General features: G+C 37.4%; 2 protein-coding genes across 2 annotated transcripts; one reads left to right on the top strand and one right to left on the bottom strand.

Moving 5' to 3' along the window:
• The first annotated feature begins 29,766 nt into the window (after positions 1-29,766).
• Positions 29,767-40,329, top strand: LOC575928. The gene is made up of 6 exons (XM_030980607.1): positions 29,767-29,830; positions 30,622-30,952; positions 31,679-31,867; positions 32,296-33,978; positions 35,455-37,740; positions 38,754-40,329. The coding sequence occupies exons 2-5, from the start codon at positions 30,704-30,706 to the stop codon at positions 36,034-36,036; spliced, it is 2,703 nt and encodes a 900-aa protein (XP_030836467.1). The 5' UTR covers positions 29,767-29,830; positions 30,622-30,703; the 3' UTR covers positions 36,037-37,740; positions 38,754-40,329.
• A 1,491-nt stretch (positions 40,330-41,820) lies between these two features.
• On the bottom strand, positions 41,821-66,328 carry LOC590676 (chromosome-associated kinesin KIF4). The gene is made up of 28 exons (XM_030980606.1): positions 66,241-66,328; positions 63,231-63,475; positions 62,484-62,668; positions 61,968-62,054; positions 61,145-61,311; positions 60,407-60,501; positions 59,836-59,955; positions 59,104-59,279; positions 58,746-58,816; positions 57,987-58,041; positions 56,576-56,653; positions 56,021-56,263; positions 55,160-55,384; positions 54,244-54,347; positions 52,709-52,853; positions 52,344-52,454; positions 51,735-51,818; positions 51,068-51,178; positions 49,692-49,838; positions 48,921-49,032; positions 48,365-48,447; positions 47,514-47,684; positions 46,983-47,090; positions 46,478-46,555; positions 45,767-45,868; positions 45,105-45,254; positions 44,450-44,596; positions 41,821-42,674 (listed from the first exon to the last, which is right to left on the bottom strand). Exons 2-28 carry the CDS (start codon positions 63,466-63,468, stop codon positions 42,294-42,296), a joined length of 3,774 nt encoding a protein of 1,257 aa, XP_030836466.1. The 5' UTR covers positions 63,469-63,475; positions 66,241-66,328; the 3' UTR covers positions 41,821-42,293.
• Between the last annotated feature and the right edge of the window lie 5,761 nt (positions 66,329-72,089).

The following is a 72,089-nucleotide window of genomic DNA, read 5'->3' as shown; positions in this document are numbered from 1 at the left end:
GGCAAGGCTATTGAGGCCAAGGGCTTCGGCAGTGAGTTCTCGAAGGTCTTTGTGATCGTGCATAGCTCTAAATGGAAAGGTTGAGTTGAGTTAATGATACAAGTAATGATAAACACGATCGCAACTAATTTCGAAATATCATTTATTGTATATCCCACAGAAATCCTGTTCAATTACGTCACACGTCTTTTTAAAGGAAAGTCCACCCCCAAAATAAGTTTGTTTCGATAGAGGCAGAATAATAAGAAAATCAGGTGAGTGAAAGTTTGAGCAAATTCTGAATGAAAATAAGAAAGTTATAAATTATTGAAGTTGTGATCAATCAAATACAAATTGGCAACTCTGTGACTTATTATACGAGCTCTCCTTCATTTGCTTTGTGCATAATATTCCATAAAATCATGTTTTCTTCGTTATTGATGACGGAATATATATTTGTTCCTTGCAGGGGGAGTATAGAAACATATTTGCAATTATTATATTTAGGGTGCATGTATGGTTAAAATTTTTCTTGAGGGAAATGAAAATTTTAGATTTTTTTAGTACTGAGCAAATGGAAGTTGAGCTCCCATGATACGTCATAGAGTTGCCACTTTGTGTTTGATTGATCACAACTTCAAAAATCCTAACTTCCTTATTTTTAATCGGAATTTGCTCAAACTTTCACTGACTTGTTTCTCTCATTTTTCTACTCCTATTAAAACTAACTTAATTTTAGGGTGGACTTCCCCTTTAATGTTCGCACATCTCAAAAGGCGATGTACAAATTAAGGCCATTGAAATTGCCTTAGGCTGATTTTCGAAGGTAGTTGCAATCGCGATAATGATGATAATAATGATAATAAAAATGATAATAAATATGGTATTAACAGTTGTTGTTGCTATACTGTATCACGTTGAATTCATTGACTCTAGTCTAAATGGGTGTGCTTCAACGGAACCTATATCGGCAACGAGTGGGATTCGTATTCGGATGTAGCAGGGTCTTCAGATAACCCTGACCATTGTGGTTAAATCCGGCCTACGAGTTCTGGAAGTAAGTTTCATGATAATGATGATGATGATGATGATGATGATGATGATGATTCTAAAACTCACAGTATCAATACTACTATATCATCAACGTTTCCCACTTAGACCGGTTTACTAACATACTCAAATTGTATACATACTTTTCAGACGAGGTTATTCTTGATAAACGAACGCTTGTTCGGCGCTTCCCAGACATTTCAACAAGTAATGTATGCATACTGGATTCCAAGTATTGTAGTTCTTTCATTAATAACAGGTTAATGGGATAACTCATGACTAGGTCCCCTGAATAAAACTTTCTTAACTTTGAATATGTTACCCAAATGTGGCAAATGTAGATTAACCGCTTTTTAAAGAACATTAGCGTTGGGCCGAGGTTCGAACTCTCTAAGTTATGATCTACAATCATAACAATTAAAGCGGACCGGGTCAGAACTATTTGGCTTATAGAAAATATGTACGCCGAATTCGGTTCAATTCAATTTAATTCATATTTATTTCATTTCCAACAGAAAGATAAACAAAGGTATTAAATTTTTCATACATAATTCATTTTTTCTGGTAACTATACAAATACACTTTGCACATAATTAAATTTATAACAATAAATGAATGATTTTTGAGGAAATATGGGGCTCCACTGATAAGCAGTGATTGTAGTTTGTGGATCCCTCAGAAAAAATATCATTGTTTCAAAATTGTATATAGCATGGCTGAATGTCTGTGAATAAAGTCTGGATTATGTGATATCCGATATATACAAAGGGCTCCGGTTGAGTAATGTATTTTGTTAAAGCTGATTGGCATATTTTGTGAGAGGCGCAGCCCTCCCCTATCAGGCGAGGAACTAGAAGAATAATGGGGATAGGGGAGCTTGGAGCCCTTGCATTCATTTTCTACATGTGCCTCGCTTAAATTCATTTATAATCAATAATTTGAGGGGGCTTGGAGGGAAGAAGGTCCCCTTAGCCCCTCTCTTGAACCGCTCCTGCCTGAAAATGAGTAAAGTCAACATCTTTGTCTAAAGCCACATCTGGGTGTATTACTGGTTAAGTCTACTGCTGCAGCAGGATATGGCATAAAAATCTGGGGAAATAGAACATGATGGGGGGGGGGGGCTCCACTTCATCTTTATTTCATCTTGAATATCGAGTGTTCCTAACATTCACAAATTTCTTGACACTCCTTTATCTACTAAGGATTCCATACCTCATATGATCATTCCTGTTTTTATGCATATTTTATGTAAACATGCATTATTGGTCCCTGGACTACTGCATTGTACATTGTGTATGTTGATATTAATAAACCGAAATGAATTGAACCGATGTCACCTTGCAGCATCAGTGATACCACAAACTGATGCTGTAGTTGTTAACGCTTCCGTCAGGATAACTCTGTATTATTTTCTGTATTCTTTGAATTAAAGTATACTTTGAGAACAAATTCGTATTTCTTAGTAGATAAAGGAGTGTCAAGAAATTAGTGAATGTTAGGAACACTCGATAATAAAGATGAAATAAAGATGAATGAAATGAAAAATGGGCTCTAGTTTTATCAGTTGTCATTTTCCTTTGCTAGATTCAAGGTGCTAGCCAGACAGGATAGACGGGATACATAACGTAGGAGGTATTGTTGGGCATCTTGCCCTAGCCCTCTTCCTCGCATGGACGCTCATCTACTTTGGCCTCTGGATGGGAGTCAAATGGAGCGGCAAGGTAATTTTATATTTTTTGTTTGTTGTTTGTTTATTTGTTTGTAATTTTTATGACGAAAAAAGGGCCCCCAAAATACGAAATTGCAATGATTTGTTTACAGTCTAGTCCTTGTAATTGTAATGATGATGACGACGATGCTGATTGTGCTCGTAATAATTACAATAATGGTAATAATGATACTTACAATAATAATCATCATAATAGAAATAGTAATAATAATGATGATAATAATGATGATGATAATAGTGACGATGATAATGATAATAATGTTAATGAGAAAGAGGAATAATATAGTGGGTCCTTGTACAACGAATATGTCTGTCACCAGGGGCGTACGCAGGGGGGGGAGGTTTTGGGGGTTCAAACCCCCCCTTTGGTATTTGTATGTGTGTAAACCCCCCCTAAAAAAACCAAACCCCCCCCCCCCTTTGGGTTTTTTTTTTTTTTTTTTTTTTTAATTATAAAAAAAAAAAAAAAAAATTATACCCACGGTTAACCTAAAAAAGGTGACCTTACCCCCCCCCCCCAACGAAGAAAAATGTCAAATTTTGAAATTTCGAGACCAAAAAAAAAAAAGTGTCCGCTTGCCCCTCCCCCCCCCCCCCCCCCCCCCCCCCCCCCCCCACTGAGCGACTTTTCGGCTGGCTGAGTCGTTGCGATTTTTTTTGGACTCCCCCCCCCCCAAAAAAGTGTCCGCTTACCCCCCCCCCCCCCCCCCCCCCCCCCCCCCCCCACTGAGCGACTTTTCGGCCGGCGCGATTTTCAAATTTTCGGGAGCAAAAACCCCCCCCCCCCCCTTGAAAAAATCCTGCGTACGCCCCTGTCTGTCACACTATGAGCTAGACACCCTGTTCTACTGCTAAAATGACTCGGCTTTTTAGCTGCATTGGTCATACAACGTACCCATTTGCTTAATTTACTTTTTATTGTTGGCTGTGAGCATAAACATTTAAGCAAGGCTTATTGTAGTTAAACTAGTGTAAATAGCTTGGTTTGATTAAATACACTACATTCATTTTAAAAGGTGCACTCAATTCATAATTCGACCAGTACACTGTGAAAAGGTTGGGCAAAATTTTCCAACACTTTGCCAATAGTCAACCCAACCATCTATTGGGCAATATTTTCGTATTTTGCCCAACAGTTGGTAAAGATTTTCCCAACAAGTGGGCTACCGTAGTCGGGCAGTTGAAGGGTCATATCTTCGCCCAAATTTTTGTCAAAATACGAAACAATTATGCACGTGTAAAGTAGGGCACTTACGTTTACCAATACCACTGGGCAAAATATTGCCCAATAGATGGTTGGGTTGACTATTGGCACAACGTTGGGCAAAGTGTTGACAAAATATTGCCCAACCTTTTCACAGTGTAAATCCGAGAAATAATTTGTATATTACTTCTTTTTGTTCTGTTTTCTTATTTTTAATACCAATGATCATTCTTTTATCGTGTGATTTCGATCAGAAATTAATCATGTTTTTTTTTCCTTCAACTTGCCTTTTTTTTAAATTGAATTGAATTAAATGTATTGTCTTGTGCAACAAACAAATCAAATTACATTTCAGCGATACGACATTATTTTGTTTGAACGTTTACAAAGTGTAATAATAACAAAAGTTGACATTAAAACAACATGATACTGATGACACTACCAAGAATTATTCATGAAGAAGCCTGCAGAAGAAGGGCTATCACAGTCAAGCGCTTGCTTGATAACGTGATAGTCCGGGGGATGGGTGTTAAAATATTATTAAAAACGGTGATGGTGATGAGGATGATGATGAAAAATTAAAAATAAAGTTTGTATCGAAATTCCCACTTTATGACCATATTGAGTGTAAAATTGTTGAAACCGAACTAGATGTGATATAATTATTATTCTTACTTCTCTTAATTTGCAGATGGCTTATGTCACCGTTCCCTATATACACCTTGTACTAGCCGCATTTCTTATACGTGGGGTCACTTTACCAGGAGCGTCTTATGGTTTGCGGATTTTTTTCTACCCCAGAATATATCTACTTGGAAGAACACAGGTAAACGGTCTTCAAAGCTCGTATAATATCTTGCATCTGTTGATTTCGCGAAGGTATTTCCTATCGTGTTTTCTCTCTGATTAGAGGACCTGTATGTATTCCCATTTTATGTAATCATTTGAATTTGACGAATTTATTTGACTTTGAAAATTGTATTGTTATGCATCGATATAAGCGCATCTCATTCTCATAAAATAAAATCATTACTTGACAAAGCCCTAAGGGCGACAATTTGTAGAACAATATCTTCGTCTACGGAGCATTATTATTTCTTGTTTTTTATATATTATATTACATATATAATATATATATATATATATTCATATATATATACACATTAAATATATTCTGTTTATTCTGACAAGAACACGTATATATAAGGATAAATGCGAGAGATCATGTACTTGAAACTCCTTGAACATATATAAATACCATTAACTCGTTTATATTTCATTTCATTTATTTCATTTCATTTATTTTCATATTTCTCATAAACATACATAAGTGACGGTAGTGAGGAAAATCGTCACGCAAAGTGAATGCAATTTGTTTTCACTACCGTCACTTCGTGAAAACAGCGACGATATATTTCAAATGAATTACAAAATTGTTTTTTTCAATAATACATAATAATAACAAAGATAAGTGGTCAATATAAATTAGTGATTTAACTAAGAGAAATATGATGGGACCTACATGAAAGCAAGCTTGTAAGGCTGTAGGCCCCAGTAAAGTATTTGTGGTAATAAATGGAGGACGGATATGCATGTAATAGTGACCAGTCTAAATGAATCAAAAAATAAAAAGGAAATAATAATAAACTTGCGGTGGTGCTGTTTATATTATCCCTTCCTTTCTTTAAGTGTAGATAAAAGTACACGTACTTAAATTATCATACAATGGGTGCTCAGCTGGTAAACGAACATTACAGATAACAGTAAAATGAATACATTTGTATATTACATACATAAATAGAATAACGAAGCGAGCAAGCACACTGTGTCAGCCGTCGCACTCTCGGATATAGAAGTAAAGATGTTTTATTGTTGTTGTTGGGTTTTTTTTAAATACGTATTTCCGAAAGCACGACAACCAGACACAACGTGCTTGCATGCAAAAGTCATACATACATTGACATCAAGATATGCTTTGAAAAGCATTTCCTTCAGTTTACGTTTAAAAGTATATAAGGACTGACTTTCAATTAACTCTAACGGGAGGGCATTCCAGTAACTGGGTCCTGTAAACATAATCGTTTTTTGGACAAAAACAGTTCGGGTACGTGGAAGGTGGTATGCGTTGCTCTGACATGTGGGATAATCATGTAGGGATCTATTTCTCCGGAACATTTGTACAAATATTTCAGGTAGGTTATTAGTAGATAAATTGTACATGAATATACCAACATTGCAATAGAATAAGTCTGATAATTTTAGGATTCTGTTTTCATGGAACAGGTTGTTGGTGTGAAAAAGGTATCCTACATGATTAATATTTCTAATAGCGCGTTTTTGAATGCGAAAAAGCATATTTATTAGATTTCCATTAGCGTTACCCCCAGGCGAGAATTCCATAGGTGAGGTATGGAGTCATTATAGCAGAATAAACTGATAATAAAATTTTACTGGGAAAAAAGTGTTTAAGTCTATTAAGTATACCAGTATTTCTTGAGAGGACCTTGCTCAAATTAGTAATGTGGGATTTCCAAGATAAATCACTATCAATATAAAGTCCCAGAAATTTAGTGCAGTCGACTTGTTCTAGTTCTAGGTGGTCTTGAGCATTTATGAATCTACCTCGAGAGAAAAAGTTAATGTGTATAAAAGCAACAACATTAACCATTAACTTTGTGGCCCGAATTCACAAAGGAGGTTTGTAGATAAACCTAGGTTTATGTGCGTCACATGACTCGTTCCGACGCGTTTCGGACTAAAATTTGTCTGAACCTTGGTCTGAAATGCATCGGAACGCGTCATATGACGCACATAAACCTAGGTTTGTCGACAAGCCATCTTTGTGAATTCGGGCCTTTAGGATTTGTTTATTTTAATATAATTAATATTTCTCTTTGTCTTCAAACTAGTCATTCCAATATTTGTAAAGCTCAGAACGAGTAAAACTATGCAGCGCTACCTTAACCGTGTCTGAATTTAATAGGCAAAATAATCTACCTTTTATAAATCATGATTTGAATTTATATCTGCATTTTTTCAAAATACACTGAATAACAAAGAAAATGTAAACGTTAGGTATAATAAAAATACGCTAATAATATAACTTCATTTCAAATTGTGATTAATACAATATATACATATATAAACGAACTTCTTCTATACTATATTATTATGAATTTGAAGTATTATCCTAACTATCTGTGGACAAAAGTCCACGAGACTGCCATCATAAGCGACGCTTTACTATGATGGCGGTCTACGGTTCATTGTTTTGTTTTGTTTTATTTGTTGTTGTTTTTCTTTCGTGTGTTTGTTTTGGTCTCCATCCACTTTCTTGTTGTTGTTGTTGAATGATTTAACTGGAAATACCGGCCCAATAGGAGAACTGCATTCAGTTTACAATAAAAGCACATGAAATACATAGCAATCGACAGGCATTTGACTTTATTTTTCTTCATCAAATGGTCTGTAAAGGTGTGGATAGCCGCTGGAACAGAAGTTTTCTATTCCTTCTCGATTGGACTAGGTGCTTTCACAGCCCTTGGAAGCTTCAACAAATTTCATTACAACTTCTATAGGTTGGTACAAAAACACTCGCTTGTAATATTCTCTTCTCGTGGCAAGAAAAGAAAAGCAGCGGGCACTAAGGCAAACTCAGAATCGCTCGATCAGCTATAAGATTTCAAGAGTTTCATTTAATTGCTAGCACCGGAACTCCATACGAAAACCATTAGTTTCGTGGAGCAGTAAGGAGACCAGCAAATGATTAATAAATAAAATATTTACTTCAACCGCATTGGATGAATCATATTCTTCATGAAATTATTGTTCTCAGGGTTTGCAGAACTTTACCGTCTGAAATTTTCAAATATTACCTTTATTTCATATATTCCACTGTTTTCGCACTAGGTATTTGAAAAAGACGGTTAAATTTTTGTTTAAGTTCATGCAAGTGTAAATTCAGGTCAATTAATTGGGATAAATGATACCCCAACCTCCAAACAAAGTAGCGAAAACACGTCTTTCAACGGTTTCCGGTGCATCAGGAACAACATGCTATAAACAATCTAAGAAAATCGGACACCGGAAAAGTGGTTACTTTAAAAATGGCGTCCAAGATGGCCGCCAATGAACAGATCATCAATCACAAATTAGTCGGGTTAATATAATTATGGTTAGACCCCCAACCGTTGCGGCAAGAAAAGGATTTTCAACGGTTTCCGGTGGTGTTTGACATCAGAAACAACATATGAACAATCTAAGAAATTAAACCCCCGGAAAGTGGTGGTTTTCAAAATGGCGTCCAAGACGGCCACCCAAGCCTCAAATAGCTGTAAATCATAATATAATCATCTTAAAGATTTAAATTTGGTGTCAATACCTAGGTTTAGGGTTCGAAGAATCCATTTATACCACTTACATTACTCATTAGGTTATACCTACCAGAAAATCGGGAGATCCAAAATGGCGTCCAAAATGGCCGACAGTCTCTCAAAATAACCGGAAGTTATTATTTACAGGAAAGCTGTAATACATGTAGCAATATTAAAAAACTATGACCCGCCGGAACCACCGGAAACCGTTAAAAAAAACTCTTTCTTCTTTTTTTACAATTTTGGGGGGCAAACCGACTAATTTGCGAACGATGATCTGTTATTTCGGATAATAATAATAATAACACTCAGTTTTTTTTATATAGCGCTTATTACAATCACTAAGCGCTTCCAAACTTGGAGATTATTACCCCGGCTTTAGCTGTGCTGCCATTATGGCGCTCAAGCATTTCAAGGAATTAATTCCTGCCAGGTACCCATTTACATCACCTGGGTTGAGTGTGGACAATGTAGATCAATGCCTTGCCAAAGGACATTAGTGCCGCGGCAGGTCTCGAACAGCGGACCTTGTGCCCAGTTAGCCCGGATCATTGATTCATTCATTTTGTTAAACTTTTTCTACTGATTTCCTTTATCTTTTGTTTTGCTTAACGATATAATCTTATAGAGATAGAAAGAGACAGAGAGAGAAGAGGAAATAATGGAAAAGAACACGGATGAATGACCTTTATTATCCGCTCAAGGGAAGTAATATATACTGCAATAAGATCATAGCTGCGGGAAGAAAACATAGTGTATTTTTAATTCAGATATGGTAGACCTACGTTCATGCATTTTGATGATTTTAATTTGTCTCGATTTTTACCCGGTATGTCTTAAAGGTATAGACCAGTTTTGGAAACGCCCCCCTCTCAAAAAGAGAAATGGAAGCTCTTATTACTTATCATCTGAAAGAATATGATTTGACTAATACATGATGATACAAATTTTGCCGGGAAACCGCCTACTAATTGATATATTTGGTAAATTATCATATCGATCCGGCCTAGATAGATATATAGATATATATCCAACATTGAACATTTGGGCATATATTTCTGTTTTTGCGAATTTAGTTTGAAGTTCTGCCATCTAGAACCTCTGAAGGCAATATTTAAACAATATTGAATGGTAATTTTGCACCCAAAATACTTGAACCGCAATTTTACCACTACCGGTCTATGTCTTTAAGAAAAATATTTTTTAAATAGAAGGTTGGGTTTTCGGAAAGTTGAAAAATATTTATGAGCTTAAAATTCTTTGTATACGGTCAGTTTGAAAGAATATCATAGTGAAAGTGTCTCCTGAAAAGGATCGCTATTAAAACGTCGTCTTATATGATGAACACAAGAAAAGTACGAAAAGTGTGGACCAAACATTTATATGCAGTCCCATAACTGATTTCTGTGTGATATTTCGCAAAATGAGTCTTTTTATTAATGTTATCTGAAGCGGTTCTAGGAAAACAAAAGGGGAGCATTGGGGAGGGGATTTTATGGAACACGAGAGTTCTTGCTTTCATTTTTATACGTGCCTTTTAATTTTTGTTCAGGGGTGAGGGGGTCTTGGAGAAATGAAAATCAACATCCCCCTTCCCACCCCTCCCCCCTAAAGCCTAACCCTAGATCTGCTACTGATGTTAATCATTACAAGCTTTTTATTATGTTTATTATAAACATCAATTCTCTTGTACTCCATAATCAGCCTTTCCCAGTTGCTTGTTTCTTTCACAATTTACATGTATGATTATTACTGATTTTTATCTTCAAGGCTATTTTTTGTATTATTGATTGTCTTTAGGGACAGCATGATCGTAGCCTCCTTAAATGTGATTACAAGTATCTACGGTGTTCTCATCGTCGCTTCATTCGTTGGCTTCGTATCGACCAGTGAGGGATTCCAAGAAAATGATGTCGTTGATGGTAAGAGTAGTGTCGTGGTAAGAGTAGTGTCAGCAGTCTGGTCAGCACCACTACCCTAATCCTTGCGCCACTATTCTTCTGGTGGGGAAGTGATGTTAAGGGCTTCATCCCTCCCATCCCTAACCTTAACCCTAACCCTATCACCACTGACCTACTGGTGGGGAGGGGGGTGAGGGCTACTCCCCTCCCACCCTCTAACCTTAACCCTAACCCTGTCACCACTGACCTACTGATGGGAAGGGGGTGAGGGATCCTCCCCTCCCACCCTCTAACCTTAATCCTAACCCTTTCACCACTGACGTACTGGTGGGGAGGGGGTGAGGGCTCCTCCCCTCCCACCCTCTAACCTTAACCCTAACCCTATCACCACTGACCTACTGATAGGGAGGGGGATGAGGGCTCCTCCCCTCCCCTCCTCTAACATTAACCCTAACCCTAACTCCATTGACCTACTGGTGGGGAGAGGTGAGGGCTTCACCCCTCCCACCCACTAACCGTAACCCTAACCCTAACACCACTGGTCTACTGGTGGTGAGGAGGGGTGAGGGCTCCACCCCTCCCACCCTCTAACCCTAACCATAACCTTAGCATCACTCGCCTACTGGTGGTGAGGAGGGATGAGGGCTCCTCTTCCCACCCTCTAACCTTAAACATAAACCTAACACCCCTGGCCTACTGGTGGTGAGGAGGGTGAGGGCTTCACCCCTCCAACCCTCTAACCTTAAAGATAAAGACCAGTTATATAAGTAGACTTGTGGGTGCACCATGTGAGATAGAGCGAGGATTGAGGAGTCCTGAAAAGGACTTTCGGTAATTTGTCTTGAGGGTTTCTAGTCCTGAAAAGGACTTTTGGTATAGTCTTGAAAAAGACTGTTGGTTATCTTTCTTAGCATAATAGTTCTAAGGAGAACTATAGCGCTTGGAGAGGATGAGTGGCGGGAGTGGCTCTACGTTTCGAACAGGTTGACTATCCGTCGTCAGGAGTGATTATACCAACAGTCCTTTTCAGGACTACAAACCCTCAAGAAAGATTACCGAGAGTCCTTTTCAGGACTCCTCAATCCTCCCTCTCTCTCACATGGTGCACCCGCAAGTCTACTGTACAGGCGCGTACGCAGGATTTTTTCAAGGGGGGGTTTTAACATTTATAAATCGGGCCGAAAATTTCGCCACGACTCAGCCAGCCGCCGGGGGGGGGGGGGGGGGGGGGTAAGAGGTCACTTTTTTTTTTTTTTTGGTATCGAAATTTGAAAATTTGACATTTTGCTCCGTTGGGGGGGGGGGGTAAGGTCATCTTTTTGAGGTCAGCCATGGGAATTTTTTTTCTTTTAATTAAAAAAATTAAAATTTAAAAAAAAAATCCAAAAGGGGGGGGGGGGGTTAGGGAAATTTAGGGGGGGTTTACACACAAAAAAATACCAAAGGGGGGGTTTAACCCCTCCAACCCCCCCCCCCCCCCCGTGTACATCACCATGCAAGCCGATACTTACAAGCAGCATCAAAGACCAGTTACGGTCATGCGATTGCATCGTGAAAGAAACGTTGTGGAATCGAAACGAAATTTAGCCCAGTCTTGGTAAAGTTACAAGCACTGTACACAGAAAGATGTATATGGGACTATGCGACACGTGCGTTATATCTATCAGGTCCAAATAGATATAATTTGTACCAAATATATCAATTAATAGGCGGTTTCTCGGCAAAATTTGTATCATTACATATTCGTCAAAACATATTCTTTCACATGATTGGTAATAAAAGCTTCCATTTCATTTTTTGAGAGGAGTGCGTTTCCAAAACCGGGACTCATCTGTACGAGCGTTTGGCCAATGGATTACGCTGATGGATTGGTCTACGCTTCGAGAATCTGATGCTAACGCCCTGGCTGCCGATTTCCACGAACTACTCAACATCAAGTACAGGCAATTTTTCGAAATTGTCACTGTGAAACGACGCCCTAACGACAAAGAATGGATTAATGATCGCATTCGCAGAGCCATCATTAAGCGTAATACTAGCTACAGAACCGGCTCAGCAACCTACAACGCGCAGAGAAACCTTGTCCAGAGAGAGATAAAAGATGCTAAGGACAATTTCTATGCTCGCAAGGTGCACCATCTGAAAAGAGCGGAGCCCGGTAAATGGCATCAACAAATCCGCAATCTAGCCGGCCTTCGCAAAAAATCACTTTGCCTCTCATCCGACGACAAATCTGATAACGAAATAGCTAATGATCTGAATACACATTTCGCTAACATCTGTTGTACATTGCCTCCACTCGACCCGTTTGCTATGCCGGCATACTTACCTGCAGCATCACCGCCTCCGACGATCCTGCGACATCAAGTATACCACAAACTTAGCCGTATCAACACATCGAAGGCCTGTCATCCAGGCGAATGCCCTTCACGTCTTTTGAAGGAGTTTGCCTTTGAGCTGTCCGAGCCCTTAACCCACATTTTCAATTGCTGTCTAAGAGAGGGTTGTTTTCCTAATATTTGGAAAAATGCTTCTGTGTGTGCAGTACCGAAGGTCTCACCAGTGACTAGTTTTGACCAGCTACGTCCCATCTCGATTACCCCTATAATATCTCGCATCTTCGAAGGGTTCCTTGTTGATTGGATATTGTACGACATCAAGGACAAAATCGACCCTAAGCAGTTTGGTAACAGACGCGGTACTTCGATTGTGCATTGCCTCGTCAGCCTGTTGGACACCATCCATACAGGTATCGACACCTCTGGAACCTTCGCTAATCTGTGCACAATAGACTTCAGTAAGGCGTTTGACCACGTTAATCACGCGATTGTGATCCAGAAGCTGATTGGGTTAGGAGTAGATCGCTCTATTATCCCTACTTTATGTAGCTTTTTGTCTCAGAGAACGCAAACTGTCCGCTACCATGGAACAACCTCCCAGGAGAGATCCATCACTTGTGGAGTGCCACAGGGAACACGTTTGGGCCCGATACTTTTTTTGGTATTGGCCAACGATGCTGCACAGATGACTGAGAACCGCTGGAAGTACGTAGATGACCTAACTTTGTTGGAGGTCATTAACAAATTTCAACCGTCCCAATTACAGTCTCATGTCGATTGCCTTACTACTTGGTGTCAGGAAAATGATGTTATCCCGAATGCCGCTAAGTGCAAGGCTATGCAAGTCTCCTTTCTCCGAACTCCACAGCATCCTCCTGATCTGCTCATCGACTCAGCTAGCCTGGAGATTGTTTCCGCGATTAAGTTGCTCGGGGTCATCATCCAATATGACCTCAAGTGGGATCAACAAGTCGATCGCATCATATCAAACGCGTCGAGGAGATTGTTCATCATCAATAAGTTAAAAAGGAATGGGGTCAACACTCAAGATTTGGTGACAATCTATCAGCTCTACATTCGACCGGTACTGGAGTTTGCGGCCCCCGTTTGGACTTCTGGTATAACGAAGGCTCAGGCTGAAACCATCGAACGTATTCAGAAGCGAGCCTTGAGGATAATCGTTTACCCAAATTTACTGCCATATAATGAACTCCTCAAAACTTTAAAACTAGAATCCCTTAGTAATAGGCGTCTCGAACTAGCAACTAAATTTGCCAAATCAGTCTTAACCTCTCCTGACCATCGCCATCTCTTGCCACAAAGTAGAGAATCAATCACAGGTCGCAATCTTCGGAACTCTACACACATGACATTACCTCGTATACGAACTCAAAGACGCATGCTTTCTCCCATTCCTTACTTTATACAACTTCTGAATTCAACTTCTTAGTTATGCCCTCATATGTTCGCCATTGTGAATTTTTAAATGTTAATTAATTATTGCATAATGATTATCTCAAGTATTAGTATTAATGTGATCTCCCAAAGCTGTTTTAATTTGTTTTTAATTTGAATTCCAAGTCCTTTCACTATAGCAATGATCATATTATATATAATTATTTATGGTAATTGTATGATCTCCCAAAGCTGTTTTAATTTGTTTTTAATTTGAATTCAAAGTCCTTTCACTATGCAATGATCATATTATATATAATTATTCATGGTAATTGTATGATCTCCCAAAGCTGTTTTAATTTGTTTGTAATTTGAATTCCAAGTCCTTTCACTGTATCAATGATCGTATTATATATAATTATTTATGGTAATTGTATATACTTATTTATTTATTTACTTATTACTATGTACTTGTATACTTATTATATATATATTTTTTTGTTTTTACTTATTAATGAATTAATTCATCCATGTGTTTTTTTACCTTGTTATATTTTTTGTTATGCATTTTATATTGTAAACTGACTTGTTTAGTCTTCGGACTTTTTAATCAGTACTTGAATAAAACCAAATATCTATCTATCTATCTATCTAGTCTTTACCTTTAACAATAACCCTAGCATCACTCGCCTACTGGTGGGAGGATAGGTTGTATTAATCGTTATATTTTCGTATATTCAGTTAACAACTAAATTATTCATACCCTTATGTTTGCGAATTTTGTAGGTATGTGAAAATGCATTCGTCCCAATCTAAGTTTCTTGAAAATGTGCCATATTAAAGCTTGCATCTAATAATATTTAACAAAGGCCCTTTTGCAACTAGTCCACCTTTCCCTCTTGAATTTACAAGTTATTAATTAACAAGGGGATATTACTAACTTCATTTAAAAATGTATATTTTATTTTTGCTTGCAAAAATCAATGATTATGAGGAGTAGAGGATTTTCTCCCCCCCCCCCCCCACCCCCCACCCCCATCCTGTCTCGTACAACGTTTGAAATAAATACGTTGTGGGCGACTGAGTACTACATTAGTCTACCAATGATACATCTTGGTGATGAGGAACATTTTCAAAATGTTTATCTCCTCCCTTTTGATAAATTATCATTTTCTATATTTATATCAGTTATTTCGTTTTCTTTTTAATTTGGATTTATAAAGCGCTTAATACGAAATACCGTCTCTAAGATATCTTTACCCCAGTCATCGGATTCATTCACGCAAAATGTGCACTACTTATATCGAGCGTTTTATGAAACAAACCACGTGAAATTCGAATCCCTCATCGGCATCCTCGTTACAACATACGCAGTAAATCATTCATTTTCTCCCTTCTGATTTTGTTTGGTTTTGTTTGATTACTTCAGGTCCTCGTCTATTTTTTGAGGTCTTTCCACGTGCTTTTGCTCGAATGCCTTTATCAAGGGTCTCGTCAATTTTCTTCTTCCTAGTGGTCCTAAAGATTGGGCTCAACTCTCAGGTAATCGGGGAAGGATCAAGGACTTGGCCAAAATGGGATGGCGGGGGTCAGAATTCTGACAAGAATTAGAGGCATCAAAATCATCAGAATATCTCCACTGCTCTTTTTTACTCGTACCCAGAGTGTCTGACAAGCAATAACAAAAGTCATCACATATTTTCTATAATGATTTGTAACACAAATTAAGTTAGAAAATCTCTGACAAGAAAAAAAAGAGGGATCTGGACCGCATTGACCCCCCTCTGGATCAGCCTTTGTAAGTTTAATGTCTATAAACGAAATGGCTATAAGAAAGACATTGTGGATCTTCATACCAAAATCCTTTAATTCCAATGTTTTTAATTCGACTGTTTTCATTTAACTTATTTGTAGCATAAGCAGGTTTCAGAATGTATTAATCTATGCCTGATATTTGTTTTAAAAAAAGACTCGATCGAGAATCTTTATCTGTAGATTGCATTTGCTTTACCTATACTTAATTTCCAAATAGTTAGACCTATATTTTATTTCCCATTCGCCCTTTTAAATATGTTTAACTTTGATAACCTTTTCAACCTCTACAACATTTCAACTGTGTAAGGTCTGTACTGGCCGAAAAGGCCAACCCTTTTTCAACTTCTTCAAACTTGTTCAACATTTTCCGACCTTCAATCTTTTCACCTTTTTCTCAACCTCTAAACCGTTTCGACCTTTTTCATCCGCTTGATTTAAGCATTGTCATTCCTTTAAACATCTTAAACTTTTCCAAAAAAATTGAGAAAAAAAAATATTCTTCGTTCTGCTCGATTCAGGTAATATTTTGATACTTTGATAGTGTCGACAAAAGACCATGTGGATGAGAAAGCATAGCTTATAATTTTCTCTCTAAACACACAACCAACAACTCCCCATTTCATGAACTAAAAAAATTATTTTTATCCTCCATTTTCGACGTTAGCTCGTCATGGTGAAGGCGTTCATCACGTCTGTCTTGGATCTTTTCCCTACCTGGCTGCGGATTGGGTATTATAAAGAGCTATTCGTGTTGGGAGTCTGCTTTGTAAACTTCCTCATTGGCCTCTGTATGGTAACTCAGGTAAGCTATCGACTCGTGTAGATATTTAGTGGTCTAATAAATAAGTTAATGGAAACATAATACTACCAATGATAAACTTAATGCTATTGGACATTTGCATATAAATATATAGGGCACATCGTGCACGGTAGGAGCTCAAGGTGCTCCAATATTACCCCGGCTTTGCGAGGCTACCGATTTCGGTGCTCACAGCATTCAAGGAACTCTTTCCTACCAGTACTCAATTAACACCTGGATGGAGAGTGGCGTATGTAGATTGATGTCTTGCAAAAGGACATTAGTTCCGTTGGAGAACTTGAACTGCATCCCTGCGATCCACAATCTGAAGACGTTTCCACTTGACCACGACAGCTCTAAACTTCTGAGGGTGGTTGATGAGGAATTCATTCATCAAATCAATCTCATAGAGGGTTGTATGATAATATCGGCCTAATAATAGATATTTTCTCTAGAGAATGGGGATTTTCATCTGTTTTGAGCAAGGTGGGCGTTAACTCGTAAACTTTAAAACGGACTAAACGTCAATCTGGCTCTGAGCAGATGTTGAATTATTATTTGTTAATACAGAGCAACTGGGAAAGGTCCTCAAAAGGTATGTCATGGATTTACCAATTTGCATTCAATTGCTGACAATTTATAACATGTATAGTTTCAAAAAGCCAGTGAGGAATATGGACTGTACCTCATTATTAAGAAGACAAAGGTAATGATATGTGGAGGAAAGAATGACCATCATATTCAAGCTGATGGAGAGGATATCGAAGTAGTCAACCCTGTCAACTTCCCGGGCTCTCTGATTGTGGATGGTGGTGGAAGCTCACCAGAAATTAGATGACGTCTCGACATGGCTACATTATCTGCCATAAGCCTTACTGACATCTGGAAAGACAGAGGGATCTCAAGGAACACCAAGATTCTTATGATCATTGCTCTGGTCTTTCCAATCGCTACATACGGGTCAGAGACGTGGGCGCTTGGAGCAGCAGATAGAAAGAAAATCAATGCTTTAGAAATGTGGTGTTGGAGGAGGATGCTGAGGATATCCTGGAAGGCTCATAAATCAAATGATTTTGTCAAGAACCAAATTGGAGCGGAAGCCACCCTATGCCAGAAGATAGATAAGAACAAGTTGCGGTATTTTGACACATTTCTAGGAGAGAAGGTGACAACCTGGAGAAGATCATTACCCAAGGTCATGTTGAGGGTCAACGGAAACGTGGTTGGCAAAAAGTTCGATGGGCTGATGGAATAAAAAGGATTACTGGCATGAACATCTGCACAGCTAATCGCTATGCCCAGGATAGAATTGGTTGGAACTTCATCATATGGGGTCAAAAAGGGTCAGTCATGACTCATAGGACGCCGACGACGACGAGGATTATCACTAATGATATTATCATTATTAGTAGTAGTAGTAGTTGTAGTAGTAGTAGTAGTAGTAGTAGTAGCAGTGGCAGTAGTATTGTTATCACTATTATTATTATTATATCCCGCATACTAAGAATCTTGCAATCTGATTGGTCTAAACGAGGTCACATGATCAATGATAGATAAGTACTATCTCCCTGCGATAGGACTTTTGTACCGTAATTGTTTGCTGCTGCCCCACTTGCCCATTGAATAAGCGTAGCAAAGTAGGTTACGCGAAATGTCAATGTCAATGTCAATGTCAATGTCAAATGAGCGCGCATCGACTGTATTACATGTATGCGTGTTGTGCTTTGTAAAATCTAGCTGAAGATAAACTGTCTGCAGAATCAGTTCTTTTAAATATGTAAAATTCACTTTAAATAGACCTTATTGCCGATATGGGATATAAAGCAAATATTAACATCCTTTACTCGGGCAATGTATACAAACTATCATCGCCTCGGTGATCTCGGGGCTACCATCATCCCTCGCCTTGCGGCTCGGTATGATAGTAGCCCCGACATCACCTCGGCGATGATAGTTTGTACCATAACCCTCGTAGTCGATTAATATTTGCTTATTGTCATCATCATTATGATTATGATTGTTATATTTTTTGCTATTATTGATTACATTTTAGGGTGGTCTCTACGTCTTCACGCTCTTTAGTCACTATGGGGATAGTACCTTCCCTATCGTTTGGATATGTTTCTTCGAGAGCATCGCCATCGGATGGTTTTATGGTAAAAAATTCTCTTTAATTTGGTCAGAGTTAAGGAAACGAAACAAGCCATAGCCCAATTAAAATCAATGTAATCTATGACTTTTACTTTATCATCACCAAATTTAACCATGTTTTGTATCATATTTCTGTTCTTTGCAAACTGTGGATGAGCCTTAACTCTACATGTGAGCGAAACAAATATCCATGTTAAAGGTATATATTGGACAAATAAAAACATTGAATTGTGGCTATAAACTGCCCCTGGTCCCGATTTAGTCCGGATACTTCTTCAACGAATCGTTAACATTGCTAGGGGCGCCAGCAGACCGCGGCGTTAGGCTAGAAGTTGAAAAATAATGATAAAAATAGGACCCTGGTGGTTGCATGTTTCGTTATTCATATTGTAGAAGAAAAAAACAGTTAAGGACAGTCACTATCAACTGTTGAAATTGAAGAGTAAATCCTAAAGGAGAGAGGCGAAACTTTACCTGTTTGTGGTTTTAAAAAATGGAACATGTATGTCTGTTGGGTTTAATTTTACCAAACATTGGGTAAATTGTCACCAATTTTGGTACATGCATTGAATTGTACCCAAAATGTTTTCACTTTCCTTGTTTTTCCATCATAAGTAAACATTAAACCAATTTTTTTTAAGGTAATGACATTTAGGGCAATAATAATATTATTAAAGTATTGAAACAAGTGTAAATTTGTTTGGAGTGTGCTACTCTATGGATTAGAGGCATGAATTATGAAACAACGGACATCAAAACGTTTTAAATGTGGCTGCGGGGGGGGGGGGTGCGTGATGTGGCAGAAATAGGTTTGGTCAATAGAGTTACAAAGTGAAGTCTCACGAAAGAGTGGGGGAGGAGCGAAAGATTGAAACATCATGGAAGGAGAAACTGAAGAAATGGATTAAACAGACTCTACGGCATGATACAGACTCCTGATCAAAATATATCATTGAGGGAAGGGTGGAGGGAATAAGACCGATGGCAAGGAAAAGAATAATGATGTTGGATGGTATCAAAGCTAATGATACATGCCGAAAGATGAAGGAAATAGCGCAAGACAGACAAGGGTGGGGGTGTTTTTTTGTTTAAAACCTGCGTATAGCATAGCAATATAGAAATAAATGTTGCATGTATCTTTTAGACCATTTTTCAATTTTAATTTATGTATTTACATTTTTTGTGTGTATCTAAGGTAATGGGACGATTCTCATACAACATTGTCGAGATTCTAAGATGGAGAAACTTTATGGTACATCGTTATAAGCTGGTCAGTCACTGTCACAACGTATGAAAACTAGTTTTAAGTGTAACTTTTGACATCTTCAGATTATCGCAAATTATCAAAGTATTGAAAGGAATGTGTAACTTCTTAATTTTCTTCCCTCTTTTGTTTAAAGGAGTTAGAAGGTTCTCCCGAGACATTGCCGAGATGCTAAGATGGCAACAGACTGAATGGTACATAATCTGCTGGCCAGTCACTGTTCCTATTATTGCTCTGGTAAATATCTCTCCGAATATAGATGGCCCTTATTCTACTGACATTTAAAGTGTAGAAATCAATAGGATATATTTTTCTCTGAATGTTAAGGATTCCAAGTTGCTGTACTACAATGAATATTTGAGCTTCAAATAGTATTATAAAGAGATATTGCGAGGTCAAATACTCTCTCACTAGACACATAAGCTCCTATCTAAAAGAGTCAGAAACAAAATAACGGTTTTGTTTTTTTATTCTTGTGCCCCAATCCCTTTTAATTTTTAGAACGAAGAGGTTTTAGAACAAAAAGGCACTTCAAAATGAGACAACTAGTCTTTTGTTTGCTTGCTGGTCAGAATGTGCTTTTTTTTTTCTTCAAAATGTTCCCGCCCGTGTCCAAAGATTGCTTTTTCCGCCCCTATATTTCAATCCCACTTTTTAAATACTGATATTTACCATGAACTTGCACATCAATATTAAAGTTCACACAAAGTTTTGGGAAATTTTGAAATTGGTTGGATAGTGATTCTTTACTATTTTGAAATATTTGGATGCCCCATTGGATGTATTATAAGCACTAAAAAGGTAGCACCTAAAAGTAAAACGCTTCTGCTTTCGAGTTAAGTTGAATATCAACATATACCGGTGCTCCCGGTAAATTTCAAATAGCTGCGACCATGAAAATCTCAAAATATGCAGTTTTTATTTTTAATTTCCAAACGGAAAAGGCCAATCGTTCGATTTTAGTCAAGAAACATCGTTTTATGGCTTGATTAATATCTTGACCTCAAGAGGAAGGTATCCAACATTATCATTTATTATTTATAATTTGTTAACTTTAGACTCAATTTCAACCGCGACAACGATCACTGAATATTGTAGGATCACATATGCTTCCAATATGTTCATTTGAACCAAATTCATGACCCCATACCAAAACTTTGTATTACCTTTAACAAATGAATGGTGATTAATTGATTTGAATCTAACTAAATTGAATTCATTGATTCAGCTGTCATTGTAACAGAAATTGTTCTGTTTTAAAATCTATAATCCGATCGCAAAGACCTTCCAAAAATCATCATACGTAAAGATCCACTCTTAAAAATTGTGATATATCACTGTGATTACTGTGAGAAATTACACATAAACACACAATCAACGTCGGCATGCATAGCGCAAACGCGCGAAATAAACAGATCGCGACTTGGTCACCAAACTTTCCTAAAGTTCATTTGAAATAGGACCCGAACGTATACTGGTATTTCTAAAATATTGGCTATTGGATAGCAAGAATTTCAATACATATCAGCATATGTACAAAGATGACAATGGTATTATATATATTCTGAGCATGATTTCTATAGGCAATACAACACTTGGTGTTAGAACTGGCCTATACAGCTGATTTCTTGAAAGTCTTTGCGACCATGTTCGTTGTACACTGTACTGAATAACAAACAAACACTAATTACAAATAATTGAGACACATGGAACAAATCAACACGATCGGTTTATCCTGGGAGGTGTTCCTGATTTGTCAAATAATCATGTAAAATACATTCTATTCTCAGCTCGTTTGGATCGGCAACATAGTGTACTGGGCCCCGCTGTCCTATTCCTCTGGCTACCCGAGCTGGGCCGACGGGCTCGGCTTTTGTATGACCCTCTCGTCGATGGTGTGGATTCCCGCAGGAGGGGTCTACTCCATCTATTACCACATGATCAAAGGTGAAGGGCCCACTATGACGGTAAGATTATGAAGAGGATTTTAGGGCTTATAATTGCTTATCCTCAAAGGGAATACGGCTTCCTTTTGAGCAACGGGTGTGCCGAGTAGCACAAAAATAATGCATCTTCTTTGTTTTTGTTGTTGTTGTTTGGTATTGTTGTGCCTACAGGGATGTAAACAGGGAGCCAAGGGGACTACCATTTTTCTCATGCCGCCTCCTAGGCGGAAATTTGTAAATAAGTGCACCCCCCCCCCCTAAAGTAAAATTCTAAATGTAGGCTAGGCCTGGACTTTTTTTATTTGTTGGAGGAAATTCACTTTGTTTTCTTTTATTGGGTGGGGGGGGGGGGGGGTTATAAGTGCCAATTCCAAAGAAGCCTATAAGGCAAGTGTGTGTGAAGATTTCCGGACAATTAGCCTTATGAGCCATGTAACCTGTAAGTTTCTCGTAAAGATCATTCTCAACAGAATAAAAATTCAAATTGACAATGAAGTAGGAAAGGAACAGTTTGGTTTCAAACCTCAAAGTGGTACTAGAGAAACCATATTCACTTCGTTTGAAGTCCACTCCATGCTGTCAGATAAATAGTGAAATTCACTCTCATAAGAATTATTAAACCATTCTTCTTTCAGTGCAATTATTTCAGTCCTCTGGGTAGAGTATTTTCGTACTTTGGTGCAGTTCTGTAAACGAGTGCATCATGCTGCATATCGTGTGAGCCTCAACAAAGGTTCTAACGGGTTAAGGAAATAGTAAAAAGTGCTCCTTGTGCAAGTAAAAACTAGCTCCTTCTCCGACTTCTTCTGACCAGGTGTTACCCCCAACCAGCTGCCTCTGAATCTGCTCCATTTCTTTCAAGTAGATTTAAAACCAAACGAGTGATTTTTTTTTTTTTGGGGGGGGGGGTTCACTCCTCACATTACTGCGTTTCAATAATTTTTTTTGTTTTTATTATTATTTTTTATTTGAAATTTGTGCCTTTTAACATGTTTAACAATGATTCTTCATTTCGTTTTCTCCATTTCAGAGGCTGAAAAAGGTTATTCAACCCGCTATCGTTCCCTTTCGTGACGAAGTACCTGTAGAACCAGCTGGTGTGGAAATGACCTAATATCATGAGTGTCAATTAAACAAAAACTTCATGTAATAGTGGAAAAGATTGAAAAAAATAATCACTTGCAGTTTTGAAGTCGTATGCTATCTCTGAAATGATACGGAATTATATAAATACTTTAAATTGTTTAATTTTCTTCGGTTTCAATTTATATTTGATGAGAATTCCAAGTCATTGGATCGCAAACTTATAATAGGCCTATTCAATTTTACCTGATTAAAAAATTGTGATTTTGAAATATATTGGGCAAAATTCGTAAAAAAACAAAAGCGGTTCAATAATTATGCTTTTTTTTTTTTCCTCCTCAAAATTATTATGGTAGCTTGGCTTACAGTAAATTTTATTCGTATTTGAAAAGATCGGCGTAGGCGTAGTTATGGGCGCAATTTGTTTTAATGAGCTAACGTTTAATGTTGTCCAAAATTAATACTTCTTTCGATTTTCTATATCTCGCGAACGAAATAGCCAAATGTAGGCCTGTAGTTTGGTTATTACCATATCATGTCGAATTTGTAGTATACCTTTTTTACATTCTCATATACTTGAAATGCCTATATCATGAAAAACAGGAATTTAACTGAATGTCCTGAAACGCGGCTGCACGCTGCACTCTGTGCGTTGGAATTTACGTGTGTGTGTGTGTGTGTACGTGTGTGTGTGGGTGAGTGTGTTGTAAGTATTTCTACAATATTATTACACGAAGGTTTTGATTCATTTTAACAAGTATTTAAAAACAATTAAGGTTATTAATATGTCATATTCTCTTTCTCTCTGATGTCATGTGTTCTACTCTCACCTTCAATTGATATGCATGTACAGTACTATGATATAATTTACTCACTTTTAATTATTTTAATCTACTAATTTTAAGTGTACTAAAATTGGGATTAGCCTTGACTGTCCGATTGCTTTTGCTAATCCGTCACCTCCACTATAATCAATCCTTTTTGTATTTCTCATGTCAGCTATATATATATATATATATATATATATATATATATATATATATATATATATATTATTTTAACTAATCATACGGATGCAGGTTTTGTAATATTGGGAGATTTTAATCGAATGAATATTGATCCGGTGCTTTTAACCCACTCATTTCGTCAAGTCGTTGATTGCCCTACTAGAGGGGCTCACCTTTTAGATAAGATTATCACTAATATTCATCAGTTTTATGATAAACCACAGATTTGTTCTCCTATTGGAATGTCTGACCACAATTCAATTATGTGGTCTCCTCTTAAAATCAAACCTAAATTACCAAATACTACTCGCTATGTATTCAACAGACCCATGACAGATAGTGCAATAAGGGCGTTTGGACAGTGGATATCTTCTTATGATTAGCCAGAAGTGACTCAAGATGTTGATGTAAATGTTCGATGTGGTTCTTTTTATAGTACTTTAAATAATGCAATTAACATTTATTTTCCAGTTCGTAAGGTATTATTGCACTTTAGAGATAAGCCCTGGATGACAGGTGAAATTAAATCTCTGATTCATAAGAGACAAATTGCGTTTCATCAGAGTAAGGGAATTTTGTGGAAACGTTTAAGAAACAAAGTAAATTCATCAATTCAGAAAGCAAAAGTTAAATATTACAGGTCACGTATTCAGAAACTTAAGAAAAGTAATCCTTCACGATGGTATCAAGAAATACGCATCCTCACAAAGGGAAGTCGTCAATCACTCAATATCCCAGTTGATGGTGTTGATCCTAGTGAGAGAGATAAAATTGAGAATGCAATAAACGAACATCTCATATCTGTCTCTTCTGATTTACAACCACTAAATTTAGCAGCTTTTTACCTGCATACTTACCTTCTAGAAGTTTACCCGAGGTATATCCTTGGCAGGTTAATAAAATTCTTTCTAAAATCAAATGCTCGACGGCGAATGGCCCAGATAATATTTCAGCACGCCTAATCCGTCTTTTTTCTGTTGAATTCTCGGGACCTTTAACCTATATAATTAATGCTTCTTTTAGTCAAGGAAAAGTTCCGGCCTTCTGGAAATGTGCTATTGTAGTACCGATCCCAAAGGTGAATCCTGCACGAATTGACAAACTCAGACCTATATCATTAACAGACCACTTTGCTAAAGTCATTGAAGGTTTCATCGCAAAGTGGATGTATCAGGACATTGCCCAACATATTGACCCCTGTCAGTTTGGAAACCAGAAATGTTTATCGACCTCACACTGTTTGATTAATATTCTTCATTATGTTTTTTTAAATGCTGAGGTACCAAAAACGTCATCGACGATACTTCTCACAGATTTTCAAAAAGCGTTTGATAGAATAGATCATACAGTTGCCATCAAAAAGTTAATTGAAATCGGTGTACGACCAGCGGTAGTTTACTGGATATCTGATTTTCTTTCTGAACGTAAACAAAGAGTTCGCTATCACAGCGATCTCTCAGAATGGTGTCAAATAAATGCAGGTGTGCCCCAGGGTACGAAGTATGTCGATGATCTAACCCTAGTTGAGTGTCGTAAAACAAACCAAATTTCAAACATGCAAGAAGCTGTAGAATGTCTATCTTTGTGGGCTGATATTAATAAAATGCATTTGAATCCTACAAAGTGTATTAAAATGGACATTTGTTTTTCAAGAGTACCAGTCAATCAGTCTTCCATTATTCTCGAAAATTGTGTTCTTGTAACTGTTTCACAGGTGAAATTACTTGGTGTCACGATACAAAACGACTTGAAGTGGGAAGCCCATGTCAGAGATATTGAAAAAAGAGCGAATGCGAAACTATATATGCTCCGTTCTTTGGGGAAGTTCGGTCTTTCACATGAAGATCTGATTACTATTTTTATTGGCTATATTCGCCCAATCCTTGAATATGCTACTCAAGTTTGGAGCGGAGGTCTCACTAGTGCACAAAAACAACGCATAGAAAGATTACAAAAACGTGCATTGAGGATTATCTTTGGAAAGGATTATCATAGTTACGCAAACGCTCTTACTAAATCGAAATTACAAACATTGGAAAGTCGTCGAAATGACTTATGTGTTACCTTCTTTAAAAAAACTCTTTCATGCACAGACCAGTTCAAACAATTTATACCCCAAAGAGCACACAATAGAACTTTGCGAAGAACTAACAAGATCCCTGAACCCAGGTGCAAAACTAAACGTATGCAGAATAGCCCAATCCCAGATTTGATCCGTTTGTATAACAAAAGTTTTTTATGATTGTATTTAATATACTCTGAAACAAATTACAATTTCATATTCCTTAGTATATAATTAATTCATAAATTTGAGGTATGACTTTTTTAGTCAAGTTAGTCAATGTATTTTTTATGACATGAAGAATGCGATGCATATCTATATTTATATCTTAATATCTCTAATGTTCACCTTATAATATTCATATTTGTCTTGCAATGTATCTTTGTATTTTATCAACATGTACATAATTGTTTTCCCTCTCTGTCCATCTGTCCCCTTTCTCCCCCCTCTCTCTCTCTCTCTCTCTCTTTCTCTTTCTCTTTCTCTCTTTCTCTCTTTCTCTCTTTCTTTCTCTCTCTCCTGCTTTCCCATCTCTCTTTCTTTTTAACTCAAATTTTTAAATTTAAATATTGTATAAGATTAATGGTATATAGTATATACACGCTCTTCATGATTATGTAGATTGTAGTGTGACATCTTGAAATGTATACTTGCTTTTTTCCAGCAATTTACTCATGTGCAATTCAGTTACTTTTTACTGTGATATCACTTGAAATGTATAATTGTCTTCACCATCAATGTTGTGGACTGAAATTTATTTGAGATTTAAACTTGATATATATCTAATCATGCTTACGCTTTCCTTGGATGGTGGATTTTCATTTATAACTGGGCCTTTACAAAACCTAACTGAGCTATAATTATAGCTGCAAGGTAAGTGGCATTGGCTATATACATAACTTAAGTAATTCATAGTACTGGCCCTGGTGCATCAGTAGGCATTTGGTGTCTGACATGGAACATTTTCACAATGTCATCAAACAATTTCCCTTCAAATTAATGGTCGCACATCAAAAGTATGAAATAATTATTCTTGTGTTTAGATGTATAAAAATGATAAACTCTGATTTATGGAATAACCTGTAAATCAACCCAAGGCCAATTTCGATACATCCCTTTAAAAAAAAATCATTTTCGGATTAAGTAATATGCACATTTCAATCATGTCATTATAGGTGACGGACATAACTACTGTAATTGACTTTGGTTGATTTTTGTTTTGTATAGTTACTCTCATGTTCCGTTAACCATAAGAATAGGGGGAAAGTAAGACAATTCAAACGCAGAGTAAACGACTTCGTCTTGAACTAATGAATCACACATATTTTAGTTTAAATTATATATTTCTATCTATCTTTTCTTAAATTATCTGCTGTTATATGTTTAAATTAAGTTTTATATTATATGTTTTTGCATTTTTTTTATATACATAAAAGGAGTTATTTGTAGGCCTATGCATAATTCGACCTCTATTACAACATGACTGAAATGAATTGTGGAGAAGCAATAATTGTAATTTGTTTTTTTATTGAAAAATAAATGATTTGATTTGATTTGATGCTTTTTGAATATAGCAGTTATTCCTTTTGTGTAGTTTACAGTGTCTTCGGGTGTTAAGGATTATTGGGATTTCAACTTACTTCAATGCATGGGCGTCAATAATAGGGGAAACAGGGGAAAATCCCCCCCCCCCCCCCAAAAAAAAATATATATATATATATATATATATAAATTTGCAAATCGCACAGACCATTAGTTTCGCTCAGTAGGGGGGGGGGGGGCGTGTGAACACTAACTTAAAAAAATTTAAAAATCCAGGGGGCCGGGCCCGTCGCCTATGTATGTGTGTATATATATATATATGGGGCCAGCAGGGAGGGAACATGCATACGCGTAACCTAAATAACACTGAGTGGGGGGGGGGGGTGGGGGTGGCCGGGATGTGGGGGTTACTGGGGAAACAATTTCCTGCAGGTAAACAATCACGCGCCAATGAGGTAAATAATACAAGATCACACGGATGTTTTTTCTCATTCAAATAAGCTATTGCATGATTTTGGTTATTTATTTCCTGCAAAATTTATCACAATATTATTGTATTTTTATGATCTGTTTCGAAGATATTAATAGAGCTCATGATCAACATTTTTGTAATTATCCAAAGATTATCCAACTATAGATATGTCATTCTGAAATCAAGCTAATCAACAGTCTTTTTAATCAATCAACAACTATAACAGTAATTCGTCCATGGGTTTGGGCAGGCAGAGACCCAGTGTGTTTTTATTATTTACTGAATTGAAAAGCAAAATATTGTTACCAGTGAATTATTTTCATATTGTTACTCGTTACTTGATTGGTTACTGTCAATTTGATACATTAAATACCACCATTGTACAAATATCACCACGTAAATATCTGCTGAACTTAGAGAATATAGACCTAATGCATGTTTTTATGAAATTCATAACTTTAAATCTCTTTAAAACTGTCTTCCCTGAAAATGCACAACATTCATGTTCATGTTTCTTTCTACATACATTAGTTACACGCTTTAGCTTTTAGATTAATACTGTAATACTAAAAAATTGCTTATTCAAGCTTTTGAATTCAAAGCAGAAAGCAGATGGAATGGTAAACTGCACATACAACGAAACATGATACATTCATCAGTTTTTAGTCAGTGTCCCCAAAACAACTTGGGACGCGGAAGGAATACATTTTACTACACCATGTTTGCTATTATGTGAGATTCTTGTCTGTTTGATATTCACCTGAAAATCATAAAATTCTGCTACAGTATCATATTCTGTCGTTTCCTTTCTTTTCTTTTCCAATTTTTCCTCTCCTTCCTCTTTTTTTTTTCTTTTTTTTTCTTTCCCTTTCCCTCTCATTTTTCCCTCCCCCTTTTCTTATTTTTCCCGACAATGTCCTGATAGGTAGAGTGTTACACACCGACCCTCCCAACCCCCTTCCTTTCGTTAGTGACGCCCCAGGTCATACGATAGTTTTTAAAAACATAACAATCTATATCTTACTCCTCTTGCCTTTTACCCTCAGCCGAGACGTGCACAGTTTTCTTTTTCATTTCCGATTGGACGATTCGGAGACACTATAAGGCTCCCGTATTGGTGGCTAGCTTTCTCCTTATTAGTCGGCCGGAGGCGCGTTTCCGTTTTACACCCTGCCCTAGGCTTTTCTCCAATAAAATTTTACAAACCGACTGGTATTCGGAGTCTAGTCGTCCACATCTTGCCTCGGCGCTCTGCACACCACCAGAACTCTGAAAACGTCACGTAGCGCTAGCTAACTCTCTATACTAACTAGTTGATCTTCCTAGTCGTATCATTTATTTTTATCCATTAATACGCAATACTCTAAGAGCGTGAGGATGCGTGATCAGCTCGCAAAATTTAGCCCAGCGATAACAAAACAATAATATATCGGGAAAACCGTCTTGAACAAGAAGACCCTCGCATCCCCAATTGAAATTGTATAAGCTTTGGCTTCGCTATTCTTGACGTCGATATAAACAAACTTAGACTTCGGATACAGCATGTTTCGTGTAATTTCTTGCCGAAAAGCCTAGGGCAGGGTGTAAAACGGAAACGCGCCGGCCGGAGGCTTATTAGTCGCAATCATTGAAATCCACTTGGTTTGAGTTCGTTGGTCGCAATGCACTCAACTCCTCAAGATTAACGAATTCATCTTCTGTCTTCATTGACTTGCGAGCGTAATTATCTTTCTTATTAATACATAGGCGCCTATATAGGTTGTATTCAGTTGCATAACCAATTTCTGTGATCACCAGTGTAGCCATTATGTTACAAGTTAAGGAAGTGAGAGAGTGGCGTGTGATTCTGTGTGAGTCGGTGCGTACATCCCAATTCCCACATACTGAATTTCATGTAAGGTCCGCATTCTTTTGCAGCTTTGACCCCAGCCTTCTGCCTGGCCACCGCTTTCGCTACGACTTAGGGAGTAGGGGGAGTACCGGGGCAGGATGGGTTTGGCAGGAATTAGAAGAACGGCGTAACAAAAGCAAAGGTTGCAAAATATAGGGTTTGCCGGGTAAATATTGTAGAAAGAGAAGATGGACGAAAGAATGAAGAAAAAAAAACTAAGTGAAAACCGAACTAGTCTAGTCTAACTCTAATCTAACTCTAATCAAAGGATAGAATAATTTAAATGAAGGCTTGAAGCAAGAGAGAACATAATGAGGACATTTAATGATTTATAAACATGTTTGATTTAAAGACAAAGTTATAAATAGAACGGCTAGACATAATGAAAGGAAAATAGATCTCTAGGTCTAAAACAAAATGAGTTGAAAAGAGAAGATGAAGGTAGAAGATAAATGACAAGAGTAAAGGGTCTAGACAAAATATGAAAGGAAAAAAGCAAACAAATAAGGCCAAGGTCAAAGTAAAGAGGAAGACGAGATGAAAAGGGGAGTTATATGATTTATGACACTCTTTGGATATGGTTGTTTGATACTAATGTCAATCTGTATTAATCCTACAGCAGTATGGAGGTGAGATGCATATGGGACTGAGCTGAGTGAATCGATAATAGTACCCTCTAAGGCCGGATTGTCCTACTGTTCATGGAGACATCATCTTGGTGGTACCATCACTCCAAGATGGTGCGCCTGAGACGTCAGTGCTGCACCCTGGCGTTTCTCTTCAAGAGTTGCATCTTCCTTCTGGCCGTATCCAGTGTGCTGCTTCTTCTGCAGAGCATCTGGAGCAGTAGTAGTGTGGAGGAAAAGACGGGGGCGGGCAAGAGTGGACGGCTGAACAGCAACACCATCAACAGCGGCGCCTTCATCGAGCGCGAGTACCTGCCCAAAGAGGTAATGTATGCCGGGTTCTATGCAGTGGAACCTTGTTCTTACAACAATTTGGGACCAAAACAGTTATCTTTTTATATTGAAACCTTGTTATATCAAGGGTAAAAAATAAAATAAAAGTGTTACTGGGAAAATTGCATTGTTATAACAAGAGTTTGTTAAAAGCATTGTACTCTGAAGGTCTTGGCTAATATTGGCTTTGGAGTTTATGCATCACTGGTTGTCCCCTGCACCTTCAGACTGCCGCATAAAGAGACACAACTTTGCATGAATTGTATCTTTTCTATAGTATTGCTCATTTATTGATACCAAGTCTGTAAAAAATAAGACTCAATTTTAAGGTCACATTGGCCCCCAAATCGTACCAAAAGAAATATTTGTTTAAATGTGAAAAATTTATGTTTTTCATAATTTAATAAAAAAAACACTGCCCCATTTCTTTACTGATCATTGGCATAGTTTTTCTTTTCTTTATTAAAACAAAAGTCATCATGAATGAAAGTATTAAATATTCTTAATAAATAAAACATTAGTTTGTAGAACTCTTAGGGATGGTCATACTGATATCAAATTACCCAGTAGGAAATTTGCAAGAAATCAGTTTGAAAGTGTTTCTTACTTCTGAAAACAGAAAAATACTGATGAAGTTAATGTGAAAATATGGGTATATCTTCATTATTTCCCTGTTACCAATCCTTTCATTCCTTTGTGTTGTCTCTTTTTATACAGAAATTTGTGAGCCATTCTTCAGAGTGTGAAGTTCCAAGATTCAATAGCAACTCTACTATACCGCAAGATGTGGTATGTAAGAGAATCTCGCCTCGACCTGGGTCATGCCAACTGGCACACGAACTGTACACTTCACAAAAAGTGGAAACTTGTAGCCATCAGGAAAAACACCAACTGTGTCAAATAAAGGTGAGAAGTGATGTGGATTGTGCAATTCCTTTTATATACACTGTCCTTGGTCACATTACAAAATCAACATTTATTGACTGATAACCTTAATAATCTTAAAAATCATTGGGTACTTTTATTTATAACAACAATTTGTATATGGAATTATCTATGTCGGGTCATATCACCTGATATATAAAACATCACCAACTTGACTAGAGTTAATTTTCTCTGTGCAGTCGGAACTTTCTTTATAGCGATCACTACTATTTAAAGGCCGTCTGTCTGTAATGTTCATTTATATTGTCTTCCCACAGAAAACAAATTGTATTGTAGAAACTGTTTTCTATACTGTATCTACACTGGTCACCTTTTCTGCTTCCCTTGGGTGCCTTAATAGACAAGTTCTAAAGTATATTGAAACTGAGTCCTTTCATTTGTTTCCCCAGGGAGAAGGCAAAGAGATGGCTGTTGAATGTGACCAAGAAATCTGTCCAGGACCAGTATCCCTAGGAACTATTAACCCGGCCATCGGTGTCCTACACTGGGAGGAGCTGAGTGACATGAAGGAACTCCAGGCCCACCTCCAGCACCTGCTCCTCACAGGCAAACCAGAGGCAGTCTTTGGCTTTTGCTTCATCAAGTGTCCCTTGGAGCTACAGGAGGTCCAGGAGGGTGGACAAGGTGGGGAGAATATTCAGGCGTATGGACAGGATGATGTAGATGAGGATGAGGAAGAAGGGCTTGAGGATGGTGTGGAGAACAGTTTCCTGGCGTTTGAGAAGGACTACTTCCAGGAGGACGTTGATGATGAACCATGGGCGCAACAGCTGCTATTGCTTCCATCTAAGCAACAGAAATCTCATAGCAAAGCTCAGAGTAGCAGCCCAGGGTTGAACATCAATGTGATTCTACTAGATTCAGTTTCACATAGCCACTTCTATCGATCTCTTCCTAGAACAGTACATACTTTAAGAGAAATTAATAAGTTAAAAGCAGGCAGTGTTTTCAACTACAACTTGGTGCAGTCTGTGAAGGGTCGCACCTACGAGAACATCCAAGTGCTGTTCTCTGGAGTCATGTACAACCCAGAGGAGCCCTTTGGAGTACATGACATGCCCCCTGATCCTGTAGGTACCAAGGTACTTCTGGAAGGGTTTAAGCACATGGGGTATGAAACGTTGTGGATGGAAGATCTCTGTTGGACTTGGGAGTGGGGAATTGCCAAGAACTTTGTGGTGCATTCACCAAAAGAGATGCTGAGCTTCCGCTGGCAGAAACTTCTAGATGCCATGAAGGAGGGAGGAGTTGATCAGCTGGGTTTAGCTTTAGCAAGCTGTGAGATCTTGCACAGAAACAACCATAATGATCCTTTCCATGGTCCACCTGCCATCTGTTACAACGGAGAATACCAGCATACTTACATGCTGCAGTACCTCAAGAGTCTTCAGAAAGCTCAGCAATTTTCAAGGACTCCATTCTTCCACTACACAGAAATCAATGTCGGTCACGATGATCTCGGCACAAGAGTCCAGGGGCTGGACACGGCTCTTGCTGATTATCTCACATTCGCAGCATCATTAGACAACACTATGACCATCCTTCTCGCAGATCATGGCAACGCTTACGGGTCATTCATTCATAAATCGGAGGAAGGGCGTATCGAGATGTTCCATCCCTCAATGTTTATTATGCTCTCAAAGAATGCTGGACGATTCCTCTCTCCGTCTCAGGTCCACGCCCTCGAGGTCAATCAAGATCGGCTGACCAGCATCTTGGACATACACTACATGCTCAGGTCGCTAGCGTACCCAGGTCTCAAGACCAAAGTCGCAGAATCCCATCAAAACTTTGACATCAACCCAACTGGACTTCTGCAAGAGGTGTCCATGAACAGGACCTGTGACCACATCCCACGTATCCAACCCAACATCTGCATCTGTGAGGATTATGACTCCAGGGTCTCCAATGACAGCAGTAGAGTGATCTTTGCAGAGTTTGCGCTCGGGGAGCTGAATAATGCAATCCAGAACCAGTTTGTAGAGGCGCACCCTGAAGCCAGGAGAGGGTTTGGAAGATGTCAGCCTCTCCAAGCTCTTAGGTTTACGAATGTGCGCGAGAACTTTCATGGGGTGAGTATCTCAAATGTAGGGATGTCTACTTTCTCAAGAGGTTATGGCAATCAATTCTGTTGTGATGAATAGTTGGGAAGATTTATTTTGAATTATCTATTTTGGGGGACTTGATATGAATTTGTTTGTTTTCAATTCATACACACAGAAGAAGTAAAAAAAAAAACATCAAAATACTCATTTTGTATATTCAGTAATATGCTCATATTGAGATTTTAAGGACACCTTGGTAATTGGGCATGACTTACACTATTGATTCATTTCCTACAGACAAATACAAAATGTAAAATATTTCTATATTTTTAAAGAAGACCAACCCAGTGGGAGAAGAGGATCATTTTTCTCATTCTTTCTTTATACCAACTGAAAAATAAATAGTTATGATTATTATATACCTCACTTAAGAAATCCAGCCATCTGATTGGTCGAAATTGCATTCATAAAGTTTAACTATTTCTGTAAAATTCCCAGTAACCATGGTTAAAACAGTTCTAAAATCCCAGTAACCATGGTTACCGGGAAAATAGTTCAGTCTCCATGGTTACCCCATAGGTTTACATGTTAAAAAATGGTCTGAGCGATCGAGGATACCGTACGTGTGCGAAGAATTGGTCTGTAATTTCAATACAATTGAATCTCGATCTTACCGACAATTTTTATCTTGCATTGTTGACATGAAGACAAAAATAAACTTCCAAAAACAAAAAAACAACATCTGCTGATAGATCTTGATCTAAGTTCGTGCCAATATGCATTGCAAAAGTAAAAGAAGGGCCTGTTTAATGGAGCAGCCGCGAAGCATCCACCACGCGAAGCCGTTTTCAATCCATTTTAATGTATATATTACAGAAAACTGCTCGGTAAGGTAACAGAGCGCGATGGCCGAGCGGTTTAAGGCGGTGATTTTAGTTACATCACCTTCTGTACGCAAGAGATCGAATCCCATCTTCGACAAAAGTTTTTTTTTTTTTTTTTTTTTTTTTTTTTTTTTTTTGCATATAAAAGTTTTAATGACTGCTTTAATATTCAAGAAATTGTTGTTTTTATACGCTCTCGGGAAGGTTACAATTGGGCTATTGCCCTCGGCACGCCTCGGGCAATAGCACAATTCTAACCTTCCCTTGAGCGTATAAAAACAACTATTTCTCCTCAAAGCAGTCATTAATACTATACTGTAACATAAAAGTTGCAGAATATGTACATGTAGGTACTTTGAATGTCTTTAAAATACTTGAAGCTGTATGTATTTTCTTTCAAATTCTTTCCTTTTATATCCCAAATAATTTTACTTGTTAGACCCTGATATATACTAATACTTCTACTTGGATATCCAATTTGTTTCTCACATACATGTATGGTTGTTTTTTACCCATTGTCAAGAGGAAATGGGGTGGTTTATATATATATATATAAAGCCTATTGGATGAGAGTAAATAGTCAACATTTTCATGTACCTCTTCCTGTTATTTTCAACAGGACGATACAATAGTCATCAAGTTGGATCTTCATGTAAAAGCTGGGAAGAATGCGTCCCAAACCGAGGAGATCTTCTTCGTCACTCTCATGGCTTCCACCAACACTCAGCCGCGAGAACAGCTCCGTCTCATCAGCTACGACCGCCTCACCGCCTACAGTCAGTATGGCGCGTGTGCAGACAAGGGCGTAGCCACCAAACTCTGTGTCTGCTCCCTTGCCAGATTGGATGCTGCTGCAAAGAAGGCCACCGAGTACGGCTCTACCCCAAAATGGCACGAGATCTCGTCATTTTTCAGCGCGTACACTTCAACCGTGAAAGAAGTGACATCGTGCCTGTATCTTTACGAGAGGCGCACGCCGAACGGTGTTGTGTTAGAAGCGTCCTGCGAGTGCAGGGATAGGCTATACTTAGTGGAGATCAATGCTAAGTCGCAGAACATCATCGTGTCCAAAGAGTTGCCTGTTAGCATAGTCCTGAAACCAGGCATGAGGACGTTCTTGGTAGCATTTGTGCAGAGCATTCGGAGAAAGACATGGTCATTGGAATACAGTATGCAGTATACAGAACATCGTCTAGTCTGATTAAGTACTCTTAATTACATTATATGTAAGTAAATATTTCAGTATCCTTCTAAATAAATCATTTTTTTAGGATAATTTGATTATGATTATACATTACTGGTTCAGCTGAGAATTAAAGAGAATTTGAGTTCTGGTAAGAGGGAGAAATTGATGATCAGCATTCTATAAAATTGTTTGTTTCATGTGAAAGAATTCCTGTTTGTGTTTTATTTGGTATGCCTCAAAACAATGTGGATTAAGCATAGTTACACCTGTGATTTCAGAATCTTTGAGTGACCTGGCTGAGCATACACTTCAAATGACAGAACAAGATTTAAAATTATTTATTCACTCAAGATCTATTTAAAATCTGGACATAGCGTGAAAATATTGTGTACATTCATTTAGTCTTGTTTTAATGTATTCAACATTCCCAGAACTCAATCTTGACCTTTAACTGGTGTGACAATTAATTATGTATATATTTAATTGTAAAAGACTATCAAATTGCTGAATAATTCTTTGTAAATTCTCATGCCATGACACTTCCCTCCATATGAATATATCGTCTACATTGGGCATTGCACCTGAGGCTGGGCAGTATAATTAGTACTGTAGATTTGTCATGAATTGGTTATCAGGGCCATTTTTCACTCTATTGTGAAAATTGCATATATATTGCACAAACTTCAGGCTTTTTATTAATTTTTTTCTCCAAGAACAACAGTATTTTGAAATGGTACATGAATAGAATTTTGTGCCATAAAACTATTATAGAAATTATACCTGCAGAAACTCGAGAAATGTACAAGTACCAGAGAATCAAATTTGCTGGCATATTTATATCATGTTACTGTTTGAGTGTAGTATCTGCCACTTAAAGGCACCTGCATAGCTCAAGGGCCCTTGGGAAGAGCACTACCAATATTGAGGGTACCCTAGTTGAATAAATCATTATTTTTATGATTATGATTACTATTTTTACACAACATACGTACATGTACATGTATTATGTGTTAACAATAAGAAATATGTTCATATATTAAGAGCATATTGAAAGATGTCCAATCTCAATTTCAATCTCACTGTTCGTTATTTAAATGTTAAAAAAGATAGTGATTTTAGTGCTGGAATTTTAAAATCCAACTATTTGTTGGTGTCTCTGAACCTCATTTGAGTATACTCAAGAGTATCTAATCATTTGGAAGTACTTGTATTTATAAATTTTGAAAGAAGATGATTTCAATGACTCTTTTTCTTTCTTTCAAGTAGGAGCATAGAATACTGTAGTAATCCAGCATCAGCAATTGAGAAAGAAATTTGTAATAGGAAGCCAGTAGATATCTCAGCTTTCAAAGAAAAAATTGAAAAGACGAAAACAATGAATAGCAAATGCACAAGTTTTAGCTTAAGGTTTAATTGTTTACAGTTATTTTGAAAACAATTTCTCATGATTTTTGCTTGGCTTCTTTACTGCGTACGATTCTCTTATGACTTATACTAAAAATGAAAGGTACGGTATTCAGTACTAAATGAAAAATACTCTACTTAAAAATTATTTTGTTACATTTATTTATTAACATATTATGTGTTAAGTATAGACAGGGTTTTGCTCATGACATTTTTGTGGTATCACTGAAACTAATGTTAGCAGATTCTGCTACTTAAATTACATGTAGATTCTGTTACTTGGAATTATTGGGCGATTCCAAACAGATAGCTAAAGTGAATCTCACACTCTGCCGTGTAGGCCTACCGTGTGCCACCGTGCGCGAAAATGTCTGCGGACGGTGGAGAACGGCGAGGGCACACGGTGGTTCATTATCAAAGCGGGCAACACGTTAATAGGGCGTTGGCGCTTATTTACACCCGGTGGGACCCGGCGAAAGTTTTGGGCTTGTTCAAAGCTTTGGCCGGCTGGCACCGGCCGCAAGTAAGCGGCAAGAGGACGGTGTTGAACGGTATGAGGACGGTATGAATACGTTATGAAAACGGTCACACTGTATGAACACGTTCACAACACGCTTATAACCCGTTACAGAACGGTGATGAACGGGCAAAAAAAAAATCCACCGTCTGCAACGGGATGTAAGCGGGTTGTGAACGTGTCATGAACGTGTTGATATCGTGCCAACGTCTTCATAACGTATTCATACCGTCCTCATGACAGTGTTCATACCGGACTGCCAACGGGTGTTTCCAAAGCGGTACCGCCTGATTCTGACGGCGCCGCCTCCCTAACGCATGGGTAACATCCTGTTAACGCCTTGACGTTCCCATAACGTCCTATAACGGGTCCATAACGTGTCCTTACCTACACAGTAGCGTCATATGAACGTGCCATAACCAACAAATTTACTTTTGTCACCGTGTGCCACCGTTTGTCACTAATTATTGGGTATATATAGAGGGGTTTCGTCAGATGAGCTTTACTTTTTCTTGTCATGACGTCAGCAGTCCGGGGACTCGCTCACAGGACGCTCCGAGCGGTGAGGGGACGCTAAGTGACTGGTAGGTGGCTGCTACAAACCCGGTGCACACGTTCGAGACCCGGTATGGGCCCGGTATGGAAACGGCCAGAAGATGGCAACGAAACGGTGAAAAGATTAATTTTATGAATTTTTTTTTGCGGCCGGGGACAAGTTTGCTCAAAACCCAACGTTCTGGACTCTGTTGTTTTTTAATAGCCCGGCAGGTGGACGGTAGGCCTACACGGCAGAGTGTGAGAGCTCCATAAGACATTAGTACTAATGATTATTCTATGTAGATGTTAGTTATACTTTTTGCATGGTTCAAAAAATTGATTGGTGGAACAATAGTAAGATCGGATAAATGTAAAACAAAATAATCACGACGACTAGAAAGTTGTGCTCAGAACTATCAGCTTATTGCACTTATTTTTTGTCAGTAGGCAGGTAGCAAAAGAAAAGAGTACATGTGTGTATTTAAGAAAAATCCTAACATTAAACAGCGGATTTTGGGTGGGGGGGGCATCAACCTAGTGTCATATCTCTAGTACACAACTCTGACATTAAATTATTTTTTTTTGAGTGTTTGCCAGTTTGCTTGTCAGAAAATTTATTTCAAGGATTGTTGTGCCCCTTCCTTCTTTTACAAAATCTTGAATCCGCCCCTACTAGTAGCAGTTGTTGATTATCACAAGAGATAATTATGAAATCCCACGTGGCGCTTATTGAATGTATATACATGTAAGTAATGGGAGATTCCAGTCAAATACACCCATTTTGGATGTTCTGTGTATATCTCCTACCACATTGGGTGTGAAGTTTGGATGTGCAATACCGCTGGCTGCAGTCAAGAATCTATTTTGAATATCACTGTGACGTACAGACATATATATCAAGTACAATATGTCACTATTTTATTTGTATAGTCAGGAGTATAGTACATGTCATTGGAATAGTAGAATGTGTTATAGGTCTGCATGATATATTATTTTGTAGCTATATGAAACACTTGTTATATATGTATATATGGCGGGGGAGTGTAAAGGTGAAAGAAAATACATAATTTGTAGGTGATTATTTTTTGTTTTTGTGATAAAGTGCCATAACAAACAAAGCAAAATGAAAGGTGAATCAGTCATTTGCTTTAATTTTTATTATTGTTTAGAAGCACTTATCTAGATCTGAGCAGTTTATTCAATGACTTAATTAAGTGTGATTAATTGTTCTTATAGCTTTAGTTTAATTATTGTAATATATAGTTCAGTAATCATATTTTGTCTATCAATGCATCTCATGTAAATCAAAATATATTTTGTTGAGTTCTATTTCATCTTTAGAGAGCCAGAAGGGTGTTAACTCATACACTGGTTCTGTTGCATATAATTTATGACTTTCTGGCTCTCAACCGCCATGTGTGAATGTACTAAAATTTATGTAGTACTACATTAATGGTAAAGTTTGTTATATTGTCAAATAAATCCTTTTGAATATCAAAACACATATGATTCAAGGTTGTTTCATCAGTATGAAATTTACAATTTTATTTCATTATCAAATCATCAAATCACCAAATATATACCGGTACTGGCAGTACAGTAACGGTGCACTATGTACAAAATGTGAAAAGGCATTTTGAAAGATACTTTAAGGTAATAAAAAGAGTTTTCTTACAGGTTAATTGCAACAACATTGAAGGTACTTGCTTTGAGATTGTAGAAAATCATATAGGAACATGTATAATTCCTCAGTGACATGCCAGGTGATTTTGCTGCTAAATTTGATACAGTAAACCACAGATAATCGTCACATGTCCACACATGTTTCAAAGATTATACATACCGGTACATGGCAAAGTAACTATGCAGATTAAAACACTTAATATGCGTACACGAAACCTTCATGCAGCAATAGGCAATTAATATCTGAATTATTTAATGAGCAGAGATGGCTAGCTATCTGGATCAAGAATCTGAAGAGAAATCCACAGCAAATCTTACATCTCAAAATAGTACATTTGCAGCTCATATATTAGGATTTGGAGCAGTGCTGAAAACTGTAGTGGGAAAAAAATGCTACCTTCTTTCAAAGAAAAAAAACCTGAAGGCATTGAGTCTGACAGCAGATTCTCTTGCAGCTTAGAAAATTGTGAAGTTGTGTCAATAAGTTTTCAAAAGAAGAGAGCTAGAAAACAAGAAGTGCAGGATATTGAACAAGTATGAAACCTATCCCACACTATAAAATAATATGGCAAGGTTTGAGGAAAGAAAATGATGGGAGAGTATTGTGAAACTTTTCCATTAAGAATATGACAATAAAAATAAAAATGGCAGGGAGTAGCAAATTGTATGCACAGAGAGAATGGCTAATCAGTTCTGAATATGACAAAGTTTCATAACCTTTTCCATTACTCAAAGCTTGAAAGAGATTGCAATTTCAATTTTACTATTCGTTCTTGCACTTTTCAGAACTTCAATGAGAAAGATTTTAAATTTCCAATCTGTTATACCTAACCTAAATGCACTATTTTCTTTCTCAAATTGACCACAGACAGATCTTCTTGAGGGCAATGGGCAGACATTGTATTTACAAAATTACTATACACATGTACTATATTTACAAGTCAATAAAACCCTAGGAGACTAGGGCAATATGTATTCATTATTAATTCAAAGAGAATATCTGATAAAGAAATATACACATTTTTGCAAAAATACATCAACAGCTAGAAAATAACAATGGCAATAGAGAGAAGAAAAAAAATGATACACACATCATCTTACATTAATTCTTCAAATGTTCTCTACTTCATCTAAGAAATGCACAATTGAAAGAAACAACTAGCGATCATGATTAAGGTGGGATTTTTTTTCCACAGTTCAGAATTGAGCTTTTACAGATCCCGACTACCAGCATACTTGTACTTTCTGGGATATAAATGTAATTTCAGCAGTACTTCATATGAACAAGCTTTCCTAATATTTCCATTGCTTCTTGCTACACTTTATCTGAAAATTCTGTGATTTTAATTTCTTGGAAGAATTTATAAATCCGGACAAATATTAAAGGTTTAATTGCACTAAGAATCGGGCCTTGGCAGAATTCGAAGCAGCCAACACTTTACCTTATGTTCTTCAAAAACACTGTATTGAAAGAACTTCCCATGATTGTCGTGAGATGCTTAGATGTTCTATTGCCCAAGCTATCAATGTATACATACAGCAGGAATGCTTTCCAAAGCACAGTCAATACAACTTGTTCATTGATAGTTTGCTTGAAAGAACTGGTACATGTACAAAATGCTCACTAAAAGCGACAATTCTAATATAAAATGCATTAATTCATCATTTCTTTTGCACTTGATCATACATTTATTTCGTTCACTTGCTTTCTTCAGAAGCAATGCAGAAAAGGCCACAGTTACATCAATGTTTCACCATACATGTACAAAATGCTCACTGAAAGCGACAATTCTAATATAGAATGCATTAATTCATCATTTCTTTTGCACTTGATAATACATTTATTTTGTTCGCTTGCTTTCTTCAGAAGCAATGCAGAATAGGCCACAGTTACATCAATGTTTCACCATTAATTCATGTTGTATCTCTTTAGTCAATTTCACACACAATACAAAACAAATACAATCACAACAAGTCTCAGCTAGCTTTCCAATGCTTTGAAATACAGAAGCATCTACAACTCCTCTTCAAGCATTCACTTTACTTTCCCAAAATATGCTCCTGATAGGAAAAATGCCCCTCTCACCAAAGAATTGTCTCTTATACTTTTTAGTGATTTTTATCAGCTCAATCAGACATCCAGAGGTTTGAAGAAGCTGCGGTTACTGGGACCCAGCAGTTTCCTCTTTCGCTTCACGATCCCCTCATTCTCCACGTTGGTCAATGACCCCTTGATCCCGGCGACATCGCCCTTCGGCTTCAGGGCATCGGACGATCGCTTGCGGGAAGCCCCTCCAAAGGCATTCTCCCGCTTTAACTTCGGTTTGACGGTTTTGCCAGCATCCACTGAGCCGTTGGCAGGGGCCAGGACCTTGCGGGGGTGGGGCTTGCTTGGCAGCTTGAAGTCCCGGAGGCCAGGAGTGTCTGCGTCTGCTTCCGATGCGCTGTTTTCTATGACGACAGTGGTGTTCATCATGTCTGTGTTTTCTACGCTGGTGATGTTGGTGGAAGTCTGTAAAACAAGGGAGTAGAATAAATGTCCGTGAATTTTCTTACACTAAAACTTTGTACTAGCTGTTAAATACTTATGTCAAAAGTTAGCGTCATAGATGTACTGCAAGGTTCTGGAATCATCAAAATGATAAGAAATTTGGCCAAGTCTTCATAAAGTTAGAAGCACTGTACACAGAAAGATGAATATGGGACTACACACACGTGCGCGACACATGTATTTCATATCTCTCAACAGGCAAGAGATACACTAATTTACCAAATATATCAATTAGTAGGCGGTTTCCCATCAAAATTTTTATCATCATGTATATTCAAAACATATTCTTTCACATGATTGGTAATAAGAGCTTCCATTTCATTTTTTGAAATTGGGGCGTTTCCAATACTGGTCTTTACCTTTAACTATCAATGTTTTAATTATTGTCATTACTCATTTTAATAGAAAGAAAACTAGATGGAATTCGACTGCGCGCAGTCGAAAATGATGCCTCCGTTATAGAGCAATTTTACAAACCAAAACAGAAAAAAAAAATTGAATTCACGTTCAATGGTAATCCATTGACAGGTTCTCAGAATATTGTGATTACAAGCAATTTCTCATATACATATATGACCCTTTGATCTTTGACCTCATGACCATAAAATCTACTCAGTTCATTGGCTCTGCAAGATGTTCTGAGTTAAATAGTAATCCATCTGTCAGTTCTAATGAGTATGCGTTCACAAGCTATTTTTGCATACATAATGGGCCCATGACCTTTGACCTTTGACCTTATGAACCAAGAATCTACTCAGTTCATTGGCTCTGCGAGTAACAAACATGACCTAATTTTGGCATGAATCCATCAATCGGTTCTTGAGATAACGCGATCACAAGCTGTTTTTGCATTCATAATGTGCGCTGTGGCCTTTGACCTTTGACCTACGTGCTCCAAAATCTAATCAGATTGTCTTCCTATGGTGATACACACTATCATTAAGTTTGAAGTTTAAATCTCCAGTGGTTCTTGAGATATTATGATAACAATCTCAATGTATGGAATTTCATAAGTTGACCTCTGTGACCCTTGACCTTTGACCTACGTGCTCCAAAATCTAATCAAATCGTCTTCCTATGGTGATACATACTATCCTTAAGTTTGAAGTTTTTACATCTCCAGTGGTTCTTGAGATATCATGATAACAATCTCAATGTATGGAATTTCATGTTGACCTCTATGACCCTTGACCTTTGACCTACGTGCTCCAAAATGTAATCAGATTGTTTTCCTATAGTGATACACACTATCACTAAGTTTGAAGTTTAAATCTCCAGTGGTTCTTGAGATATCATGATAACAATCTCAATGTATGGAATTTCATAAGTTGACCTCTGTGACCCTTGACCTTTGACATACGTGCTCCAAAATCTAATCAGATCGTCTTCCTATGGTGATACATACTATCCTTAAGTTTGAAGTTTAAATCTCAAATGGTTCTTGAGATATCGCGCTAACAAACTCAATACAAGGAATTTCATAAGTTGACCTCTGTGACCTGTGACCTTTGACCTACGTACTCCAAAATCTAATCAGATCGTCTTCCTATGGTGATAAATACTATTCCCAAGTCTTAAGTTTAAATCTTAAATGGTTCTTGAGATATTGTGATAACGGTCAAACGGGACGGACGGACGGACGTACGGACGGACGGACGTACGGACGGACAACCCGAAAACATGATGCCTCCGGCACCACCTTCGGTGGCGGAGGCATAAAAATTGAAGCTACTCACCGATTCTGCACTCTCATCTGGATCATATGAATCGCGACCTTTGCGGTTCGCACAGGTTGTCGGGTCACACCTGCAGGCCTTGCTGCAGGAACGACCGTTCCTCTTACAGCCGCATGTACCGCGACACTTAATTTTGCAGTTACATGTCTGTAATGATACACAAGACGGTAACATTTGTTAAGAACAGATAACTAACAAGCATGAACAACCAAGATGGACCCATTAAAGTTCAATCCAACCTTGAGAGCAGGTTGCTTTGAAGGAAAGCAGAATCATCAAAGAAAAGATTGATGAAAGTAGGAATGAAATCAGGCAAACAATAAGAACGCTAGGACTTTTTCAGGTCGATATGGGGGTAAATCTGTAATGTCTTTGTAAAGGAGTTTCAGACAAACCTCCGTTTGTTTCAACACACAAACACATATTTGAAACCGAGTATGATCATTTGGTCTACGAAGGACCTACATTTCTAAAATTGGCTGGACTTCTGACTTCTGTAGAACATCCAATAAATAATTGTAGGAAAAAAGCAAGTCATATTCAGAACATGTGACACACCTGCCAGCTTTGTATTTCCAGATAGGGGACCTTCTCCCTCATCTTTTCAATACTACACCTGGGACAATTAAGTTCATTAAAGCGGGTGTTACTATACCTTGGCTCGAGATATCTTCTTCTTGACGGGAGTTTCCATCCAGTCCGATTCTGAATCAGGACTAAACTCAGAATCACTCTCCCCAGCACTAAAGAATTCCTCAAGAGTGACACGTTCTATTTTCTTCGCTTTAGGAACTGCGGTTGATCTCTGCACAAAGCACGATTTCAAGGGGGAAAAAAAAAAATAATAATAAATAACTTTGAAGAAAGACACAGAAATAATGTAACAAATTATCTAATTCTCTCAGACAATTATATCCTTTTTGTAATGATGTATTCTCATGCTAGTCAAATTCAAAGACTTGGACAAAACTAGTGCAATTGAAAGTGGAATTAACCAACCCTGTGGATCATGCATTCTTATGTTCCAAGTCATAGACAAACAAAAAATATCCAGTTCTCTCTCTCTATAAAGCAAAAGTGTGAAGATATAAAATCAATGGGAATTTATTAAATTACTAAGTGAATACCAAACAAGACGGTTTATTGAGGTACCCTGTAACAGCAGAGCAGTTATCCTTTCAAAATTTACATTTTTTCAAATGTACAATACATGTATGTTTATATGTTCTATAAATCACGTACAATGTGAAAATCATAACATAGAAAACCTACTACACGTAACGGACAATTCTCTGGAATGTGGTATTCTACAAATACCTTCTTCTTAGGTTTCATCTGAGGGATGGGTGAGGCCTCTGGGGATGTGAGAACAGGCATAAGTGCAGACTTCTTTCCCTTGTACGTCGCTACAGTCAGTTTCTATGGAAACAATTAAAACAAAATTAAATGGAAGGTCGTCTGCTTATAATGGATTACCTCTCTAAACATTTTACCCGTATTTGCCCTCCAGGCTCTACCTAATCAAATGGTGTGATAAAAAAGGGGGAGGGGGAAGAAACAAAGATAAAAAAAGAAGAGAAAGGTAACACAAATATGATTTAAGATGATTGAGCCCCCTCCTCACCCTCTCCTCACTTGATGGCCTTTTTTCCCTCACATCTCATCGGCGTCAAAATGTCCAACCCTCCCCCATGAGATCAGAGCCCCCTCAGTGATGGACCAATACTGCACGGATTTCAAAAGCACTTTGGAAGTGCATAGAAACAAGTATCATAATGTTATGTTTACTAATCCAAAACCAGAACACTGTTTTCCTTTCCTTTAATGCCTGTCTGCACTAGTTTGGCCAGGAGGGATTAGACCTCCCTGCTTGGTCACTGACAGGTGGTTATCTCATCAAATCAGCTCTCAATTAACATAAGAAAAAGGGGATCATGGGGGACCAACGGGTACCGCTCAGGCAATGTTTGCTATATAGAGGGCGCAAGTAGCTACAAGTAGTGCAGTCCTGCTTTAAGGTATGCTTACCTTCTTGAGCTCATCATTCTCTAGTATTGTCTCTTGAAGCTGTTCATGTATGGACTTCAACTCCTCAATCTGCTCCTCCTACAATCACAGAGAAAAACAAAAACATTAATAATAAGGACATTCTGTATCTCCAAATGTGAAGAAGTCTTTAGGATATACTATATAAAGCAATTTCAAACGGGTTCGGCCCGTTGCACAAAACTTACCATTGATGGTAGTTATACCATCAATGGTAACTAGCATGGAAACCTTGATTTTGATTGGCTGTTGAGCCCTGTTACCATGGTAGTTGCCATTGATGGCAAAGTTACCATCAAAGATAAATTTTATGTAACGGGCCCTTGTTTCTCGAGGGAGGCTTGAGTGGTTTTGCAGCCTGCAAAATTGACAGGCACATTGAGGGTATTCCATCAAGTCTTGTTTGATCAAACTGCGACTCATTACATATTGAAACTCACGAGAGATGGACTTTGACATCAATATAAACTTTGTAATAGATTCTGACCTGGAAATGAAGTCTTTGTTTGAGCATGCTCTCCTCTCCATTCATCTTCTGTTCAGATTCGTCCACTTTGTCAGAAGCTGATGAGAGCTGAGTCAGTAGATACAGAATCTATTCATAAGGAAGAATCAGAATAAACGGAACATATAGGTAATGTTTACATCCTGAATCAATTGATGTATAATATATGTACAAGAAAACATGAACAAGAAGTACAGCTTACAAAGGGGACATGACCCCAAGAGCACAGCTAAGAGTATGCTCCAACAATAACACTAAAATTTACAAAATAGTAGCAAATGGAAAACTAGCAGTTATAGGAAGACTAAAAAGTATGACAAACTCTAAAAGATTATCCCTAAAATGAAAGAAGTCACAAATTGATTTTAACCGCAAGTCATTATCAATGTTCTCAAATTCCACTCTCTATGCCGAAAATATAAAAATAACATCAACAACTCTTCTCAAAGTTAAAACTATACCCTAAAAAAGAAAACTGCGGTAGGTAACGATAAAAGGGGATCTCATTCTCACCTTGTCTTCATGAGCTCTTTGTATTTCCGTCCTTTCTCTCTCGTATGCCATCTTCACCTGGTCCATCTCCGTCTCCATCTCTTCCTTGTCTTTATGCGCATCGTCAAGGGATGACTGATGATCAGAGAGCTTGCTCTGTAGGATGCCCATCTCTACCCGTGACAAGGTAGCCTATGTGCAAATTAGAAAGGAGTTCAATTGACTTTCCTTCATTACCGGTATTCTTTCACTCACTAAACCAATGCCTGATTCATCAAATCATCAACCATTCCTTTATTCCTTACTCAATTATTCACACACTTACTCATTTATGAATTAATCAATTCATTCATTCATCCATCCATTCATCCATCTATTCATTCATTCAATATAAAAATATTTGTATTTTGTACATTCATCCAGATAAACAGTTATAAGTTGCAAACATGACAACTAAGACATCACAGTATTTGAAAGCTGGTGAACTTGGCCCAGAGGCTAACTTAAAAGCCATGATGCCTGAAGTGAACACAAGTATGTGGGGTTTCGACCTCAAATTTTCAAGAAAGTATAACACAAATGTGTAAAATAGTAAATTATAAAAGGTTATAATGAAGATTTTGAGATGAAAAAGGTCTACAAAACATGCAATCTAGTGCGACTGGTATCTAGCAAGTACATTAGCTCTAGAAATCTAATCACCACACAATGTTAACTTTGCCCCTGGGCAAAATTAGCTGCAAATGAAAATGAATACCAATCCCTCTAAAACAATTAAGGTTTGGATATTCTAAACGCTGAGGATGGAAATTTCTTCATAGTCAAAAGAGATATTGAATAGAATGTGTGAAGATGCAAAGAGATTGACTTACTGCCTCCATGAGTCTGTCTATGCTGCACTTAGCTTCAGGCATACTGGTGATGTTATGCCATCTATTCGTCTGTGACTTCTCATCTGCAGAATAGTGAGAAGGTAATCAGGAACGGATGAATAAATGTAAATAAGAGAAAATAAGAATGTAGGAACGCATTTTTAAGTAGGAAGACCCAACTAGAACAGGCTATGGCTATAATTTTCTTTAAATCTCTTGTGGTTTCTCTGTATATATATAATATAAACACTGTTTCCCTACATCTCGAACATAAAAATTGTATTTCCCTTACAATTATGACAGGCCTTGAACTGTTGAACGTTTCCACTTATACAGGCATACAATTTAGGCCCTTCAGAGTAAATATAAAGTTACAATTACACTTTCCCCTTGAGAGTGGGGATTGCAGCATTTGAGTACAGCATTAAAAAAGACAGTGAAATGCATTGTGACATCTAGGTGATTTGCCTATGATGTGCTTATTACCACACTTATGCTAACTACATTTTACAATGTATAAGATGTATAAGAGCAGAGCCAGAAACTAGGAACTCACCATTGTCAGCGTCCATTATTTTCTGCTGGAGATCGGAGATCTGGGCGTTACGTAGTTCAATCTCTGATCTCAGCTCATTCAATCTACTCAACAATGGCTTTCCACTTGGTTCCTACAGAATAAAAGGACAAGAGATATTAAAGATGTTCATGCATTGGTATATAGTTGTTCGTAAAGTAGGCCACTTGGGGATCACTACATAATACTGACCCAACAAGTATTACGCTCCTGTGCGTACGTCCACGTGCTGCCCTCTATATACACACGCATGAGCAACTTCAAAGGTTACTCATTTTGGACTGCAGTTGCTTATTCTATTAATTTTCTTGATTGTTAAATGCTGCCTCGATTGATTATATCAGAACTTTTCAGGGTAAACAAATGGTATTGCTTCAATGTGAATTGATTTAAAACCAAAAGCTTCATTTAGACACAATGCAATACTGCTTCAAACACAACTGGAGCAGCAGCTAAAATCATGTCCATTTAGTGTATGCATATATAGCCACAGACAGATCAGAGTCAGCATATGGGCCATTGTAAGGCAATTTTCTTTTTTTTAATCCTTTTTTGCTTTGCATTTAAATATTTCTGGGGTATTTTCTGCAACATTTTATATACGGTAGGCAGTTTACATTGGTTGTGGAAGGGGCTTAAGAGACAAACAGGAGTGAAGGATAATTTCTTCCATGTTTGAATTTGAATTCAAATATCACAATAACTACCGGTATAAAAGGAAATGAAGCACAATAATCTAAAATATGGTATTACCTGACTGTCACCCTGTGGTGTTGATTGCGATCTCTCCAGTCGGCCGATCTCCTTGGACAGGGTCTTTCGGTCGTTGAGGAGCGAGGCTAGATGCCTCTTGGCTTCGTTCACACTCACACGTACCTCAAGCTCATGGTCAATCCATGACTACAATGCGGAAGATAGAAACATCAAATACAGTAAAATCGTCAGGATAAATACAAATTCAATAACACATGTAATAATAATAACAATAATCTGGATTTATAAAGTATGTAATACAAAAATCTTTCCCTGAGCACTCTACAGATATCATTACCCCGAGCATCGGATTCATTCCTGCACAATGTGCACCATCTCCACTACCTGGGGAGTATTTCTACCATATGGTCACTGTGAGGGCATATGGAAATTACTAACACAAAGACTTTTGTCATCCTAACAGGTCCCCATTTCTCTCCTGGGTATGGAGTGGCAAATCTAGATTAACGCCTTGCCAAAGGACATCAGTGCTGTGTCAGGGATTGAACCTATAACCTATGCATTTCTAGTCAAGTGCCACTCGACTACGGCACCTCATGACTAAGCTATCTGGGATAACCTCACACGACAATGGTATATTTCTGGCAGTGCGAGTGGTGAGGTTTAGCAAAGGAAAACTGTAGGTTGGACGATATGTGAGGAAGGAGAAAAGGAACACTGTGAATTGAATCATTTATCAACGTAAATAAGTTCTTCCCTTCTTAAAGAGAAGGTTGAGTTCTGGGAAGAGGTGAAAAATAATTTGTGAGCATTACTCATTCTTATTATGCAAGTGTGGAAGAACATCAGTTAAGACATGTTCCCTGAAAAGCATGGCTCTTCAAATGCCTTCATATTCTAAATATGCATGTAACATCGTAAAAATCGGGGGCCGGCTTTTTACGCCACGTGTTCGTGTAGTCCCATATACATCTTTCTGTGCAAGTGTTTGTAACTTTACCAAGACTTGGCCAAATTTCTTATCATTTTGATGATTCCAGAACCTTGCAATACACACAAATTCTTATATGCTAGATGATCAACCTTTACTGGTCGGTTCCACACCGTTTCTTTCACAATGCAATCGCATGACCAGAACTCAACTTCATCTTTAATGATTTATGAGTTTCACTTTTATTGGTGCAGTAGTGATTTTTAGCCAAAGCAACAACCTATGAAACAAACTCTCAAACTGTTGACAATTCTTCCTTTTCTTTCTTTTTTTTCAGTGTTTTGGGTAGCAAATTCTGTTTAAAGTAATACTAGTAAGTAGTAACAGCTTGTTTTCCCTTTTTTTGGTTAAATTAATATACATCTATATACCAAGGTGCATTTGTTTTAGTGGATACCATTTGATGAATAATTTTCAATCTTACCTTAATCCTCTTGCCCATGCCTTCCAGTCTATTTGTATCATTCGTCTTGCCATTCCTTGCATTACTCTTCTTCTCAAGAGCATCTTTCAAGCGTCTATTAGCAGCTGATGCCTGCATTCCAAAGAAACAAAGACAATATACAATTCACTGAAATGGGATTTTTATAACAGTCTTTGTGAATTCTTTTTCAGTACGTTTAGCACATTCTGTTTACATGTATTAAAGTCACAAGTGTTGCCCAGGAGCTTATCCCAGTAGGTGCCGAACGGAGCCATTGATTAGGAGAGTTTTGCCAGTTCGGTATAAGTTGGGCACAATATGGCCAATAATGCTTTGCTACCTTGGGCATGCACAGAACAAAAGAATTTACACCATATTGTGACCAAGTGAAACAAATTTGGCAAAACTCGAGTCTAGATGGCTCTGGAGCGTACTCTCGTTTTGAGCAGTGATCTCTTAGAATAACCCAGACTGAATTCCAATGGTGGGACTCCTGTTGGAGGATGCTCTGGTGCTCACCAATGTATGTTTTCTTAACTTGAGCGGATATTGCAAACATTAAGTACTGGACAAACAGATTATGTGGCCTCACGATGTTAATCAAATGTGATTAGACCCCAAAAAGAAGAAATAAAACATACTAATAAAGTAAAGATATGTCACCTACCTCCTCCATTTTTCTCCGGAGTACATTCTGGGTCTTCTGGTTCTGACGTTCCAACCTTGTATACTCAAACTGGCGCTTGCGGTCCTACACAGGAATAAGAGAATAAATAAACATAAATTTAATTCTTTCTTTACATTTTATTGACACATGTATTAAACACAGAGCTGTACAACCCCAATATATTTTGTGAATGTAGGTGAAATTGGTATAAATAATATACAATTACCATAACAACTAAATTATTCATACCCCTTGTGAATTAAATGTTTTTCGTAACTCAAGGATGAAAGTTGGACCAATAGAATTAAGTACTTTGTTGAATATCTGTAGATTTAAGCTTTTATATGTCACATTTTTAGGAAATGCAAAACAGGACAAATCAATTTTTCACATACTTAAACAATTACAAAACTTGGTTAGGGTGTTATCTGTATGTATACCTTGCTTGATATCATGCATCTCTGAAATATTCTCCATCACATACTTTATCAAATTGATTACACTGGAACCTAGATTGTCAAGATAATGTTGAGATCATATGCAAAAGTTACATAAGAAGGTACAGTGGACTATAGATCATATCATATATTACAGTGTGCATAGACCTACTTTTGCTTTGAGCTGTAGTACTTCTTTATCCTTGGTCCGTTTCCATTGCTGGAATCTGCCGGTGTCTTCTTTCATCTGTTTCATCAGTCTCACCCTGGCTTGTTTCATTGACTGCACAAAGAATTAGTAAGAAAGCATTCAGTTGATGATCTCACAGATGCTCCAATATTTGATCAAATCTTTATCAGTTTTTATTTGGGATTAAGGTAGTGGCTGTGATTTGGTTTTATGTTAGGTTCATGGTTATGATTTGGTACCAGTGTTTGGTCCAAAGAAAAGATCATAAAAATTTGACTGACATATATATATATATATATATATTTAGCTAGAGACAGGTAATAAGCATAGTAATAATTTGTTCATACCCCGATCTCATTGTTGAGTTTGCCGACGGTTAGATCGCTCTTCTCTTTGAGTTTGACGAGCTTGGCTTGTGAGTTGATCTTCTTCTTCAACTCACCAAGCTGTGCCTCCAACTCCTGCAGTCTCTTACGACGCTGCTCACTCAACCTACACAAATACATATTATATACCTTATATCATACAGTTTTAAACAGCGCCAATCACAATTTCGGGGGCTACTTCACAAGCGTGCTTGCATTAAAACAACACTCTTTAATTTGTTTTGCATTGAACTCTATGCAAATTTTGGGGGGGCTCTTTTTGGCATTCGCCCTGAGCCGCTCAGCCCCCATGTATTTTTCCCTGCACTCAATTTATCATTCTCTAGATTCAGCCTTTAAAAAAAATCAGCACAAATTGATCAATCCTCACTCTCTACAACAGAGTTAACAGCATCAACTCATCATCTACTCAAGCTATAAAACAAACAGCATAAATTATTATTCATTTTACATACATGCTAGGAAAGTAAACAAGCATGTGATCTCTCAATGGGAACTCGTCTTTCAGTCAATTCAAGGGAGAGTAATTAAAGAGGACACCCACTAAATTAACTGCTAGTTTACCCAAGGATCATCCCTGCATAAACTGAGTGATGCTGCCTTACTTTGGATATCTCAGAAAGATTCCTTGTGAGAGATCTGAAAACCATAGGGTTAAATTTTACACCAAGCTATTAAAGAAATAGAGGATTTAAAGAGAACAAAATAATCAGACAATGGTTCTATTCAATGAACTACAGGAAAAATTGTTCAAATCTATGTATAGCATATAAATATCACACATTCATCTTTCAAATTTTCCTCATTTTCTACCTTTGATCAAGAATCAACACATTATAATAAAACTGTATGCAGATTAAAACTTGATTAACGGTAGTCAGCGACTTAAAGATAAACTCCAGTACTGGTAAAAAAAAAAAAAAAAATTCTCACAGAATCAAACGAAACTTACACTGAATGTTCAAGATTACAAATAAATGACATGTGCGGAACAATTTTGGAGGAAAATGTATACTGGCTGAGTAATGAGCATAGAAAGACAAGGAAATCAAGGTAGTACTAACCCCGACATCATGTGTGTTGTCCCATATATAGCTTTCTATGTGAGTGCTTGTTACTTTACCAAGACTCGGTCAAATTTATTATGATTTTGATGACTCCAGAACCTTGCAGTGCACAGAAATACTTACATGCTACATGATCAACTGTTTCTGATCCTTTCCACACCTTTTCTTTCACAATGCAATCGCATTACCAGTACTAAAGTTTATCTTTAATCTCTACATGGTCAGCTCGCGCTAGCGTTCGCGAAACAGACTGAAGGTCCTTACGATTCGGTTTTGCGTATGTTGCACGCACGTGATTGATCCGGTCGCGTCGTCCGTAGTCGTTTTGGCCCCGAGTCAGGCCATAGGAAAGACACGTAGTCTCGTCATGCTACACTAGCTCCCTTTAATATTTCAATCTACAAGTACATGTGACCTATCATGTCTTACTTGTTAGAGTTTGCATTTGTCTTGGATGCAAAGAGTTCATGGCTCAGGGTCTCCTTCTCCTTTGACAGTGTATTCACCTGGTCTTCCAGCTGCTTCATCGTCGTCTGCATTGATTCAACATAAAGTGGCATTTGGTTTTACATTAGGCCTTTAAAAAAAGATTTTGTATTGCCCTTTAGGTGCTAGCACCTGGGTTGGTCGGTCGATTTTTTTATTTGATTTGATTTTTAAAATTTTGTTTCCCCTCTTTGGGCTGATATTTTCCAGTTTTTAATGCTTTAATCATTCATCAAACATTATTTTCTCTAAAAAAACTGTTTAAAAAACACCTTTAATAAAAAGCAGATTTTAAGATTTTTGGATCAGTCGCAAAGGGCAATACAACAAGTTTTTTTAAAAGCCTTATTGGACATGTTAGAAATTTTGGAAATAGTTAGGGTCATCATAAAAGTAATTGTTGAAAAACAGTTGGTCTTCCGATAGAGTATCTATTGTGAAATGTGAATTTCAGACTTAATTCTCCCTAGCTTAAGCAGAAATCCTGCCACATATTAATGTTACTGCAATTTCACTTCATATTCAATTCGAATAGAGTTACGAGATGAAGATGGCAAAACATGTTAATTTTTGTGAATACAGGGTCTATTATTGTTTAAAACAAATGGCTCCTGCTCAGTGTATAACTAGAGATTCTTTCTAAATTTACTGTAGTAAACAACATTAACAACCTTTAAAATTGAAATTTATTGTATTTTCTAAACCTATTGTCAAGTTTTCAAAAGTTAAATTGCTCACTACACCTGCTAAACATTACATGAATCTCTTCATGAAATAATCTACTCCAAATGCAGCATCAATGTAAAACAAAAATTAGTCAATAGATCAACTTTCATGAAACTAACTCGCTCTGACTGACCTCATATTGTATCCTCATGACTTGCATCTTCTCATCACTCTGCCCCATGGTCTGGGCAAGCTCCTGTTTCCTAGCCAGGGCATGGTTCAGCTCATGAAGCTCCCTGCTAAGGGCTGCCTGGCGAAGGGCATGGGTCTTGGTGATGTCGGGTGAGGAGGAAGCCTCGCCTTCGGGCCGCGGGGAAGGTCCAGTGAATTCGGACTCATCGGATGATGTAGCAGCAGTCTGTGGACAAAGCATGTTAATATGAAGTTAGTGTTCAAAAATCAGTTTAAATTTTGAATGGGCATCTACAACAACAACAATAAAATGAAATATAGAACACAATTACAAAGCATCCTCAAAACCAAAACAACACTAAAAACAAAAAGCAGAACATGAACAAAAAATAGAAAAAATAGCAAATTCAAATATTTCCCTCAAAACTAGATATTACTGGCAAGTCTTTTCACACACATCAGTTTTTATTTCCTTTTGCAATGGCAAATGAACATATATAGCACAATATTCATTTAGACCGAATTTTTCCTAAAACTTAAAAAGACAATCCTCTTTTTAATGTGAATCTGTACAAGCTTTTTTTCTTCTTCTAATACTGAAAATACAAAGTACATTTTGATCACATGAAAGATCTTCAAATTGAGCGCTGCTACCAAAACAGGGATACTATCTACATTGAAAACAAGCCGGGACAAGATGGAGCCCTGTAAGGCCTATACACAGAGCCCAAAAAAGCCTGAACAGAGAGTTGATAGGACTTAAAATCAGGCAAAGACTGAAAACTAACATTGGTGAGCATTCAGATAAACCGATATCAAGTGTAATAAGGAGTTAAATACATGCATAGGAATCGATACTCACTGTGGGTCTCGACTCATCATCCCCATACAGCGCTTCAGCCTTCTCATCCTCCTCCTGCTGATTCTCTAAATCTGCTATCTTCTGTTGAAGGTCTTTCATGACCCCTAGCTGCTCTTTGACCTTTGACATGTCATGCTCAGCACCTCCCTCGGCGATGGTCATGTCGAGAACTCCGATGCTCATGTTGGCGCTCGCTCTGAGCTCCACGAGTTTTTGTTTGAGCTTTTCTTTGGTCATCTCAGCCTGAGAGGTAGAACAAGGGAGTATTGAAATTTATTTTGTTATCACTTAAGTATGAAAAACCACTTATTTATATAATCCCAGATAACACTCAAATATGATCTACCAGTACTCTATGCTTCCTCCCTATCCACCCCCCCCCCCCCCCACCCCATTCTCTCTCTCTCTCTCTCTCTCTCTTCTTTATTTTTTAAACAATTTATAGAAGATTTATAGGTCTTATTGTCACTGGATCTCTCGCTCTCTCTCTCTTCTATATCATCTTTTAGATTTGTTTTCTTCAAATAAAAATAAAAATAATACTAATGTACTTACTAGGATGACCTTTTCATACATCTGAGTGGTTTGGTCAATAGATGCCTGCAATTCATTGGAAAGCTTTGTGTTTTCAGCCTATTATGAAATATTGGTGAAAGGAGAAATAAAAACATAAACAACTTTTTGCTTAAATATTCTTTCAATTCAAGTAACAATTACTCTTGAGGTATTCTTGGAACAGTAATCAAGTTAAATCTTTGTACTATAATCCACTGAAGAAATCATTTCACCTCTACCCTAAATTTTAATATACAATGTCTGGATCTAAATGTTGTAGGTCTTTGCAAAAAGAAAAGTGAAGGAACTAGATGGATCTCCGACTGCGGGCAGTCGAAAATGATGCCTCCGGCATAGAGCCATTTTACAAACCAAAACAGAAGCAATTTTTAAAATTCAAGTTTGATTGCAATCTAAGCTGTAGTCCATTTACAGGTTCTCAGAATATTATGATTACAAGCTATTTTTCATATACATGGCTCTGCAGCAAGATACATACATGTCCTGAGTTTCATAGTACTCCATATTATATCAGTTTTAATGATGTGTTCACAAGCTATTTTTGCAATGAGTCCCATGACGTTTGACCCTATGACCCTAAAATTTAATCAGATCATTGACTCTACAAGATACATACATGACCCAAGTTTAGCGGGAATCCATCAATCTGTTAAAACGTGATCACTAGAACGGGACGTACGGACAACCCAAAAACATAATGCCTCCAGCTACTTCGCTGTGGAGGCATAAAAATCATCTATAATCATTTCAACTTGGATTTGAAGTGAACTTTTGAACTGGAGCATCTCCAATGTACATTACATTCCTCCTTGTTTACAGATTTCAGCCAAGAGATAACTATTTGGAAGATTACTTGTACATTTCTTCATTCCAATAAAGTACATTTCTTCATTCCAGTGATGTACATTTCTTCATTCCAGTAATGTTCATTTCTTCATTCCAGTATCAAATGTACATTTCTTCATTCCAGTAATGTACATATCACCAAGCTTGCTATTGTTAAACATAATCCAGGGACCGTTTCACAAAGCATTTTTTCAACAACAAATGAATAAACTCAGTGACAAATCTGCTGATAACCAATCAGAAGCAAGGATTTCAGTAGCTTATAACAAAAACTGTCATAAGTCACTGATGACAAGTTTTGTGAAATGGGGCCCTGATGTGAATGTCACACATCATCATCATCATCGGAGTGTAAAGCCTCGGTCACAAAGCCATTACGAACTGCTACGAACGCCATACGAACGCCATACGAACGATTTTCAGACAATGGAAATTCGGGAAGACAATGGAAAAACGGGGAGATTCGTACGAAATTATCATTCGTACGAACCTTTGTGACCGTGCATGCGTGGATGTCAGAAAATCAGACGAATGGATTGCTCACCTCAAGGGACTTGTTTCTCTCCAATAAGGTCTTCAGATCTTGTCCTCCTTCCATACTAAAATACAGAGGACAAAAACAAATTTGGTGAACATATGAAAAGAGATCAAAAGGCAGATAAAGATCAAGGTGATCAAGGTACCAGTGCAATTATCATGAAAAATTTCTTTCAGAATCTAATTTGACCTCCAAAATTGTGAATGTGTGGTATTATAACTACAAAGCAAATTTTATTACATATATCTAAGCTTATTTACCAGGGGCCGTATTCTGAAAAATATTTTATCTTTTACACTAGGGGAAACAATTTCAACTGTCATAACAAACTGAAATTGAGCGGAACTAACTCTTACCATTGGTGCTTGCACATATGTTTCTTTTAACTTTATCCGAATGCAACCAGCTTTGTACAGACATTACCCAATGAATTGTCCTAAGTTAGATTTGTTATGCCAAGTAAAATTGTTTTATTAATTAAAAGATATTTTTTTCAGTAAACCACACCTGATGCCACGCAGGGTGTTCAACTTGTGCTTGCTTGCAATTTAGAACGTTTTCTATCAAGTATATTATTTACAGAACATACATAATATTTCATAACTCAAGGATGAAGGACAAAACTTTTTCAAAGTCACATCTCACATGAATACATTTATGCAAAGACTGCAATCATATAGACTATCACAAGTTCACAACACAGGATAAAACTTTATATTAAAATAAAAAGAAATCTAGTTGTCTCTGAAAACTATGAATATTTACATCACAGCTGCGGAATCACCCTCTCCGTTGAGAATTTTGCCTTGAAGGAGCTGGATCTGAAGTTGTTGAACCTTGAAAACAAATTTGATACACAAAATAATATTAAATATATTGGATTTGAATATAGATAGATTGAATAGACCCCCCCCCCCCCAGGAAAAGATAAATAATGAATTGAAATGAACAAACAAGATAATGAATGAATAAATTGATAAATGAGCGTTTTTTTTAAAGGTAAAAAAAAAGTGAGATGCTACATAGATTCCCCCATGTCAAGCATAAATATCAATGTCAACCCCCCCCCCCCCCCCTTTAACAGCACACCGGGCAACACGTCACTACAGGACCCATAGTTTACCTGCTGCTTAAGTTTATTCAGCTCTGCTGCCTGTGGGTCTCTGTTGACGATGGGTTTGTTCTTGATACGCCTGGCCCTGTCCGCATAGCGCAGTGTGTTCAGGGTCTCTTCCATGTTGGAGTCTGCAGGGCTGATGCAAGCGATCATCACGGTCTGGCTGTTGCCTCCTAAAGAATCTGCATGCAAAAATACAAATCATTTTCAATAAATCACTGTGCATGGCGGAAGTGCGCAAACGCACATTTTTTGTCATCTAAATTTTGTTTGATTGCTTAAGTAGTAAGATATCACTTTTACAAATATAAACAGTACATGGGCTGAAAATGTCCTGTCAATGTAGTCACAAAATCCATATATGCGATACAAACTAGCACCAACTTTTAAGTTCATACCTCAAAGATTAAAGCAGGAGAGATGGATGGACATACAGAAAACATAACAATTCCTCCAGTACCATTTTCAGATGGCAGAGACTAATTATCCCACAGGATTTCTGAAATTCCTAAATTTGGAGAGGAATTAGGTCTGATGGTTTTCAGGAAAATATACATTTTTAGCCCTAAAAATGTTTTTTGGTTAAATCTCTGTGTTCAGGGCACAGGGGTTGGTCATTCTGCCCACCTCTTGGATCAATCTAATATCAAACATTGTGGAGCGTGTGTGCAGCACTTTGTAACTGCAAGGAAAAGGCGCTATATCAAATATCTTTTGGATTGGATTGGATCACTTTACCTTGTAGAAGTCTAGTCAGCTTGGAGTCTCTGTACGGTATATGTGACTTGCGTCCATTCTCATCTCCCAGCGCACTGATGACATTGCCAAGAGCTAGCAGACCACGGTTGATATTTACACCTGCCAAATAAGAAGAAGTAGTGTTACCAACTTATTTATATTAGCGGGTTTTTTAATTTTGCTAATAAATGTGATTTGTATGTATTTTTTTGTTTTATTAGCTAGCCCACCTCAGCTTATCAATGGCTGTGTCAGGCCTATGGGTTACAGTACATTGTCATACAATTCAGACTACATTTTTGTTTACATGTATAAGCCCAATACCTCTTACAAATACTGTTGTCAGGCATATGGGGTGCAGTCTATAATAGTTAAAATCTCACAGCTGAGACCTAGTTTTACATGTTATGATCTGCAGCAGTTTACACATTGTAACTACCAGTTTGGTCGTAAAAGGTAGAGATGCATTCACAGCACTTCATATCGGGCCCTTACAGAGACAAACACACATATCTAATGAATAATCTCTCTATGCAAGTTCCCCCAGAACATGGCATTTGACGTAGCTCACCTTCTCTGAATCGATCTCCCTGTGCTTGGGTGCGCTTCGCTCTCTCCGAACCGGCAAGATCCACCAAATGGAATTTGGCATGACAGAAGGACTCGCTGGAAAGTCAAAGAATGAAATAGATATGTATGAATAAAGAACAGGGGGGTGTTTCACAGAACTTGTCATTAGTGACAAATGACAGTTTTTGTTGTAAGCTTCTGAAATCCTTGCTTCTGATTGGTTATCAGCAGAGTTGTCATTGATTTTTGTCATTTGTCATTGAAAAAAGGCTTTGTGAAACGGGTCCCAGAGGCTTCCTTCACTTTTCTGTATTTTGGTGCAATGCAGTAATGCTCAAACTGAATCATTGCACTTGCCCTCGTGTGCATAGAAATTGAAGATCAATTCATTAAATCTATATGGGCAGGCAAAGAAAGAAATGCCAACTGATCGACTGAGGATTAATTATTTATTTCACCTGAATGAGATTGCATATATGATAAGCAACTGGAGGACTTCCCACTTTATGTTCTATCTGAGGGATTTGGTGATGGAGCCTTGAGAATTGATGGATTATCAAATAGTACTGCCTCATCAAATTGGTTTAAAAACCTGAGAACTCCCGCTCATGAGACCACTGCTATACCAGTAAGCTATCACCCCTCTTCCTCCTCTTACGTAAGCACTATTGCCTGATGGCAAAGGGGGGAGGGGCAAGAATATATCTTTGTAGCAAAGCGCATTCAAAAGTTCACTCACCTTGAATCTTTCTTCTTGAGCTGTACATAGATGGTGAAGATAGCATGTGATCTGCTGGACTGGAGGTTCATGGCCGTCGACCCTGTGGTCCTGCCTACTGAGCCATTCTCTAGACATCTAAACATGTCACCCGCACTGGTCACTGTCACCTCACTTAGTCCAGCCACCTAGTTCACACAAAAAATGAGATACATTCAATGAACTGCATACTAGGCTCAAAATCAACTTGTAACTAGGCAACGTTTCATGATATTAACATGCATTTCAATGGATGACAGCAAACTTGTACTTGTACGGTTTGTGAAATGATGCCTAGGTGTATTATCTGGAGGAGGCCTACAGATTTTAAAAGACACACTTTGGAATCTCATCAGGGGGAATTAGGAATACAATGTGTTTTTATGTTTTACAAAGAAGTTTTCAGATAAACATAAAAATATATAGGAATCATAATATAAGTTTTAAGACCAAAACAAACAAAAAGGAATCATTCTTCAAAAAAGGGATGGTTGGCAGCAATGTGACTAAATTTAATCTGTTTCTAGTACTTGCTACCTAAAAATAATGCGATCATTGCAAAGTAGGTGTGAATGTACAGGATATATCTGTTAATAAAAAGATTTGGTTATCACCAGCATGTACATGTGTGTACAAGACGTTTTTTAATGGAAAATAATTTGTTTGAGTGCAACTTACTTTCAACCGCGCAGCATTTAAAACTCATAAAAAGACTTATAAAAGCTTTAGTTTACAAGAAGATACAGCTGAAACTGCTTACATTTCAAAATGGAGGTATGATTTTGCTTACACTGCAGATACTTACTCTGATTCCACCATCTATATCTTCTCTGATAGCAAGTGTCTCCTTCTTGTCCTTTGAGAGTAGGTCATGAATGTCCTCATTGTAAATCTGCAATACACATCAAACAAATATTTTGGTGAGTATTGGAGCAAACTGAAATCTAAAGCACACTCCCTCTCTCTGCCCCCTCCCCCCTCAATTTCTCTCTTTCTCTCTATCTATCTCTTTCTCTCTCTCTCACTCTTTTCTGTCTCTTTTTACTGTTTTCTCTCTACACCAAATTCTTTACCATTCATCAAGAAATTATGGAAGGCCCTAAGAGGGGTATCAACATATTTTGGTCTATCATGATAATATTAATACATGAAGAAGAAAAAAGCAGATTAAACAACTTAGATCAACAAAATCTTTCGCCACTTCCTCAGCTACATGTATACTGGTGCACACCAAGTATCACAGGCCTCCATATTTATCTGTATATTAAATTTGCAAGGTGGTAATGTAAGCAGGTGAGTGAAATACTTTAAATTGACTGACCTCTAGGTAAGAGACCTTCAGGACGATCTCCATGTCCTGCTTCTCCTCAATCAATTGGAAGATATTCTGGATGACCCTAGGAATGACCCCCATCTTTAGCTCGTCAGTCATATTGTACGCATTACCCATGGCATAGGTCTTTCCCGATCCAGTCTGGCCATACGCCAAGACCGTTGCATTGTAACCTTGGCAGTAAAAGGGGAAAGAGGAGCAAAATATTGAAGCTATTTAGCATGATGTTAGAAACATTCTGCATTATAACTGATAGAAATGTGACTGCCTGTCTGTCTGTTTTCAATTGAAGATATTTGGTCTAGTGCAAACCTGCCCAACTGCTAGTTGTACCAGTGGGAAAATAGTGAAATAGTGGGTGATGACAATCTGGAAGAGCACTGCAAAATTCATAAGAAATAACTCCAATGAAAACATTACTTAAATATGCCATCAATAAAATACTGAAAGCACCTTCCTATAATTTAGTTTATCAAAAAGGAGCTCCTATTTACGAGGAAAGTAGTTTGCACTGTACTTGTGAGTTGTGACCTCATCATTTTATTCCAGTAAAATGTCTAGCCGAAAGTGCAATTTATCTCTGGAAAGCTCCATAATAGTTTTGATGGAAAAATGTGATAGCTGATGCAAGAAAGTTACAAAATACAAATTATGTATCAAAAATATGTTTGAAAAAAGGCTTCTTTAAAGGAGAAATTATTTCATGATACTTTCTGGAATGAAGTTAATATTCACCTTTAAAAAGTCCATCCACCAGACGTGCCACCACCTTCTGGTAGACCATCTCCTGTGGGTCCTCTGCCCTCAAAGCATAGTCAAACGTGAACGCCTTGTTCTTGCCTAGGATGACCTGAGGCTCACCAGGTGTGAAGGAGACACACAGCTGACATCCCTCAGCAACCTCCTTGGATATGAGGGGGCGGGAACGGATGGCGACCCGCACACTGATGTCCTTGGCTTGTTCCTCCGGCATTGTGAGCCTGGACATGAAAGGAAAGAATTCAATGAGAAATGTAGTTCTTTTAGTTGGTTGGGGCATGAATTTCACCTAGCATTAAAAGTGAAATTGTAGTCACTTCCTGACTTGCACAAGCCAACTTTTTATGTCGCTCTATGAATACGATCAATGCAAAATCTATACAATCCTTGAATCCTGCTGCCTTAAAATGATTACATTACAAAAATTATCAAAGTTATACATTGGATCCTGGTTGATTTTTGACGATAAGGCTCTAGTTCCTACAAAAAAAAAAAAAAAAAAAATACGCCTCAGTCTAAGTTTTACCTCTTCAACTTAGATCTATAGTTTAAAGATCTATTGATCAGATGTTAAGGGTCAACTTTCGCCAAATTTGACCTAAAAATTAATAATTATGGTAAAGGGATTACCTTTTTTTGGTACTTTTGTTTATGTATCAGATTTTTCTTTTTCTCTTCCTTTATTCTTCTCCCTTTAGACCTCACTTTAGGTCAAATACGTTTTATGACCATGAACGTCCAACATCTAGGGTAGTTACTACTTATAGATAGGGTAAGGGTTAGATTATCATTTAGGGTTAGCTGCGCTACTTAGCTTCATTACTAACACTACACTAGTACATGTCCCTTTTGCAGCCAACATCAAGGAAAAGAGCGATGACCATAAGAAAGAGTTCACACCAAAGTAGACACGAGATTTAATTGTGAAGATGACCGTAAATTGCATGATGGTTTGTATTCCTGGATTACTGTAGTTCTTGGACTTTTTTTTCTGGTGCAGATAAATTGTTAATTAGTGCCAAATTCATGCATGTAGAATTTTATGCATTGAACACTGCACATTTAATTAGAATACGCACTGTGGCTTTGAATTTAAGTGACAGAGGGCCTACTTAACTTAAGCGCAACTTAACTTCAATGGCAATGCCAATACGTTATACACCGACATGTCATGCTTTAAAAAACAGGTGTCGCACTTCACACGTAACTGACGCACACATGGCATTGGTACACACATAAAATAGAAATATCAACAGACATTCAGTACAAATTTCCAGTTTGTTCCTAAAATATGACGAAAATGAGAATTTTTAAAACTTATAAAAAAGTTACGTAAGACTTAAAGTTAAACTTAAGTGAAAATAATTAACCTTTTAAGGATGCTGAAAACATCGTAACAAAAAGACAAAGGGTTTGACTGAAATATATCATGATTTAGGTATTGGATCAAACAGAAAAATCGCAAGCTTTCTCCTCGCACCTATATCTTACAACATCAAGCGAATGGCAGCCAGCGACAGCCAATAAGAAGGGCCCTTGTTGTAAGCGCCAATTTATTTTAGGAAAATGAGGCTGAGATCGGATGAACGTGATGCGCATGCGCTAAATGTAAGCTAAAGTTTACGTGTCATCATGAGTACTGGTTTATCAGTCATGATTGAATGATTGATTAAACAAGTCATTCAATAGTCATGATGAACATTCAATTGTTGCAATTGCATTGGCAATGCATCTATGCCAAGGTTCATCATCTGATCTAGACCGAAAGCTTCAGTCTCTCTAATCGTCGGTTGTTCAACTGAGACTACGTCTGGCTCCACTAGACCTCCGATTATAGAGACTGAAGTCTGGGGACTCTTTACATCCTCATAACTGCTGCAATTATAACACAAATTAAAAATAACATATATATAGCTTATTTGACTTACGATAGCTTGCTCATTTAGATCCTAAATTAATGATTAATCCGAGAAAGTCTCGTCGTCAACATTATCCGTCTTGGTGTTAGTTGATGAATATTCATTTTTTATTTTCGAACGTCCAATAGCTACCGTAGCTACGTACGAGTAAGCCCAGCTTGACCAACGAACTCCCACGAAACGAGTGCTCTGATTGGCCATTTGGCTATGTTTTGGTAGGTTGACCCGGAAATATTTTGGCCGCCGGGTCATATAGCCCTAGGTCTATGTTCCGAGTGCATGAACGTTCGGAGATACAAATTGGATAATTCATATAAGTAAGTCCGTAATTTATCCATTTAATATTGAGTTATCAAATTTTGATAACTGTAATTAGGACAAATGACATTCAAGGGCCCTTGTTGTAAGCGCCAACCGACCTAATTTACATCTGATTTAAAAATCAGGAAATCAGGAAATCAGGAAATTAGACTAGATCTAGTCTAGAGGTCTAGATCTAGATCTAGATCTAAATAAAGAAAATCGGGGAGAAAATGTCGTGGACGAAAATATGCACATCAGTGACATACAGGCCTATAGCCACCCCCACGGTACGAGATCTCTGGGTTGCCATCTGTATTGGGGAATGACAACAAATGTCAGTTTTATTAAAGAAATGACATGACCCAAATCAGATGGTTTCTGATCATGTTCATATTATCATAAATCTTGTAAATCGTGTAAATTTAATAAGACTTAGACTCTAGATCTAGATCTATAATCATTATGGACATCAAAACGTTATAACGGCTAGTGCTATTTGATGCACATTTCTTCATGAAATTCAAGTTTCAACAGTAAACATTTTCTATTGTTTAGTGTCCGGACAACCCATCGCGTCGTCCGACGGAGCGAGCACTCAGCTCAGCCGAAGGACACGGCCGAGGTTGAGCTATGCGTGCGGTAGGAAACATGCTGATTCTGCGAGATTAAAAAGTATTTTCACAGCTGTGTCTGTATTTAACATCTCTTAATTTACAATTATGAGTAACTGCAAACTAAAAAATAAAATTATTCTTTAAACTTACAGTGCCAGAAATGGATCCAAACATATAACTTGAGTTGACTTGGAGGAAGAAGATGCGGTACTGTATCCTGTTCTTACAATAATAAATAGCCGTTTAAAAACCGTGCACGTTAATCACACACGGCACAATCGACCAATCAGAACACGGTATAGATAGCACTGGCAATTTCGTGATGATGCCATCTACGACGGTTTGCTGTGAATAATGACAATGAATACTGTACTAGAACCTTGTCCTATTTTTATATTTATTTGTTTATTTATCCGTCGATTCATTTATTCATCTATTTATATATTCATTTATCTATTCATTTTTTATTCATTTATTCATTCTTACACTCATCTATTTCATCATTTTATTCGTTCATTCAGTAATTCATTCAGTAATTAATTCATTTATTTGTTCATTAATTTTTGAACATTTTCTTTGGAATTATATGATGTGAAGTGAGGCGGCTGAGGCCTATTCGTTTTTAATTCCCGTTTAACATTATTGCCCTGAAAATTCTTCGCTAGCAATTTCATTTTCAATTTCTGAAATCCTCATTTCTATCGTAACTCTTTCCGCCTTTTTATTCTATTCAGGAAGGGAGGGATGAAGTGACCCTTCTTCTCATTTTTTACTGTAACTTAGTAATGTGCGTTCCCAACACAAGTGTTTGTTTTCTAGCTATGAGAATGAAGTATGTGAATTTCAACCTTAATTCAATAATTTCCGTGTTCATAACTGGAGCGTTAATTAAAAGTTTATTGCATCTGCTACCCTTCCTCCATTATGAATTAAATTGAAGAAGAAAAAAATTAACAAAACGATACAAGTCCCCCCAAAAAATTATTAATTGACTCGATCTAGACTTCTAAAATTTCAATTAGATATGTTCGATCCTATTATATCTCGTACGTTCTAGATTTTGAACAATGTTGTTTGGTCTTACTTTTCTATTTCAATATTCAAATAGAATTTAAAGGTCTAAGACCCTTTTGGAAATAACATAATTTTCATGGGTAATCCTGTAATGCGGTACTTCCTTTTACTGTGTATAAGAGCCATATTTATCTACTTATACTTGTGATTTTAGGGTAGGTGTAGGGAATTGGAGACCCTTAAGCACATTTGCATAATTTACATAAACATGAAAAATGTTACACATATACAGAAAGTTTTGTATTCTCTTCAATAACTTCTTCTCTTTATTTGGTAACAAAATTGTGGTCATGATGTAACTGATTAATGGCATCTTTGCCAAGGAAAAGTCTCATATTCGTGGCTATATACCGCCGGGGTTACTCAAGACAAGAGTGATATTCCGTGGGGAGAGAAAGGAAGAGTAAGGGATCGTTTTTCAGAACATTAACATTTGAACATTTCATATGCCCGCTCAAACCAAGACCGGCTTTAGGTTGATCAAGATATTTTACTCAAACCTGCTCTAAACTGGTTACATGCCCTCGTAAAGGTATAGTTGAGTGGTTGTTTGTATAGTCATGTAGATTGACCTACGTTTAGGCCTACATCCTCTTCTTTCAAAACGGTAATCTTCAAGAGTAGTTACTTAGAGTAGTTTAGGCCTACATTCTCTTCTTTCAAAATTCTTCTTTCAAAACGGTAAGTTCCAGAGAAGTTACTTCTTTACATTCGTTCGTTCCTCTTAGGGTGCTGGGGTCCGGTCCAGGCAGCTGAGATAAGCGTTTCATAAAAGAGGAGGTCCATACAATTGATTCGCTAATTTTGGTCAAGTTGATAAAATGAAAAGCGTATTGTCAGAGTTCCGGCTCTGGTAATAGGGGAGAAGAGTTACCAAGTCATGTTATCAATGCATACTTTTATACTTGAGAGTAAGGTCGGTTATTTGTAGCCAAGTGAAACGCGGCGTATCGCAAATTTTATTTAAAAGGAATAGTCCTAGGTCTTTATGAATAGGCCTACTATTAGACCGAATTTTCCGTCTCTTTCGTTCGTTAGCCTCTTATTGGGGTAGGGTCGGCTCTCTCTTTAGAGACGGAAGCCGTTTATACACATGTCCTTGCTAACGCCACGGCCAGTCCTGGTCGTAGCGTTTTGCCCCCAAAATCCCCCAAAATGTCATTTTACCTCGAGCATGTTATATTGTAAATTAGACCTAGGCTATAATAAATCAGTTCCACTTACCAACTTGACTGAAATAATCAGTTTAATAGTCCCTTTTTAGGAAATTATGGGTCAAAATCGAAATCCATTTTGAAAATCTTTTTCAACATGGATTCCGATTTTGACCCATAATTTCCTAAAAAGGGACTATTAAACTGATTATTTCAGTCAAGTTGGTAAGTGGAACTGATTTATTATAGCCTAGGCCTAATTTACAATATCACATGCTCGAGGTAAAATGACATTTTGGGGGATTTTGGGGGCAAAACGCTACGACCAGGACTGGCCGTGGCGTTAGCAAGGACATGTGTATAAACGGCTTCCGTCTCTAAAGAGCGAGCCGACCCTACCCCAATAAGAGGCTAACGAACGAAAGAGACGGAAAATTCGGTCTAGCCTACTATAGGCCTAATAATATTAGTATATGAATAACTACAATACATCTATGGAAATGTGAGGAAAACAACGCCCTCTCATATTGCCCAGCGAAAATCATCCAATCACCGATGGAAAATCGCCATGTAATCATCTTCATCAACAAAACCAATAATCCAAAGCCTTGAATCAAGGCAAGAATATAGAACGGACGCGCGAGTACGCGTCCGTCCCCAGCTGTACGGGTATTTCAAGGGCCTTTTTTTTCGATCCGAACACTAACTTAGGGTACAGTTGAAATGATATCACCTTTTCTCGAGTTTTTTCCACGTATCTTTATTTTATTTTTTTAATATATGAGATGAATGAATATATCTAAATAATACTTCAAAGAACTTTAGCACATAATAGCTAATAATAAGCTGGAAAACTTTGTCAAAGTATTAAGGATACATCTCGGCTTCTGTAGAAGCCCGTCGTCTCCACAGTGATAATATAACAATGATTAATGACGTCATCACCAAAGGTCTCTCATTACCTACATGTGCAGGTAATAAGGGACAGTTACAAATCAAGACATTTTAAGTACAATTTGAATGAAAATGGGATTGTTATAGTTAGTTCAAACACTTTTTGAAAGAGATACATGCAGCCAATAAACTTACTGTAATTTTGAAACGATTTTAAAACAATGTGGCCTATATACTTGGGATACTCCAAAACCATGTGATGTATACAAACAAAGGTTTAAAGCCTATATAAACCAGTTCGCTGATCTCACATTTTTATTCATATTGTCCAGAAACCTCGTGAGTCTTCTCATTCTATAATACATCCCAAGTTGGCCACCCAATATTCAAATGTGCATCTTCTTTTTTTATCTTCATATATCAAATTGAAATCCAACTACATTATACCACATACATCTGTGAATCCTGGGCAACCCCTCTTTCTTTTTTCTTTTCTCTCTCTTTCTCTCTCTCTCTCTCTCTTTCCCCTTTTACCAATATTTGTTCCACCATATTCGGATTATTATGTATCCATTTATAGTCATGCTATCAAGCTTTGCTTACTTTGTCAACCCTCCTGTTTGATGTTTTCGATTGGTTACTTTATTCGACATTATATTCTTTTGAAATGTGTACAATTTGCAATATTTTGTTTGTTATATATTTTGTAAAAATGCAAAAGAAAGAGAAAATCGAACAGAAATAAATAAATTAAATGTGGCCCAAAATATGTCTGTACATGGACAATTAACCAACCAGCATCGGGTCATTGACTGTCCTCGGCATACTCGACATTCACAACAAACGATCCCCATCTTGAACCTGGTGTCCCCCATTGCCTGCACACATTTCTGATCAGACACCATTTATAATGTGCATTGCAACACCCATTCACAATACACAATGGCCATACGTTTTCTGTGATGGTTGGCAAACTTCATAAACTTCATTTTAAAACTACTTTTTAAGAGTCACCTCTAAATATCTGCATACACCACAACATTCAGTGAAAATAGTTGTGTTTTTATATCAGACCGACATTTTACGATCAAAATTGCTTACCTTGGTCAATTTTGCCATTTTTTTCGGAGAAAGAACGCATTTTAGTCTTCGAAATGAATTGGATATTATGCAGTAGTGTTGTTAAAGGCCATAGATGGCTCTCTATATATGAAATCAACACGGACAGACAGTGATGGGTTCAAGCTTGGTGGTCTAAAATTCCCTGCGGTCTCAAATTCCCTACACCTATATACATATAAAATATACATGTATAATTATATATGTGTTTTTCTTCAATGTTCTTTAATATAAAGCGAATATTTATGATTTATCATTGTTGTTGAATGTGTTTATAATCATTTAATAAATCATTTTAAAGTTGCTGATTCGGTTGAACTGAAGAATTGTCGAAATAAATTACCTCTGAAGAAGACAAAAATACTTGACAAATCAAATCAAATCAAATTAAACCAAAACGTGAGCAAAAGGTTTACTTGAGCGAAGTTTCATTTAGTCTATTTTCTTGTTTTCTTATCGACTTTTAAAAACACTAATGCATGCTTGTATTTTACACCTATAGGGCCTTCCTTTGTTGTATAATCTATCATTTCAAAAACAATTTCGTAGCTGGCTCAGCCAGGTCAAATTTTGTTTACCACTTTCCTCAAATAATGGTTGATTCAGCCTCATAATTGAAAACTAGTTCACTTCATTAGGTATAAATTATGGCAAGCACCTGCATGCCTCCAGTCAGAATGATATTCGGTCATCGAAAAAAGAGGCGGCCATGGTTAATCATCTCACACGTTGTGAAAGTCCTATTACGCAAATATTCGTTTGCATAGTTCGTTCAATTTAATTGTGTTGCGTTATTGAAGGGCGGTAGACAGGATGATTAGTGCAATCATGAGGAGGGAATACTAATTAATTTTAAAAAATGTATGAATAAATATTGTGATAACTAACTAAAAGCTGTATCTAGGCTGATAGCAATATCACTGAGCATCAAAATGAAAGTTACGAGTATGTGGGAGGAGATTTTTCAAAATCCTGCTCATCTGGAATGATCCATTAAGCTAATGTTATCTCACCTGAACTCAACACACTTTCAAATTTAACAAAAGATATAACCTCAATCAATCACATGGTTTTATGAAACACGCCTCCGGCTTTTCCCAGACTGTACCCCCACCTCGCACTCTGCATTTCACATCATCATGATTCACGCACGAAGCAACATAAATCATCGATGGAATTGCAATTTTATTTTTTCTATATTATTATCCGCACTTTACTTAGAGCTTTCTTTTACCTTGAAGCGTTATGAGTGATCGAAAACAAAAATATATCAAGAAGCAAATCTCTGTAACGCCTAATCAGAGTGATGTCTACGTATATTTTGGTTATTGATGGCAAGTTTTATGAAACATGGTCCAGAAAGGAAATAATTGAAATGTTATTCCTTTTTGTTTTCTCTCTTTTCCTCAAATATTCTGTTGAACAACCCAGCAGTTAAAAACAAGCGATTTCTTTTTGTAGGCTGATGCGCTTTTTCCATTCAGTTGTCTTTAAAAAAATGATATGGTTTATACCAGGGCCCTGCTTCATAAAACTTGTTATCAATAACAAATGTTAAATTTCTCTGACAAATTTGCTGACATAAATGCCACGAGTTCAGTAGCTTATATTGTAACTTGTTATTGATGGCAAGTTTTATGAAACATGGTCTAGAAAGGTAATTATTGAAACGTTATTCCTTTTTGTTTGGTTTATTTCATTAGGTCTATCATAATATATTCTTTCTAAACTCGCTCTTTCCCCCTCCCCCTTTCTCTA

Source organism: Strongylocentrotus purpuratus, unplaced genomic scaffold (assembly GCF_000002235.5).
Source record: "Strongylocentrotus purpuratus isolate Spur 01 unplaced genomic scaffold, Spur_5.0 spur5_scaffold_11, whole genome shotgun sequence".
Taxonomy (NCBI): domain Eukaryota; kingdom Metazoa; phylum Echinodermata; class Echinoidea; order Camarodonta; family Strongylocentrotidae; genus Strongylocentrotus; species Strongylocentrotus purpuratus.
Note: the sequence above shows the minus strand (reverse complement) of the source record. Positions and strands in the feature narration are given on the sequence as shown.

What these genes read in the sequence shown, in the direction of transcription:
- LOC575928 (XM_030980607.1), top strand. Translation starts at nt 30,704, where the DNA reads ATGGAGACATCATCTTGGTGGTACCATCACTCCAAGATGGTGCGCCTG. An exon ending in ACCAACTGTGTCAAATAAAG is followed by an intron (nt 31,868 to 32,295) that starts GTGAGAAGTGAT and finishes TTGTTTCCCCAG; the next exon opens with GGAGAAGGCAAAGAGATGGC. An exon ending in TGCGCGAGAACTTTCATGGG is followed by an intron (nt 33,979 to 35,454) that starts GTGAGTATCTCA and finishes TATTTTCAACAG; the next exon opens with GACGATACAATAGTCATCAA.
- LOC590676 (XM_030980606.1), bottom strand. Translation starts at nt 63,468, where the DNA reads ATGCCGGAGGAACAAGCCAAGGACATCAGTGTGCGGGTCGCCATCCGT. An exon ending in AATAATGGACGCTGACAATG is followed by an intron (nt 48,448 to 48,920) that starts GTGAGTTCCTAG and finishes ACTATTCTGCAG; the next exon opens with ATGAGAAGTCACAGACGAAT. An exon ending in AGAATGATGAGCTCAAGAAG is followed by an intron (nt 45,869 to 46,477) that starts GTAAGCATACCT and finishes TTGTTTCCATAG; the next exon opens with AAACTGACTGTAGCGACGTA.